This window comes from Leopardus geoffroyi, chromosome E1, assembly GCF_018350155.1.
Source record: "Leopardus geoffroyi isolate Oge1 chromosome E1, O.geoffroyi_Oge1_pat1.0, whole genome shotgun sequence".
In the NCBI taxonomy this organism is placed as follows: domain Eukaryota; kingdom Metazoa; phylum Chordata; class Mammalia; order Carnivora; family Felidae; genus Leopardus; species Leopardus geoffroyi.
This window is the reverse complement of record NC_059330.1, coordinates 42,004,683-42,066,962: the sequence shown is the minus strand read 5'-3', so window position 1 is coordinate 42,066,962 and position 62,280 is coordinate 42,004,683. Positions and strand designations below refer to the sequence as shown.

Sequence of the window (62,280 nt, the reverse complement as noted above, 5' to 3'; positions counted from 1 at the left end):
GTAAGTCACCTTTTAAAAATTTCTCCACATTTTCTATCAAATGAATGGCAGGATCGAAAGAGGAGAGCTGTTTTATGGGATTGAACTCACCGAGGAGAAGGGGTTTATCTGTAGCCTTCGAGGTACCAACACTCATTAATGGGTTTTATTGATTCGGGGGCTTTTTAACCCTGAGCAATATTACAGGTGTCACCTGCCTGCCGCACTCAGGAGGGGGCGGGGAAAGTGGGCGGGGCAGGGAGAAGCCAGCTCAGTTCTGAGCTCTGGGCCCAAGCTGGAAAAGTAGACTTCCAGCCCTTTGAAATGTGATCAACCCCGCTCTCAGACGTAAATCGCAGTGCAGATACCCTCTCTTTTCCTAGAGAGAAAGGGTTTTTTGTTGGTGGTGGTGATTTGGTTCGGCTTTTCTCAAATTACCCAGGGGAATGTGACACTGTTGCCCTCCCCCCACGAGATCCAAAGAAAGAGGCTTGTTTTGGGGGTCCAAGGCCCTCCACGTGGTTCCTTGGTCTGTCCCTTTGAGCCCTGTGACCTTGGGCAGGTCAACGAAGGAAGCTCTGAGGTTAATCTTCCTTAGCTGCAAGGCGGGGAGAAGAATGTCCTCCCTGCCCCCCTCACAGGGCTGCCCCGGTCTGCCCACCAGACCCCGTTTGTGAGCAACGCTTGGAAGAAACTGTAGAGGGAACTAACAGGAACTATGGCCACAAGCAGGGATCCCAGTCCACTGACTCCAGAATGACACCTTCCTTGCTATTCTAGAGTTACCCTAATCTGTTCCACTCCACAAGGTTGGCGGGAACTTTGGTCCCAGTCTTTCCCCGGCAGGTGTTCCAGACCCTCCGGCAGGCTTCCCTCCGGCTCCACAGCGCCCCTTCCTGCGGGCCACCGTCTGACCCAGAAGCCCGGGAGGCCTTTCTTGGGCCAGACAGCCAGGCCAGAAGCTTTACAGCTGCCAGCCAGAGAGGAGAGTCCAGTACCTGAGGACAGTCCAGAGTGAGCGCAGATAAGGCAAGAGCCTTACCCTCGCTATGCAGTGAAACAAGTCCAGGAGATGTTCTCGGTGGGTTCACGGCAGGTGGCAGAGTTACACGGTGTGCAGTCGAAAATTCTTTCAACGTTGCCACATGTTTGAACTGTTTAGTGAAAATACTGGCGTGGGGGGAAAAGGCCGGGGCAAATCTCGCACGTGGGGGCCTGCCGGTGATGGCAGCAAGGAACTGGCATGAGCAGAGGAGGAGGAAGGCAAGGGGCCTTCCGCATCTAGAGGAACCTGGTTGCAGGAACGGCTGCATTGTTTGCGGGCCCAAGCGCAAAAAGAAGATGCAGGGTTCCTTCTTCGTTATTGAGAATATCAAGATGGTGGGGCACCTGGGTGGCTCGGTCGGTTAAGCATCTGACTCTTGATTTCAGCTCAGGTGGTGGTCTCACAGTTCGTGAGTTCGAGCCCCGCATCCGGCTCCTCGATGACCGTGCAGAGCCTGCTTGGGATTCTCTCTCTCTCCCTCTCTCCGGCCCCTCCCCTGCTCTGTCCCTCTCAAAAATAGATAAATAAACTTAAAAACAAAACAAAACAATATCAAGATGGCAACAGCAGAGCACTAAAACTAAGTGTGAGGCCCTTCTAAGACCGGGCCTCGTATGCCTGCACACGTCCCCACCCATGAAGCCAGCCCTGTTTGCTTGGATGAGAGGTCTATTTTGACTAGCTCCTTCCCACCCATCTCTTTATGTCTGATCTTAACAATACCCTGAGCCTAGCATCTGATGCAAGTGAACAAGTGGGTAGATTGGGGCCTTTTCTGGTAACAATAAGAGTAATTAATGCTCCTGTAGCCCTCCCCACGTGCCAGGCAACGTTGTACTAAGTCATTTAATCCTCCCAATGACCCTATGACTTAGGACTATTACTACTCCCAGTGGGGTGCCAGTGAATATCGTCACAAGGTGTGGCAGTGCAGTAGAGGCAAGGACTGCAGGTCTAACCTCATTAATATGGGATTGGATCACCACTGATTTTTTTTTTTTTAAACAATGATTTCTGTTTCCTGGGCATCTTCCTCTCTCAGGGCAGCTGCCTTGGGGACACCACTGATACCTAGTGGCCATCGGTGAAATTGCAGACCTAGTGTCCAGGAGGTCCCAGGCAGGAGCTTCCCCCCACCTGGCCAGGACCAGGAAGAGGAGCTATATCCCCATCCCAATAATCCATTTCCCCCTGATCCCAAATCTCTCAGTCTGAAATTGCCCCTAACTTCTCTAACTCCATCTCCCTTTCTTAGCTCCTCAAACACAAAGCAAACTCAGCCATTTCCATTCTTCAGCGTCACCTTGCCTCTAAATCTTGAAGCCACCATATCAAAGGATCCTAAATGCCATCACGGAAAGAAGCGGGAGATTAGCTGTACTTGGGTGAATTAGGAAGACCTCTTCCCCCCTCTCCTCCCCCACCCCCCTCCGGGGAGGAGGTCCTTGCGGACAGGCAGGCATTGGCCAGGGAGACAATAGAGGGAGGACACACAGGAAGAGGGGACAGAATTTGAGCCAGGCTTTGCAAAAAAAAAAAAAAAAAAAAAAAAAAAAAAAAGGGGGGGGGGTGGGGGACACACGGCACGTTTTGTACCAGGATGCTCTCTAGGATTGTTATTTCATTCCATCCTCATAAACAACCTTGCCAGGGTGCTTTTTCTGCTCATGCTCCAATACGAAGAAATTAAGATTTGGGAAGATAGGCTTACCTACCCAAAGTGACCAGATAACTGAAGTGGCAAGGCCAGCTTGTCTCATGTGAGTTGTGGAGGATTTGAGCTGGTACAGATGAAGAAGACTTCTAGATCACCCAGGGAAAAAAATAATCAATGTGCAGGATGGCTCGCAAGTGCCCTTCGAATCCTCGGCACGGAAAGCCTGCCGGGTCCTCAGAGGCGCCGCCAGGATGGATAAGGGTCCCCCCGGGAAGGAGCTGGCACTGGCCGGGCTGCACCTCCACACGGGACAGAGAGGGCTGCAGCAACTGAGATTTACGATGGCCATGGCCTTCGTGACTTAATGGTCAGGAGTTGAGCTATTTTATCTCATCATACATTCTGCCTAGAAATAGCTGCAAACCTTCATTTCAGGATGGCTCTCAGTCATGAGAGGGTGACCTGTGTATCTCCTAAATCACGTTAATCATCAGGGCAGCGGGCTTGAGCTTCCTTCCCTCTGCAGTGTCTTTCCCCGTAAGCCAGCCATTTTCTTCTCTGAAGGAAAGGCTCTCCGGGCCAGTTCTCCCGGGAACGCACAGGAGGGGCAGGAAGGCCACTCGTGCGGCCCAGCTTGGGACCATCTGCCCACCCCAACAGAGCTGGGCAAATGGTGAAGGCGAGCAAATTGGCCTGGCCTCTCCCCACGCTCTCTGAGGATTAACATAAACACCCTCCCTCTCTGTCTCACCACCTCCCTCCTCTCTTCTCCCCTCTCCTCCCTCCTCACTCTCTCAGCCTCACCCAGCTGCCCCCTCCCCCCATCACCTTCTAGCCCTCCCCTGCGGTGGGACTGCTTTTGGAGCAGTTCAGATGCAGGCGCGACCCTTCCTCCCAGGGGGCTCAGTGCTTGAGTAAGACCCTCCAGAAGAGCCATGTATAAGAGGGTTCCCTGTGTTCCCCAGAGCCCTCGTCCCAAGTACAAGTGTGGGAACTCCTCTCCAGACCTGCAGCCTGCTTTAGGGCTCCAGGGGTCTGGGTACTGGGCGGAGCTAGAGCAAACTTCCCATCCTGGGTGCAGACCGGACAGTCCAATGCAGGGTCCTGGGCACAGACCGTGGGACGGTCTCAGCTGTGGGCGTTGGCTGGTGATGACTCTGGCAAAAGTGTCCTCATTGGCTCTCCTCACCATCAGCTCACTAGCCCTTCCTGACACAGGAAGGGGCCTCACGAACCACCTCCCCACAACTGTCTCTAAGCCCAGCATCTCACCAGCAACCCCTCGCTTACTCATCCTCCCTTTATTCTCCCCCAGGGTTCCCACCCCACACCCTCTTGGCCCTCTACAGAACAAGCTCCTTCACTTTTCTTTCTCGGTAGGTCGATGGCCCAGCAAAAGCCAAATCCAAATCATTAGCGAAAGACAGTTGCCCTTCCCTGAAAGCTGGGAGGGCTGGTCTTCAAACCCTCCCTGGGAGGTGAGCTGCATTTGTATCTGATCCTATTGGAGTCATACCCTCCCCACCCCCTCCACTCCCAGAAAAAGTAGTAAATAAAAGGAAGAAAACAAGAACAGGCCAGTGTCCATAATAAAACAGGGGATGGCTCCCTACCGCCCCCAGAGGGCCCACCGCCTCAAGAAGTATCAGTAACACACCAGCTGCCTTATATCAACATTTGCTTATTTTACCTTTATAAGGAGGCTTCTGGAACCTCCTCTCTTTCACAGCCAACACGTGAGATGGACATTATTAGTAATCGCTACCGTTAAAAATCACCTACTGTGCTTTCCATGTGTTCTATGTAATCCTCGTGTTGCCCTTGAAAGGTGAAACTGTTATTCCCACTTCACAGGTAGGACTCTGAGCGGTCAATTCGCTTGCCCAAGGTCATGCAGCTAAAATGGAGAAAGAATCCGGGTGGGTCCTCACTTCCGTGATACAGGGGCTTCTGGTGTTTGCCCACAGACCGAGGCACGGCAGGGCTGTAGTTCCGGGCTCGGCCGACAGAGGGCGATGAGGGGGGGGGTGCTGTGGGCAGTCCGCCCCTTTGCCTTGATTTTCAGCGCCCAGAGCCCCGATCGCTGGGGCCCGCGGCTCCTCTCTCGGAGTCGGCGGGCAGGTGGGGGCCAAACACTGCCAGGGCGTTTCTCTGGCATCCAGAAACTGAAAGTGCCCTGGACAGCGCCGCAGGCACCCCCTGGGCATACTCAGGCCAGCTGCAGCAAACCCGAGGTGCCTCCCAGGTTCTGGTCCCGGTTGGCGATGGAAAGGCCGAGGATTTCTCCGTGCCTCTGTCGAAATCGCAGGATTAGCGTGCCCCAGACCCCTGAGTCCCTGAAGGCAGTGTGTGTGGAGAAAAGAAGGGGTCATCCTTTGCCGTTTCAGAAAACCCAAGGGAAGGGGCGCCTCTACCCTCTAGAAGTCTGCTCGGAGGAACCGGGTGCCAAAAGGCTGACCAGCCTGCAGACCCCTCCCGGCGGTCTCTGATCCAAAACTGAGAAATGTCCCAGGTGACCAATATGGGTGAAGAAATTAAATGCAAGTATATGCAGCTTCTTTGGAAAATAAGAATATCAAGTCACGGGGTCCGTGGGAGTTGAGGTTGGTGGTCAGTAGAGGTGATGAGCCCTTCCAGCTCCCCCAGCCCTGCCAGTCTTTCGTCCCAGCTGTCTCCTCTCTTCCCTGAGGAGGAATTGTCATGAGTCTCCTCAGCCTGGGTGTTCTGTGTCCTCCCCACTGCTTAAGCCATCACAGCTTATTACTGGAAACAGGGCTTTGTTTTAAGAAGAACAAAATGGGGCCGGAGGGTGAGGTCGCTCAGATCTGGCCTCCACTGGAGGAAAATCAGGATGCTTGGGACACGCCAGCGAGGGGCCCCCAGGCACTGACTTCCACCAGCCTCCCCAGGGGCAGCTGAGGGACTGACAGTGCAAACTCTTCTCCAGTGCAGGGACAGATGACCCAGGCCTCTTCCAGACGCGTGGGCAGAAGTGGGGAATTAGAGGGACTTGATGCGGCCTGGGACCCCGAAGCAGTCGCCACAATGCCTTCCTTTGGCAGAAGAAAGATGCAGATCCCTGGTCACCCCAAGCGCCAGCCGCCACCCTTCCCCCCCCCCCCCCCAGACCCTGGGACAGCCTCTGCAGGGGCCGCCCAGGGGCCTCACAGCTTCATGGGAGCTGCCTGGGGAATCTTGCTCACCCCAGGGAAACAGCGGCAACTTGGCTGTTCCGACCTTTCACCTTGACCTTTCGTGTGGCCCGACCCCTCGGAGGTGAGAGTGAGCACAGAAGCACGAGGATGAAGGTCTCTGTCAGAGGAGAAAAGGCTTTTAAACAGCCCTCTGGGATTTGTGCAGCTCATTCGGCTTCCTCTTCCAGCCCCGGTCAGCAAGGCTCACGGGAGTTAGGGGCTCCCAGGGTGTTGCTGGGATCTCCCAGGTCACTGGGTCAAGCCCGAGTCCCTGCTTGGGATTCTCTCTCTCTCTTTCTCTATCTCAAAATAAAGAAATAAACTAGAAAGAAAGAAGAAAGAAAGAAAGAAAGAAAGAAAGAAAGAAAGAAAGAAGGGAGGGAGGGAGGGAGACAGTGAAAAAAGAAAACCAAGACGTGTCAGAGGCCAGAGCAGCCCGAGCTGCTCTGCTGAGAATCTTCCATTTCACGTGGGGGGTGAGGAGAGTTGACTCTGCCCTCCGGCCCCTCCTTCTGCCCGGGATTTGATTGCTCTGCAAGTTCAGGGTCCTGTTCAGTGATTCTGTTCAGGGCAGGCTGGGCTGGGCTGGTCCAAATACAGGTGCTCCCCCCACCCTTGACTGTGTACGAGACCCCCGGACCCAGAGAACCTGGCAGTAGTTAATTCAAGGAGCTTCCTGCCAACCCAGGGGCATTCCAGTGCCAAATCCTAGAGACCTGTTGAACCCCGTAGTTGCTTCCCCAGGGAGCAGGAAGAGAGGGCGAGTGCTCCCAGCCCCCTTCAGAGCCTTCTGTCTGAGCCCCTTGCAGCCCCACTGTCTTCCATGCCCCCACCTGCAACAGCTCACCTCAGGCCATTTCTCTCCCTGATTCCCCACCGGACCTCCTGCCCGGCTTCTCCTACCCCCTGCAAGCCCTGCCTCCCCTAGCCCACCGCCCAGCGCCCTTGTACAAACACTCCCCTCCCGTCCCCTGCCCCCTACAACCTCAGCCTCTTCCGTTGCCCTCTGGACTCCTTATCCACATTCTCCATTCTGCACTCTGGCTCTCGGAGACCCTGAACCTTCCCTTCCGGTTTTTTCCTGTTTTCCACTGCCGATTAGGCTCCCCCGTGCGCATTCTTGCTTTGTTCTTTCCCATCCCTCCTGACGCACACCCCTACTGATGGGTGTCTTGGGGTGATGGTGGGATTTGGAGCCGACAGCCAAGAAAGAATCCTTGAAGATGTCTTTGGTGCAAAAAGGTGATTTTATTAAAGCACGGGGAAAGGAATCGAGGGCAGAAAGGGCTGCACTGGGGTTGTGAGGCGTGGCTGTTTATATACCCTGAGGTTGGGTGGGGTTAGGAAGAGCATAAGTCTCTAAGGAATTTTAGAAGCAAAGTCTCCAGGACCTTGAGGGGCTAGCTGTGTTAGGGAAATGCCATTTGTTACCGTTTAGTAAAACCTCAGTCATGAGACCCTTCAGACGTATATCAGAGTGCCATAAGCTTGGAGTAGGATTGCCAGCATATATCTTGGGAGAGTTGAGATGAAGGAAATTTCCAAAGGATTTTTTTAATGTTTATTTATTTTTGAGAGAGAGAGAGAGAGAGAGAGAGAGACCAAGCATGAGTGAGGGAGGGGCAGACAGAGAGAGGGAAACACAGAATCCAAAACAGGCTCCAGGCTCGGAGCCGTCAGCACGGAGCCCAGCTCGGGGCTGTTACTCAGGAACGGCGAGATCATGACCTGACCCGAAGTCAGACGCCCAACCGACAGAGCCACCCGGGTGCCCCTCCAAAGGAGTTTTTATATGTTAAAGTAGATTACAGGATCCTAGGGGGTCAGGATGATGTTAAGCCAAGATTCCCTTTTGCCCGCAGCAAAGTGTCATCTTTGAGGCAGCTGAGCTCCTAGAGGGAGGTCACGCTGCCTGTTTCAAGGACTTGCCAGGGGGCTATAAGCAGTAAGAAAATTTAATTTTTCATTTGCCTTAGGCTCCTGCGTCACCATAGCACACACTTAAACCTCTTTCCTTTGTTCTTGGGTAGCCAGGATTGTCCGAGGGATATCACACACACCCCACCTGGGGAGGGGGGTTGTGTACCAGCTCGTACTTTGCTCTCAGCTTGCGTTATGCTTGTCACTACCACCTTTGTAGAGCTCACATATTTTCCTCCCTCCTCTGGGCCTCCGGAGTCCTACCCCTCCTTCCCCTCCCTGCTCCAGCCCCACCCTCTCTGGATCTTCCCAGGCCCTCCCTGTCCAGGGAAAGCAGCTGTTTGAGCCTTTCAGACTCTGAGTTGAGTTGGGCCCTGCTGGCCCTCAGCAGCATGATGGTCATTATCAACTTGCTAGCATGGAAACGGTCTTGGCAATACGACTAGATTTTTCCAGTGTGGAGATCTGATCACGCCACTCCCACCCTGACGGCCCTCCAGGAGCTCTTTATGGCCCAGGCCCTGTCCGCCCTTTTCCCCATCCCCACCCCCACACCCCATGAGGCCACAGCATGCCTCATTCATTGCATGCCTGCCATGAGGAAGGCTCCCAGTCAGCGGCTGTGGAATCAAGGATTGAGGCATCAAACTGTCTTCATTGCCTAGGGGCTCGTTGGCCAAGCCAACCCTGTGCCCAGCGAAGACCAGGACTTCTTCCAGTCCAAGGGTCTGCCCTTGCCACTATCACGCGAGATCTGATGGGAAGGAACACGTGGCCACTCTTCATGGTCTACCTAAGAAAGCAGACATTACCCCTCAAGCTCCTTTGGTCACATTGCAACATTTTACAACAGAAAAATGCATCGTTGTGTTTAATTCTCAAACCCGGTCCTTGAATTTAGTGGGGCAGGAATTCTTTTTTCCGTATTAGAGACGCCCACTTACGGTAGGTACTGTTGCAGGTGATTTCTTGGCCCCGTGGGCGCGAACAAGGCAAATGCAGGCACTGATAACATCTGCCTTCCAGCTGTGCCACTGAGTCTCACTGGCAGGGGACAGCACAGGACTGGCATGAGGACAGTCAGTCCAGTCCACTGGCTTTTACTTGTCTTCCATTTAAAATTCAGAAAATAGAAGTTGGGGCAGACGAAGTCTGGGGCTGTCTTGGAGGAGAGTGGTTCAGTAACCTGCAGCTCTCTCCCCGCCTTCCATGACTTCATGCAGCTGTGAGGCCACAGGAGTCACAGAAGCTTGACACCTCCCATCCCTCCCTCACCATTCTAGGGTCAAGCAGGTCCTGAAACTCTGGAAGAGTGGACCCCAGGTCTTTGTAGAATGCGCTGCCATTCTGCTTCTGACCACCAGATGGCACCCCGGGGCCCATTGTTCTGTTCTAGTGCAAAAATGTCCCAGCCTGAAACCCTGGGACGAGTTTTTCTTCTGTCATCCTCTCAGTGTAGGTGAAAGCACCCCCAGAGGCTGTAAGGCAAGACCCTTTGACCAGGGTGTGAGAAGCTTTGAAGGTCCAAGAACTGGGACATTGACGGCGGACACCAAGTGTGGGGAGCTGCGACGCGGGTTAAGCGGCGGGGGGAGGGGAATACTGTTTGTTGCTCCTGGAAAATGTAACCGCACGTTGGGCGCCCCAACTAAGCCGAGGCTGAGGACATGCGTGGGTGTGTGCATGCATGGGTGTGGCTGCGGGTGTGAGAAACCAGAGAGCCCATGCACAGCAGAGTTTCAGAGCTCATCTCTGTGCCCCACCATCTGAGCATTGGGACTGATAAAACGATACCTCGCTGCGCCTGGTGAAGGCAAATGTTCGCTTGCGTAGAGAGAGAAGGATGTGGGGACACTTCTGTCCTGGGGTGCCTCCTAGCACGTCTAGCTGTGCGTGCATGTGGTTGGGAGTCCCCTGATCGGGCACGTGTGGCTGTGCCTGCCCCAGCTTTGATATTCCCGCCCAGATGACGTGGGCACTGCCATTAAGGTAAGTACCTGTAGTAGCATCTCTGAGAGCATCTGTCATGGACGTACCTGTGGGTGCTGGTGCCCCGAGCCTCTCTGTGTTTGACTTTGTGTGACACGTGGCCCAAATATCTGGGCTCTGTGTAGGGCCTCACAGGGCTCAGGCAGGAGGGGTGCACGTATGTTCACACGCTTATGTGTGTGGTGTACCCCTTGTGACCCGCTTCTCCCGGGGCTCAGGCAGAGCTAGCTTGCTCTCTGTTTCCTCGGACATTTTACTTCTCCGTGGCACAGAGTCCTGCCAGGCTGCTGCTCTCCTTGGTGAACGTTGCACCTGCCGTTCTCCTCGGCCAAGCATGCCTTAGGGGAGATTGTTTATTTCTTCAATTAAAAGAAGAAAGGCCCTGGGAGGCTGTGCACTCGAAATTACCACATTTTAAAATGCTCTGACATTCATGAAACCATAAACCTCATGGTGGGTTCGCCTCCTCTCCGGACTCGAGCAGCTCCTCTCCCGACACTGGGGAGCTCTGACCTTTGCTTCTCTGTGGCCAGAGAGCTCCCTGGCGTCTGTGTGTGCGGCTGTCGCCAGGTTAATCTTTCAGTTCTCCTAAGTCTCTTCGGCCTCAGTGTGGTGTTCAGGAAAGTCTAAGAAGCAGAAAACCCAGATTCTAGCAGCCCTCCCTGGCTGCGTGAACTTGGATGAGGGCCCTGACCTCTCTGGGTCTCAGACTCCTCCGTGGTAAGATACAGCTACTACCTCCTTTGATCTGAAGCTCCTTCCTGACCTGCTGCTGTGAGATCTGAGGCCGTTTGTTAAGTAGAAGCTTGTCCAGTGAGTACAGAATGGGGCCTTAGCCCCATTTCACAGGAGAAGAAGGGGAATGTCGTTGCCGCCACACGGCCCTGGAACAAAGACGGGGCGAGCGGAGCCGCGTGGAACACAGACACGTGCTCTCGGCCCTTGTAACTGCAGTCTTCTCGAACAGCCCCAAACAGCCAGGGGGGATTGATGAGAGCTTGTCTCCCAGGCCTACGCAGTAATTATTGGTGTTCATAATGATGCCCGGAGGTATTACATTCCGTCAGAATCATCAAAGAAAGATTAAACCGTGCCTAGTATAATTGCTCTTTGAAATACCTCCTATTCTCTTGCTTGGAAAATTGATAACCTATGGATTTTCAATTAACTTTAAGTTACGAAGAAGATTCAGTTTACCCAAGTACCCCATCCATTTTCTGTCCCTTGTAGGAGGAGTTTGTTATCTGTCTCGGGCTGTATCCCCCAAGGACGACAAAGTTTGGGGGTGGAAAATCGTAGATCTGTACTTGGAGGCCCTGGATCCGACCCTTCCGAAGACTAACTCGGTTTCCATACCTGTGACAAATGGAATTAATGCCAGTCCTGCTCCCCCAGGGTCATTGCCAAGATCAGGTAGGTCATGGGTGTGTTTGTCAATGGCATGTCTGGACACATGAGAGATGTTCAGAAAGCACTTGAAAACTGCTCCGTAAGACTGAGGGCTTGGCAGCGAAACTTTGAGCTTGAGCAAAGATCACTGGATAGGTTTCCACGGTTTTCCCAACAGCAACCTGTGCAGCCTTTGGGGGACCCACTAGGCCTCCTGGACCTCAGCTTTATCATCTGTAGTGCAGACTTGCCGGCAGACTTGGGGAAGACCGGAGATTGGGAATCAGTAGTTCGAGAAACACATCATGCCCAGAGGCCTGTCTTAATTGACCAGTAGTGTTTTAAATTCATTCGCAACATTTAAAAATGGAGAGACTGCCTGTGCAAACCTAGCGTCATGGCTCTTTGTTTAAATGGTAAACACAGGGCAACGTTCTTGCAAGGCAAAATGGTCAGTGCCAAGTAGCTGTTGAGACCCTTCTATTTCTTACTGCACCCCTTTCTTCCCCCCTCCCCCCCCCGCTGGCTTCCCCGGCTTGTGTTTTCTTGCCTGGCCCCAAGTGGGTTCGTGACCCCGAGACTGCGTGAACTGCAAGGCTTTGGGCCTTGACCCGTCCCACCTGCCCCAGGGATGCTGGCCTTCATCCCAGGGAAGGGAAATCCATCAGGGACCTACCCAGAACCACCTTCCCACCTGGACCCTGGCCGGGGAGAGACACATTCCTTGAGCAACTTCCAGCCCATGCAGAGCAAAGCGCTGCGGAGAGGACCCCCCCACTCCCCACGCACACAGCCCTCGCAGCCAGAGCCAGTAACTCACAGCTGTGGTTACCCGCACGCTGATTTCTGTTTTAAAAAATACTGCTGGATAAACAGTGAGGGAAACCCGAGCTGTTCCCACACCACATAAATCCCCAGTTTGCTGTCCTATCTGGTTAGCTGGTTTCCCCCCCGAATAACAGCACTGCTGCCTTCGCAAGCAAGGGCTGGAAAAGTGCGTCCCGGGAAGCGCAGGCCGCTCTGGAGTCTCCCGGGCTGGCGCCCTGCCCTGCGCAGAGGCCTCCCTCCTTCTCTCTTTCAGCACTTCCTGCCCAGGGGCGCTCACCTTCGTCCTCACTCCCTCCACCTGGATGCCCTTCCTCCTCCCTTCTGCTTTGTCTCACTCAAAAGGCCTCCAAGGGAGACCCTTGGGGGGGGGGGGTGGCTCCTGGGCTCCTCCAGCAACTAGATGGCCACAGTCAAAGGCAGACCTACCCGACTGCCTCGCCTCCTCCTGCAATGCTCCCTGTAGAGCTCCTTCCAGGGCCCTCTGTCAAAGAGCAAATATCTTGGCTGAGAAGGTGCGGCCAGAGCCTTCTCCAGCCCAAAGATGGGTCTGGCCTTAGAGGAGGATTGCCAGATTTGGGTGGGGTGGAGAAGGGGCACGGGAAGGACGCCCAGTTAAATTTGAATTTCAGATAAGCAACAACTAATTTTTAGCCTAAGGATGTCCCCAGGGTTGCAGGGAACATACTTAACTGGGCGCCCTGTATTTTATGTAACTGTTCTACCTTAATGCCTTTTTCTTTTAAGACTTTTTTTTTAATGTTTATGTATTTTTGAGAGAAAGAGAGACAGAGACAGAGACAGAGTGAGTGGAGGAAGGGCTGAGAGAGAGGGAGACACAATCCAAAGCAGTCTCCAGGCTCTGAGATATTAGCACAGAGCCCGATGCGGGGCTTAAACTCACGGACCGTGAGATCATGACCTGAGCTGAAGTCGGACGCCTAACCGACTGAGCCACTCGGGCGCCCCAACACCCTTTTTCTGAGGAAGGACAGCTTCTGATAGGGAAGAAGAGGCAGGATTATGGGAGCTAGTGTCCCCCGCAGCTCCAGCTGGCCAGGTGACTAGTGCTGGCCAATGAGGCTGAAGAGCAGTGGTTAACCAGGACTTCCAGAAAGCCTCCTTGAATGGGGCAGAGAGATGAAGAAACTCTCCTCTGTCTTTCCTCCTTCCTGCCACTTGGAATGCCAACGTGACAGTTGAGCATGAACTGCCAGCTGGATGAGGGGACCGTCTGGGTCAGAAAAAGTGACCGTGAGCAGTGCCTGGGTGGCTTGGCTGGTTGAGTGCCCGACCTCGGCTCAGGTCATGATCTCAACTCATGACCAGGTCCATGAGTTCGACCGAGCCCCATGTCAGGCGCTGTGCTGACAGCTCAGAGCCTGGAGCCTGCTTCAGATTCTGTGTTTCCCTCTCTCTCTGTTCCTCCCCTCCAAAAAAAAAAAAAAAAAAGAGTGACCATGCTGGGGTGCCTGATGACTTTGAGGAATGGTCATACCAGGCTCGACTGCCACTTCAAACTCCTTTTATTGGGGAAAATAATAGACTCTGTGTTTTCCCTTTTGTTATTTTCATAAAGCTGCCTCCACTCCTCCGTGACACAAGGTCTTCTGTCCCATCCCTGCGGGGCGGGGTTGGGGAGGGGGGTGGGTGACACCATCCTGCACCTTTGCAAATCAACATGCCCCTAACTCCTGGGGACACAGAAACCCAGAAAGGGGTCTGTTTATAGAACCCCTCCTGAATGTCTGTACCTCATCTATTGAGTGAGCTTCCGCTTTTCAGGTGAGGGAACTGAAGTCACATGACCTCCAAGAGCCGGGGCTCGGACGCAGGCCACTGTGTGTATTATTGTGGTTTCTAGTCAGCCACCCACAATCTAGGTAGCAGGCACGTGACGGCCAGCACCGAAGGTTGAAAAGAGACGCACACGAGAGAACATTTTCCGCTGAGGTGACTCTCTCTGTTAAACTCGGTGTTTTCTGGAACGTAAGGACAGGCCCAGACGTAAACATCCTTATTCAGAACGATCTCCACCCTATTCAAAACATGTGTGTCTCCTGTCCCATCCCTCAAGGTCTCGCTCAGGAACAGGTGTCTTGTCTGATTCGCGTGCTGCTAAGGGCGTCATCTTTTCCCTCTGGGAGGCATACAGATATTTCACAGGGCCTTCTGGAGTTGTCCTTGAGACAACAGTTGGACGTATTTGCATCACCATCATCCAGAGTCTACCACTAAAAACTGTATCGCAGGCAACGGTGAGAGCTTTCCTAGGTCACCTCCAACATGTCTCTCAGCAACCTAATGAAGAAGGGAAAAAGTCTGTCCCCACTTGACAGATAAGGAAACTGAGGCTCAAGTAACAAAGTGAGTTCCTCAAAGCCATTCCCGTTCATTCATGACGGACCCGGAATTTGAACCCATGCTCTCCCGGTTCCCGAGGCCATGATTGTGACCCTCTGTTGTAGAAGAAGGGATTGAGGGGCTGGGCTGGGCCATCATCCTCCTCCATGGAGATGTGACCTGCCCAGTGTTCCAGAAGAATAAGGAAAGGGAAGGCATAAGGATCCTCACGTGTATCACCGGTTAATGTGGCCAACTCTTGTCACGGACATCAGGTCGTTTCTCCTCACAGCAGCCACAGGAGGCTGGAACTGTCATCTCCCCTTTGCCAGTGAGACCACTGAGGCTCGGGAGAGCCATGTGACTTGCCTGAGGCCGCACAGCTGATGAAAGGCCAGGCCATACCTTGAGCCCCAGGCTCTCCCGCCCCGCGGACACCCCCGAAGCTCCAGGCCCAGGTGGGTGGGGTGGCCAAGCTCGTGCTTGCGGAAGCAGGTCTGTGGCGCCAAGGACACGCCTGCCTGTCTTCTCGCACAATGGGGGAAATTCCAAAAGTTCCTTGGGATGGTTCAGGTGTGGCCCGGCCGACCATCGTCCTGACGCACGCTTTTCCTCTTCCTCCTCCTGCCACCCCAACAACAGCCAGAAGCGGGGTCCCCTCCCTTCCTGAAAAGCCTGCTCCCCTTGGCCGCTTGGCCGCGGAGCCACGGGGCTTTTTTCCACAAACGGTCGTTTCCATCCATCTCTGTCCCCGGGGCCTGCGGGGGCCTTGAGGGGGAAATGCTGACTTTGAGGAGGTTAAAGGTGCTGGTGCCGGGCCTTCATCTAACAAATGGGCTGCCGTCGGGGGAGGGACTGTTGTTTTTTCCTGGCCTCAGAAGAGGGGCCTGTCAGGAAGATGTAGAGGCCAGCAGGGGGGGCCCCCAGGCCGCACCCCGCAGGGTGGCTGACAGACGTGGGCAGCTGCGAGGGCGCCGCGGTGCAGGGGGGTGCCAGGCCCAGCGCAGTGCTCCTCACCCCTGCCTCCCCCCTCCCGCTGCCCCCCTGACCCCTCGGCCCACCTCTTCCAGGGGTGAGGGCCGAGGCTGGGCCTCCCTGGGCCGGTTCCCTGGGCCAGCTGCCGAGGGAGGCCAGAGGAGCCGGAGTCGGGTTACAGCCGCTGGGCCAGCCCCCCAGGGAAGGTTCTCCTAGGGAAGCTGACAGGCCAGGGCTTCCTCCCAGCCTCCTGTGAATTCCTTCTAGAACCCCCACAGCCTCGAGCCTCCAGCCTCCCTCGAGGGACCTCGCAAGGCTGTTTCAGTAGAATTTCCTCAGTGCTCCTCCCTGTCCACAGTCTCCTTTGGGAATCCTCGAGTTAAGGAGGAGGGGCTACGCTAGGAAGGGAGCTGTGTTGATCTATCACCTCCTTGGGGCTCTGCTTCGCAGAACCGATTCATTTAAATTCTCAGCTGTGGGTGGGGCGGGCATTCTGAGGAGAGGGCTCTTGTGGGGATCCCTTGGGGGGAATATGTGTGAGGCGCGGAGATCACTGGGGGAATGTCAGCTAGGACTGTCATCCCAGCTGAGGAAACAGAAGCTCAGAGAGGTGAGGTGATTTCTTTCAGGGCGCGCAGCTGGGAAGTGGCGGGCCCAGGGTTTGAACTCGCATTGGTCTGACCCCAAAGTCCGTGCTCCTTCCTGTGTGTCAGGCTGCTCCAGACTGGACAGCCGGACGCCCGAGGGCGCCTCCTGGTTCTGCACTTTCTTCGCTCTGTCATTCGGAACAGCCTGCTTCATCTATTGGAGCCTCGCTTTCATTCGTAAAATATAGAACGTGATTCCTAATTTACCCATGATCGGAGAGTCACAAGGTTCCGAGGAGAAATGTGTGTTTGACAGCTAAGTCCCGGGCAAAGCAGGGAGATGAGTCTGGTTTGTGGCAATGATCCCACCTCCTCTCCTGGCCTACGACACCCTGCCCATTCCAGAAACCACATGCCGATTTAATGAAGAATGTGTGTGCGGCCTCTGGGCTGCGGGGCTGAGACCCATGGGCCCTCCCGGCGTCTTTGGAACCGGCCAGCACACAGTTACGTCCTGATCCTGCTGCTCTGGGCCGTGGAAATATTCGGTGGGAGGGGAGCTCGGCCCGTGTGCTTGGAATGTCATCCTCCCAGAAATTATATTAACCCTCCTAAGAGACCAGCAGGGCATGGGGATTAAGTAGACCGATTGACCGGTTGAAATGGCAGTTGGCTGTCCTGTGACAGGCACCAGCCAGAAAGACCATATGATCGTTTGCCAAGGAGAACCCCTTTGGGAGGGAGAATCTCCCTGATTCCTATTTCCATGCCCTAGATTCCACAGAAGCCTTGGCCTCTGGGAGTGGGGTAGGGGAAGCAGGTGGGTGAAGGTTAGGGGGCCTAGAGAAACGTCAAGAACCTTACCCTAAAAACCTTCCCTTTGCTGTGGAGAAAAATGACTTGAAACCCCCCCCCCCGCCGCCCCCCACATGCAACCTAGAGGAGATCGTAGCTAATTGGCATGTAAGTTGGGGTTAAAGAACGGAAGGAAGAATCTGATTGTTTTTTTAAGTTACTGAGAAAGTGGGAATGTCACTTTGGGCAGAGAGAAAGAATGTTTTTTTTCTGGAGTGTGTCTTTCTCTATGCTACAGTCCCTAGTGGGCCGCTGAGACTTGCAAAAAAAAAAAAAAAAGATTTCTTTTAATCCACCTTCCTTTTTGCAAGCAGCAGCAGAAGGGCCTTTAAATCAAATGCAATCAGCAAACTTGTCTCTTGCATTTATTCCCTGCTTCACTCCCTGGAATTTGGCACTTGATGGATTCTGGATCTGACTTCAGGCTTTTTCCAAATCCAAGACTTGGGGAATTTTGTTAACAGCGCAATAAAATAACTTCATAGCGTACAGGAGGCACATTAAAGAAGTTGTGTGTGTGCGTGCACTGCTCTCTCCCCTTAAAATTAAAAAAACGCAATACAGACAATGTTTCTTTAAAAGTCTCCATCTGCAAATCCCATTAGATGTGCATATAAGGTTTCTGATGATTAATAGTTGCCTGCTCGGGGTTTTGGTTGGAGGGGATCGTGTGTGTGCTGGTTAACCCCTCCCTCTCCTCTCTCATGTTTCACTTCAGAAATGTGTCACTCTCTCCCCACCGCAGGATTTAAAAGTGTGCCTCACAGCCCTGGTCCAGCCCTCGGCAGGCATTTGCTGCGGGCTCCAGGACGAGCGCTCATCAGCTGGTGCGTCTGGGCTGACACAGTGAAAATGTTTTAGTGTCATCGGCGACACATACACGTACAGGGGACCCCACTAGGCAGGCTGGCGTGTCGGGGAGGGGCAGGAGGCCAGGAGTGAAGCCTGACATAGGTGTGCCCGCACCCAGACGCGTGGCCGGCCACATGCGTGCCTACTTGAAGGAGAGACTTCAGTTTTCGTTTTGGTTTTGGTTCCTGGGGTGAATTTTCCGCTGATCGTTCTCCCCTCTTATTTATTTATTTATCTTTTTTTTTTTTTTTTTTTGGCATTGTTCAAAACTTGAATATAAAAAGCGTAAGAATCAAAACTTTGAAAAGACTGAGGCGTGCAGCGACAGACCCCCAGATGGATCCCGTGGCCAGCAGCTGTATGAGGAGCCCCCACCCCCCGGCCCCGGTCTGGGGCTGCCTTCGAAATCCCCACTCTGAAGGCAGTGGGGCCTCGGGGCTGCCCCACTACCCGCCAACACCGTTCTCCTTCCACCAGAAACCAGACTTCCCGGCGACAGCGACGGCAGCGTACCCCGACTTCTCAGCCTCCTGCCTGGCAGCCGCCCCACACAGCCTTCCCCGGGAGGAGCGCGTCTTCACTGAACAGCACCCCGCTTTCCCGCAGCCCCCCGACTGGCACTTCCCTGTCTCAGAGGCCCGGCGCAGGCTCAACCCGGGCCCAGCTGGGGGCTCCAGGGACGTGGGGGCCAGCAGCCCGGGCCTGGTGGACACCACGGGAGGCCCAGGCGAGGACTACGAGGTCCTGGGGAGCACTGCCCACGAGACGGAGAAGAAGTCCACCAGGCGGAAAAAGGAGAGTTCAGGTATGTGGCTGAGGAGCAGCTGAACATTCCTTTGCGTCGTTGCTTTCCCTCTCTGAGCCGAGCTGTCCTGACCAGCAATTGCAAACGATAATCTCTCATCTACGCAAAAGCAGGAGTTACCTTTGGGGTTCCTTCTACTCAGAGGTCCAGGATTCTCTGGTGATGGGGTTTGTCTCTGTGCCCCCAGCACCCCTGGACCCCGGGAAGATTATTTCAGCAAGTGAGTGAAATAAGATCCACAAGGATTGGGAGGATACGTGGTACAGTGCAGGCTGGCAAGGGCTAGAGAGGGGCTTTCCTGAATCCGGGCTGCCTCTGGCTCATGCTTCTCCCCACCATGCCCCGGCAGGCTCCAAATGGTCCCAGAGCCAAAGGGTTTGCTCGGCCGAGGAGTCAGCTGAGATGGGGGCTCGGAAGGCTAGGACGAGGCTGGGACCCTGGGATGTCAAGCAGAGCCAGGACTCTATGTCTCCAGGAGGCTAGAGGCAGAGAAGCGGGCCTGGACCAGGATGGGAGAGGCAAGGGGTAAGGAGGCGATGGGGTACCGAGATTGGGGACATACTGCCCACAAGGTATCACTCTGCCCGTGCCTGGGCCAAGAGGGCAGGTCAGCGTGTTAAGAACAAGGCTGTGCCCGTGCCTCCTGTCCCCACTGCCCGCTGTGTCCTCCTCACAGCCGTCCTCGGAGCAGGGTCTGTCTGTCTGAACCTCTAGAGGACCTTCTCACGGGGCTAAACAGGGGCAGATAGAAGAGGAGAGTTCCACCCAGTCAACAAGAACACTTTGCGAAGCACTTTCAATGTAGCACAGACTTCCAGAGAATCTTCTCTTGGCCATGCACTGCCCAAGGCGCCGGGGACGCAGAGATGAATGTAAAGGTCTCACACCCCAAAGGGCTCAAACTGAGAGGGAGAAGAAGCTGCCTGTCTAGCATTGGATGTGCTCTGATGGCGGGGGGGGGGGGGGGGGGGGGAGGGGGGTCCGAGATGCCGCAGGAAACACGTTAGCTCTTTTGGGTCCCGCCAGTGTGTGAAGTTGGTACAGCAGGTCTGATCAGTATCCCCGTCCTATACGCGTGGAAAAGGAGAGAGAGTTTGAGGGGAACCCTGCTAGAATGGAGTCTAGATAGTGACCCACTTATCTGGATTTGCCCAGGACTTTTCCGGGGCTAGCATTGAAAATCCAGCATCCCAGGAAATCCCTCAGTCCCGGGCAAATCTGGTAACCCTAGAACCGAGCTCAAACCCTAGACCTCAGACCCCAAAGCCCGCACCCTTCAGCAGATTTCAAACAGAATCCTCATTCGGAAATATTCACTCTCCGTGCTTAAAGAAGCCCCTCAACACGTTCACGATGGATGATAGTGACCACAGGCCTCCTGGCTGCCTGATAGCAGGGCCCTTTAAATCTCCAGCTGGTTAAATCCTGAACTATTCCTAGCCCTGGCTGGAGATGTGCCGAGATGGGGCACTTTCTGCTTCTCCTCGCCAAGGGACTCTCAGCGACTTGGCTCTGTGCCCAGTTGAAGAGCTCTCCCCTCCGTGGCGCCTGCCCGGTACCTCCCCTGCCCACATCTTCCCCGATGCATCCAGCCACTTTTTTATTTATTTATTTATTTATTTTGAGAGAGAACGCACATGAGCGGGGGGGGGGAGGGACAGAGAGAGGGGGAGAGAGAGAATCCCAAACAGGCTCCGCACTAAGAGCACACAGAGCCTGGCGCGGAGCTGGGTCTCACGAACCTGCAAGATCATGACCTGAGCCAAAATCAAGAGCCGGTGGTTAACCGATTGAGCCACCCCGGGGGAGGGGGAGGGGGAGGGGCGGGCAGCCGCTTTCCGGGGAACGGGGAGCCGAGGCACCAGAAGGCACGGGCAAGGGGCTGGGCTGAGTGAGCAAAATCATTCTGTGTTTCAGCCAGACCCAAATGTGTCATCATTCCTTCGGGCGAGTGGCCTGTGGCACCGCATTAGGGAGTGAGCTCCCGTGCCAAGCAGGTGACCATCCCAAGAGCACAAGGACACCCTCCACTGAATGCCCTGCAGCTCTTCACAGGGTCAGCCTCTGGTGGGGGGGGGGGCGGTGCAGATTCTCATGGGCCCCTGGATCCCCGTCCGTCCGGGTCCCCTCAGGAGCAGCAGCGATGGCCACAGCAGTCGGGCAGGGCACGGCAAGCTGAGTTTCATTCATTCTTAGGCTTCCCGACCCACTCTCTCTGTTCAGCATGGGAATCTTTACAGCCCAGCTAGTCGCTTGAGTCTTTCCCTTTGGAATTGAACTGGAGGGGGCCGAGGCAGGAAAGATCAGCTTCTTAAGAGCCCGAAGAAAGGGGAAAGCAGGTGAGCAAGGTTCACAGCCAGCTCTAGGAATCTGGAATCCAGCTCACGGGAAACAAACCCAGAAAGAACCCCCATCCCACTCCACTGATCCTGAGTCACGGCTTGCATTCTCTGTTTAAAATTCTGATATTTTGTTCCGCAGGGATTTTTTTTTCCACATTAAGTTTTTAAATTATTTATTTATTCTTATTTATTTTTGAGAGAGAGAACACAAGCGGGGGCAGGAGGGAGGGGCGGGGAGAGAGGGAGACACAGAATCCAAAGCAGGCTGCAGGCTCCGGGCACCGAGTTGTCAGCACAGAGCCCGACGCGGGGCTCGAACCCACGAACCTCGAGATCATGAATTGAGCCAAAGTCGGACGCTTAACCAACTGAGCCACCCAGGGGCCCCTTAACTTTGATTTTTTAAAAACGTTGCATTAAGATATTATTTCTCTTGATTACTGAGGGTTTGACACCACCTGCATTTTGCGCTGTGTGTCTCACCTGCCCTTGCTAAACTATCTCTGAAGATTAATCAACCATGGATTAGAAATGTGTTTTCCATGGGGCGCCTGGGTGGCTCAATTGGTTGAGCGTCCGACTTCAGCTCAGGTGGTGACCTCACTGTTTGTGGGTTCACGCCCCGCATGGGGCTCTGTGCCGACAGCTCAGAGCCTGGAGTCTGCTTCAGATTCTGTGTCTCTGTCTCTCTCTGCTCCTTGCCTGCTCACACTCTGTCTCTCTCAAAAATAAATAAACATAAAAAAAAAAAGAAATGTGTTTTCTAGAATTCTTCGCGAGGCAGGCAGACAGGTTGCGTGACTTTGGAAAACTTCTTAATTGCTTGAGCCTCTGTTTCCCCAGCTGCAGAATGGTATCATGACAAAAGCACCTTCCATACAGAGTCACTGTGAAGGTTAAGTGCACTGATCCCTGAGATTAGCACTGTGCCTGGCACATGAGTTCAATAAATAGCCGCTCTGAATGTTATTAGGCCCATGTTTCCAGAACCAACCTTCAGAACCTAAGGGGGTCGATGGAATTGAATATTTCAAATACACTGACTCAGAAATTGCTGAACTTGGGTATAAGACATGGGAACATCTTGCAGTTACCCTGGTCCCAAAATCCAGTTGTCCTCAGTTAGGAGCTTGGACCCCAGAGTTCTGCCTGGAGAGGTTGGGGGGTGAGTCGTGCCTGGCGAAGGGGCCCCATACTGGCCGGCGGAGGCGGCTCCAGGAACAGAAAGTTACTGGAAGTTTGTTTCAAGAGGAACGTTCTCTGCTCTCCCCTCTCCTTCTGCCAGTCCCAGCTGCTCCCCTATCACCCCACTAGGAGTGGAGCTGATTAAATAAATGATCAGGAAAGCAGGGGTCTCTGGCTCCCACTCAGAGACCTTCTGTTGGTTCACAGCACAAAACTGATTTAGGAGACCAGTGTGATGTTGTCTTACCGCAAACACTCCCAGCCCCAGGGCCCATGGGTGTTAAAGATCCCTGCTGGCAGGGACAGCTGTGAGGCCACTGTTGTTTGCCCTCGATCTGTCGATCTGTCTTGCTACCGTGGTCGTCTTTAATTTATGGGAATGAGGGATTTCGCGGTGATTTCCTGGCGGGGTTCAAGGGAAGGTCGCGCGTGATCCGCCTGGCTGTAGGTGAATCCGATCTCCCGCCTGGGAGAGGTTCTACCCCCACCCCCACCCCCACCCCCACCCCCACCATGCTGGGGCTCAGCTCTGCTGGCTAGTGCTCTCACGTACTCCCCCTGCCTTCCTCAGACTCGCTTTGTCCTGTCTCCTTACTGCCTCCAGCCACATGAGTTCACTTGCCCTGCAAACACACCCCCCCCTTTTCTCCTCCCAACCTCATTTGCCGAAGAACTTTCCCTTGCTTCAAGCATCCTCCCCGTCTCCCACTCCTCTGCCTGTTGAAACCCTTCTAATGTTAACATCCAGTTCGAAAATCACCGCCTCGAAGAATCTTTCCTCTCTTTTTTAAAAGCTACGGCTCCCCTTGTACCTAGCATCATTTCAGTGGAAGCTGTTGCTGAGAAGTTGCAGCTTTTAGTTTCCACTAGAACCTGTGCTGATTTTCTAAATATATAGCTTATAATGGCACAGAGGAGCTCTCCTGAGATTTCTTACCATGGGATGTCTTGTATTTGAAATCTCCACTTTAAAAATTATGATCAGGGGCACCTGGCTGGCTCAGTTGGTAGAGCATGTGACTCTTGATCGCAGAGGTGTGAGTTTGAGCCCCACATTGAGTATGGAGATTACCTAAAAATAAAATCTTTGAAAAAAAAATACATACATACATACTATGATAAAAAAAAAACACATAAATAAAACTTACCATCGTGATCATTTTTCTTAAATATTTATTTTTGAGAGAGAGAGAGAGACAGAGTGAGAGCAGGGGAGGGGCAGACACACACACACACACACACACACACACACACACACACGATTAGAAGCAGGCTCCAGGCTCTGAGCAGTCAGCACAGAGCCCAGCACAGAGCCCAACACAGGGCTCAAACCTATGAACCGCGAGATCATGACCTGAGCTGAAGTCGGACGCTTAACCAACTGAGCCACCCAGGCGCCCCAAGACAAGTTTTTTTTTTTTAATGTTTATTTATTTTCAAGAGGTGGTGGGGAGAGGCAGAGAGAGAGGGAGACACAGAATCGGGAGCAGGCTCCAGGCTCTGAGCTGTCAGCACAGAGCCCAATGTACACCTTGAACTCGGGAATGGCAAGCTCATGACCTAGGCCCAAGTTGGACGCTTAACCAACTGAGCCACCCAGGCACCCCTACCATCGTGATCGTTTTTTAGAATATTTTTTTAAGTTTTATTTATTTAAGCAATCCCTACACCCCATGTGGGGCTCGAACTCACAACCCCGGGATCAAGAGTCGCATGCTCCTCTGACTGAGCCAGCCAGGCGCCCCAAATCGTGATCATTTTTAAGTGTACCGCCCAGTAGTGTTAAATCTATACACATTGTCCTGCAACAAATCTCTAGAACTTTTTCGTCTCACAACACCGACATCCTAAATCCATTGAAAAACAACTCTCTCCTTTTCCTTCTCCCCGGGCCTGACAAAGAGCATTCAACTTTCTGTTTCTGTGCCTCAAGGTGTGGGGGCGGGAGGAGGGGGTGGCCAGGGGGTGGGCTGAGGTGGGGCTGGACCCTTATATTGGATGAAGAGTAAATCCGAACAGAACACGGAGTTAGTTCAGGCCAAAGTTAAACCCATTTCACTTTGCCTTTTAATACCAAGCGTTATTAAAGGCTGATCTAAAAAAAGAGTTAGACTGCTTTTGATATTTCGTGTGAGTGAAGTCACGCAGTATTTGTCTTTCTGTGACGGACTTATTTTACTTAGCACGATGTCCTCCAGCTTCATCCGTGTTGCAGCAGACAACAGGCTTTCCTTCTTTGTTAAGGCTGAATAATATCCCATTGTACGTATATACCACCTTGGCCATATCCATTCACCTGTTGATGGACAGACACTTGGCTTGCTTCCAAGTTGGCCATTATGAAGAATTCCACGATGAACATCGGTGTGCAAATATCTCTTTAAGATTCTGCCTTTGAATTCTTTTGGATACGTACCTCAAAGTGGAATTGCTGGATCCCACGGTAATTCCATTTTTAATTTTTTGAGGAACCTCCATACCCTTTTCCATAGCCACTGCACCATTTTCCAATCCCACCAACAGTGCACAAGAGTTTTGTTTTGTTTTTTTCAATGTTTATTTATTTTGGAGACAGAGAGAGACAGAGCATGAACGGGGGAGGGGCAGAGAGAGAGGGAGACACAGAATCCGAAACAGGCTCCAGGCTCCGAGCTGTCAGCCCAGAGCCCGACGCGGGGCTCGAACTCACGGACCGCGAGATCGTGACCTGAGCCGAAGTCGGCGGCTCAACCGACTCAGCCACCCAGGCGCCCCACAAGAGTTTTGATTTCTCCACAACCTCACCAACACTTGTTCTCTTCTGTTTTGTTTGTTGGTTGGTTGGTTGGTTTTGGTTTGTTTGTTTGACAGTAGCCTTCCTAACAGACATGAGACGATAACTCATCATGGTTTTGATGTGCATTTCCCTAATGCTTGGTGATGTTGAACATCTTTGCATATGCTTGTCGGCCCGTTGTAGATCTTCTTTGGAGAAATGTCTACTCAAGTCCTTTGCCCATGTATTAGTTGGATTGCCTGCCTTTTGCTGTTGACTTGTAGGAGTTCTTTATATATTCTGGATATTAATCCCTTATCAGTCTATGGTTTGCAAATATTTTCTCCCGCTCTGTAGCTTGCCTTTACATTCTGTTGATTGCTCCCTCCGCTGCATAGACATTTTTAAGTTTGACGTAGTCTCATTTCTCTATATTTGCTTTTGTTGCCTGTGCCTCTGGTGCTATATTCAAGAAATCATTGCCAAACCTAATGTCATGAAGATTTTTCCCCATGTTTTCTTCTAGAGGCTTCACGGTTTTAAATCTCATGTTTAGGTCTTTAAACTATTTTTGAGTTAATTTTTTAATATGCTGTGAGTTAAGTAAGGGTCCAACTTCATTCTTTTGCATGTAGATATCCAGTTTCCCCCACATCATTTATGGAAGGTCATCCTTTCCCTACCGTGTAGCCTTAGCACCCTTGTTGAAGCTCATCTGACCATGTATGTGAGGGCTGACTTCATAAGTATTCTGTTCCATCGTTCTACACGTCTGACTTTATGCCAGTGCCATACTGTTGTGATTACTGCAGATTTGTAATATGTTTTAAAAATCAGAAAGATGGGGCGCCTGGGTGGCGCAGTCGGTTAAGCGTCCGACTTCAGCCAGGTCACGATCTCGCGGTCCGCGAGTTCGAGCCCCGCGTCGGGCTCTGGGCTGATGGCTCAGAGCCTGGAGCCTGTTTCCGATTCTGTGTCTCCCTCTCTCTCTGCCCCTCCCCCGTTCATGCTCTGTCTCTCTCTGTCCCAAAAATAAATAAACGTTGAAAAAAAAAAATTTAAAAATCAGAAAGTTGTGAAGCCTCCCTCTGTTTCACTTTCTCAAGATTGTTGTGGCTGCTCAGGGTCCTTTGGGATTCCATATGAATTTTAGGATGATTTTTTTTTCCATCTTTGCAAAAAATGCCATTGGGATTTTGCTAGGGACTGGGTAAGTGACGCCATTGTCAATGTAAATTGTTTCCTTAATATCCCTTTCAAGATTGTTCACTGGTAGTGGATAGAAACACAGCTGATCTTTGTGTGTTGATGTTGTATCCTGCAACTCTGCTGAATTCGTTCGTTAGTTCCGAGAGGTTTTCTTTATGGAATCTTTCGGGGTTTCCACATACAGGATCGTGTCATGCGCCAACAGAGATCATTTTTACTTCTTCCTTTCCAAAATACATGCATTTTATTTCTTTCATTGTACGTTGGTTTTCGTTGCTGTTGTTTTGCTTTTGCTTCACAATTGAGTATGATGTCGGCTGTGGGATTTTCATATACGGCCTTTATTATATTGAGACAATCCCCTGCTGTTTCTAGTTTGGTGGGTGTCCAAGGATCCTTTCCTGACCTCCCTCTCCCAAGACACAGAACATGCCTTCTTTGTACCTCCATTTCTGCATCAAACCCAGTTTGCCTTTCATCCAGAGCTACAGCATATGGCTCCCTTCTCCCTAAAACTGAGGTGTCTGGAGGGCCAGAACGATAACCGGTTTCCCTATGCAGTCTCCCTAGCACCGACTAGAACATTTACCGCGGGAGGAGCTCATTCGATGTCTGGTCAATAGCCTCTGTTACAGCCTGGCATCCATCCATCCGTCCATCCATTCGTTTTTCTCACCTTCTCTCTGAGAGTGGCTGTGCCACCTGGCTCCCGGGGGTTTCCACCATGCGTGATAAACTCCTGGAAAATTCATCAGGACATTTACAGTCTCGCTCAGGAAAGAGTGTGCAGACAGCCGGACTTCGATCATAAAACCAGCCCAGGGTCAGGGCTAGTGCTGGGGTCGGAAAGACACAACGCACAGCCACCGGGCTGGCCACTTCTCTGCAGGAGTGCCCCACAAGGTACTCGGGTCAGCTCCCAAGTACCAGGGCCACCAAGGCTGGGAAGCGAGTAGAGCTTCTGTGGCAGAAAAATATGGTGGACTCACCACCGGGACAGTTAGGGGGGCTGCGATGGCTGGGCAGCTGGAGGGCCCAGCTGTCATACGGATGTGTGGCTGTGTTTCAGGTCTAGAGGAAAGGGCACCTTTTCTAATTTGCAGAGAAGTCTCCTGTGGACCGGCATCAGCCTTGCCAAGCACCTCTCCTGGCCTTGGTCCCTCTCCTCAGAGGCGAACGCTGGCTCCGGGGATTTAGGGGCACCTCAGTCTGCCCGGGTTGCCGTAACAAAACACCATACGCCGGTCGGCTTACACAGCAGACGCTTATTTTCTCATAGCTCTGGAGACTAGAAGCCGAAGATCAAGATGGCAGCAGGTTTGTTTTCTCTGGAGGCTTCTTTGCTTGGCTTACAAATGGCCGTCTTTCTGCCATGGCTTCACGTGGTCTTTTCTCTGTGTGTGGGCATCCTTGGTGTCTCTCTCTGTGTCCTAATCTCCTCTACTTACAAAGACACCAGTCGGATTGGATCAGGGTCCACCCTAATGGCTTCATTGTAACTTAATCATCTCTTTGAAGACACTATCTCCAAATACAGTCCCATTTTGAGGTCCTGGGAGTTAGGACTTCAACATATGGGGGAGGAGGGGGCAATTCAGCCCATAAACAGGAGGTATAAGAACAAGGGCAAGGTTCTAGCTGTGGCACCAAGGCTCCAGTTAAGTGAGAGCAGCATCTCAGGGGTGCATGACCTCAGAACTTTCCTAGCCCCGGGTCCTGTTGGCCACTGGAGCTTTTCCACTCAGAGCATTGTTTCTGGCTACAAAAAGATCCTTACATTCTTATCTTACACCTACAAGGAAAGACACTTTTAGGAATGAATCTTTATATTTATTTTAAGGTTTATTTATTTATCTTAAAAGAGCGCGAGTTGAGGAGGGGCAGAGTGAGAGAGAGAGAGAGAGAGAGAGAGGGAGAGAGAGAATCCCAAGCAGGCTCTGTGCCGTGAGCCTGACACAGGGCTTGAACTCACAAAACCGTGAGATCATGACCTGAGCCGAAACCAAGAGTTGGACTCGACTGACTGAGCCACCCAGGTGCCCCACGAATGAATCTTTGAAGAAGTGGGCTGTTTGACACAGGAAGAAGGAAATGAGGTGATAATGAGATGAACGGACAACCTCAGTGTCACTTGGGTCGCAGAGTACCATGCCGGGTGATGTCACATCCGTGCCCACCCTCCGTGCTGGGCTGCAGCCTAGTAAAGAGGGTGGGGGGAGGGGGGAGGGGGCTAATGTTAAGTGCACTAACAGGGCAGAGCTGGACGCAGTCCCAGATCCACGGCTTCCCGTCTGTGTGAGCTCCGGCGAGTGCTACACCCCACTGAGTCCCAGCCTCCTCTGAAAAATGAGGATCACGGGTCTACCTCGCAAGGTTGCTGTGGGACAAGATGAGATCGGAGATGTAAAGACACAGCCAGCACTTGGTAACCCTTCAGTCCATCGTTTCCAAGCCCACAAATGAGCAACCCTTCTCTTTTCAAAGTCTTCCCCGACCCTGGCTGCATCCCAGGTCACCTGTGCTCAAAACCTGGCAAGGCAGGGACCCGAGGTCAGAGGGAGCCTTTGAAGCCCGCCACCAGCTGGCTCTGCCTGGTCTCTGAGGGCTCGTTGGTCCAGGGTCACTGCAGTGCTGGGCAGGGTGTGGCTTGAGGGGCACGCAACGGCTGCAGCCCCCCTCATTCCAACTCCAACTCCAGACACCCCCCCCACCCAGCGAGGAAGAAGCCTTAGGAGCCAGAGCGGCCAGTGTGGAAGGAGAGACAGGTACTCCACATCCCGCCTGGTGAGAGCTTCTGCCCCCCACAGTCAGGCAGAGATCAGGGCCCACATCAGGACTCGAGGCCTTGGCCATTGTCTGAACTCAGAGGCATCAGCACAAACCCTGTGCCTGAGTCCCCTCGGGCCCCAGCCAGATACGGTCGGGAAGTTCTGCAGAAAGTCAGTATCCACCAAAGCCGCACAATTCTGACCAGCATCTAACACAAAAGGGTCCGAAGAGCTCATGGGCTGTAAGAAGGTCAGCGAGGAGCAAACTCAGGCCTGCCCACCGTCCTGCCAGGGCGGGGACTCAGGAGTCCCGCCCTACTCACCTATTTCTCTGGCTTGAATAAGTCAGGACATCTGGGCCCAGGGGGGTGGGGACGATTCCAGAAGCAAAACAGTTCTTCCTTCCCCTGCCGATCCCCCCTGAAGCAGCGCCTGTCCCCCAGTGCCCTTTCTGCCCCCTGAGCCGGGCTTCCCTGGCCTCTGGCCAGGCTTCCTCCTCCGCCCCCCTCCCCAGCCTTTTCTATTTCATGGTGTCCCTGCGTTCCTTGAACACAGTGGTGGAGGAACAGTGTGAGCAGTGGGGTCTGGTCCTGAAGCCCACGCTTCCTTGGGTGACAGCTGAGGGCCACATCTGGAACTTATAAACACAAACAAAACCCAGAGCTGCCCGGGCCTCCCCCCCCGCCCATCTCGGAGGCTTGCTGCTGCTCTCGGCCCTCATTTCCACGGCCCCCCTTCCCCTTCACCTCTGCGCTCCCTTATTCCACGGCCATCTACACTCCATCTCATCGCCTGTCGATTCCCCTCTCCCTCACCACCGCATACCCCCACTGCCCTCACCCCACCTGGGTCCTTCAGCAAGGACTGTAGCACCAGGCATTTCCATTCTAGAACAATCTGCTTCTCTCCCAGGAAACATACTTTGAATTCCCCCCACCTACTCCTGGGCTCCTCAAAGAGGCTGCGAACCCTCCCCATGTCTTTTGGGGCACCCATAGAAGAGGGAAAGGGCCCGGACCTGGAGGTGGGTGGAGCTCATGGGGGCCCAGTGAGACAGGCAGGCCAATCCCAGGAAGCCAAGGACGTCCTGGGACACAAACGTGCAACTCGTCTTGGGCTGGCTCTATCTGGGTCCTGTCTACTTTGATGCACGTTGACTCCTCCCGAAGTTGAAAAGTATCAGAACTAACAAGGACGTCAAAGGCCCGCACTGTGACAGCCCAGGAAGCCGCATTTGTCATTTTCAGGGGGTTTGCCAAGGTTTCACCTGCTGACAGCATGCCCCAGGTGTCTCCTCCCTTTCTCTTCCCTGGGGAGTCCCAGGGAATCAGACATGGACGCACAACGGACACGTCCCTGGAGTGAGCACAGCCTCTGTGCTCACCGTCCCCCCTGCACAAGGCGACATATTGGCCGTAGCCCCAGACTGGTACCAGGGCAATTCCACCAAGCCTTTCAGTCTCTGGGTCTTCATTTCTTCATCTGTTCAATGGGCTGGTGTGTATCTTACCTGCCCTGCAGAATAATTAAGAGGACGCGACAGGAAGCAGCCCAAGATGTGGAAGAGCTTCCTGTCGAGGGAATCTGGGTTTGAGGTCTAGCCCTGCCGCTAACTAGCTGTGTCTTAGGCCTTCTCTCACCTACTCTAGGCTCCCCTGTAAATGGAAAGGTGACTGGAGATAGCTCTAAGCCTCGTCCAGTGCTACTGTTCTATGATTCTGCAGTAAATGTGAAAGCCCCAAAGATGTTTATCTCTGGGGAAAAGAGACCCATTGTCAACGGCAAAGTTGTTATTTGAATGCACAGCCTGTGGCTTTCTATCGTCTTGGACAGAAATTTATGGAAAATGGCCATGACAACTGGGGAGTAGGGATACAGGCCTCCAAAAAGGCATGTTCCCCAGCGTCTGTCTAAACTTCCTTGTAGCTCCGATAAAGCTGTCTGCTAACTTTAGGAAGGCCTGCCAAAACTGACAGCTATTTATGAAATAATTTACCTTGGATGGTGGAAAAGCTCACGGTGGAAACCGCAATCACACATACATCCTGTTTGCATTTCTCCGGGCACAACCGTTCCGTCGTGGCCCCACTGGCTGGCTGGGAAGGTGGTGCAGGGGCCGGGCAGGGCGGGCCGCTCCTCCTGAGCCACAGAGGCAGGCCGGTGGAGCACCAGCCCATCCCTCTGCAGTCCTGGAAAAGGCACCCCTGCCCTGGAAAGAGAAGCAGGACCAGGACGGCTGGGGTGTGATTCTGATCGATGCTTTAGTTACTGTGCCTGGAATCGTTCACTTCCCCTCCTGCCACCCCCCGCCCCCACCCCCACCGCAAGGCTGACATAATAGGGGCCAGAGACACAGATCCAAGCAGAGATGCAGAGACATAGTGGAGAAGGGAAAACAGCTAAAAGGCCAGATGTTAAAAAGGCATCGCTTCCACACAGCTCTGGAGACGGGGTACCTTGACAAGTCTCATCTCTAACCTCCACCGTGACTCACGTCTGCAATTTCGTCTCCGGGAGAACCTCTTCTCTTCTCGTGGTTCTTTCAGACGGAGCCTCACGGCACACCCAGCGCCGTGCTAGGGGTTAACACGCGTTACCCGTGGCATTTTACCCCTGCTGATCGCCCATGGATGTAGATGTGCTTGTTTCGCAAAGGAAGGCAGTTCAGAGAACTTCAGAGAGTTGCCCCAGGTCAGAGAGCTCTTCTTTAGAGCCTGCTAAGGCCCAGATTCTCCAAGGAGAGAATCTGAATCTCCCATTCAGCTCCGGGAGGGGAGCTTTGCACACCAGAGGGAGGTAGAGGTTCCCTGGCATGGCCCTGACCTTTGGGCTGAGGACCTTGGGAAGACCAAGGACGGCCTTGGAACAGAGCAGAGAGCATGACCTCGGATCTGACTGAAGGGAGGAACTAGGGGCCCAGACAAGAATATTTGAAACTGGAGGGGCCTCAAGTTCAAGGTCAGGGGTTCTCAACAGAAGAGAGAGTAGGGAGACAAGAAGGGGATGCCAGGCTGCATACTGGGGAAGGACCCTGACACCAGCTCCTCAGGGGCGCGAAGACCCAGCCCAGCCCCATGCTCCTACGCATGGGGAAACTGAGGCCCAGGGTGGGAAGGAGGCCCCCCAACAAAGGTGTACTCGCCTGGGGTCAAACTATCCTGAGGGCAGTGTGCATGTGAACTGTGCACGGGAGCCGGCAGACCGAACACCTCGAGCCAGAAAGAGCTCAGGGTTTGTCCTCATCCTCCTTTTTCGATCTTGATGAAAATGGTGAACAAAGCAGAACTTCCACTTCTGCCCCCCGTACTTCAGGCCCTTCTGTCATTTCCAACAGTGATGAAAGGTCTTCTTCCCCATTCACGGAATGGCTCGCTCACTCCCCAGCTCCGGCTTCTCTGCCCCATTACTGTTTCCCAGGCTGAGGCCCAGTGCCTAAATCAGGACAATAAGAGGAGAGGGGAGGTGGGCAGAGAAAGGTCCAAGAACCAGTCCAAAACCAACACAGAGGGGTCCTCTCCCTACCTCCCCTCCTCTCTCTTGGGTCTCCTGGGAGGATTATGTGCAGGACTGGGCAGGGGCGGGGGCAGGGGCTGTTTTCTGGGGATTCCATAGGAACCCGGGCGCACCTGTGCGGGCCCAGAAGAAGGGGAGTGTAGGTGTGGGCCTCCATCCGGGACACGGCCTCCAGGAGCCCTGGATGTGGAGACAGGCGGAGCTGCGAGTCCAGATCAAGCCGTGCCAGATGGATGATGGAAGACTGAGGCCAGCGTTGACCACCACACCTCTAGTCAAAGGGATCTGGGTCCCAGTCTCGGTTCTGCACTCCCCCCCTCCCCTCCCCCAAACACTGCTGGGCACACCGGGCAAGTGCCTGGGCCTCTCCGAGGCCGCTTCCTCCTCAGTCCCCTGAGTAGGATTTAGCAAATGTTTAGCAAATACTGCGCCAGGTACAGGAGCATGTGGGAGAAAGCAGTTCCTGGCGGGGAGAAAGAGAACCCTGTTAATCAAATTTTCACAAATTTCACACGACAGTGCCAAAGGGGACAATAATACTCCTGGGGGTGTTTTGTGGAACGGATTAAATGCATCTGAGGACACAGAAGCCTTCAAGAAACCACAGCCCCTCAGATGGCATCCCGGGGAGCCGAAGAATTGGAAGAATACTTTTTTCTTTGTCATGCACTTTAAAGTCTCCAAAGCAGTTTCCACACACAGGAGCTGGTCCAGGCTTTCCAATAACCCTGGGAGGTAGGTGCTTTATTTCTGGAGGAGGCAACTGAAGCCCAGAGAGGTTAAGTGACTTCCTCAAAGGTCCCAGCAAGGAGACCAAGGACTCAACCTTGGCGCGAGAGTCGGCGGCTGGTTTTACACTCACTCATTGTGACAGGGAAGAGCTGGGAACCACTGTGAGCTGTGGGTCAGGCGGGGATGGGAAAAGGCCGGCCAGGATGTGCTCCGGAAAGGCTGTCCCCACCCCCCCAACCCGCGGCCAGCCGGAGGCTGCCAAGGCCTTCCTTCGGACTGCCTGGGATCCCCGGCCCCCGGGGCTGCGCGTCCTCCCCCCGCCCCCGGCCCACATTCCCGCTTCCGGAGGGGTCTGGGCCAGCCTTCTCCAGAGCCCACGGGACAGTCAGTACAACGGCTTCCTGCCCCCTGGGCGCGTCCAGCGGGCGACCAAGCGCCAGGGAGATCCTGGTGGGGGCGGTGGGGGGGGTGGTGCGCTCCTCTGTCTTCTCTGTTCCCGCAGGGGCGCCCGGATCGCTTTCACGGTACGCCCCCACCGCGTCGGGAGCTGCCACCCCGGCCCCTCTCCCTGGCTCCTGGGCGGCGGGACCGGGACGCGGGGGTGGAGGGACTGTTACCCGAAACACGGACTGATGGAAAACAAGAGAGGGAACTTCGGGGAACGACATCCAAGGCCGAAGTTCCAGAATGGAACGGGGTTGACGAGGGGTCTCCACCTCCCCACCTGTTCGCAATGTAGCTGCTTGGTGGGGAGTGTGCACGGCTTCCCTGCCCTCCCCCACCCTGCCTAAAAGCCCTCCCCCCAACACCCGCCCGACACACACACACACACACACACACACACACACACACACACACGGATGCGGTCGTGGACCGGGCAGGAGGTTCCGGGGGGCGCAGTTTTCAGTAACGCACCTGACTCTGAGCCTAGGCCTCCTCCTGGTCTGTGAAAGGACAATGAAACGAAAAGACTTCTAAATTTTAGGGCCCTGCAGGCAAAGTGGGTCCTGTAGCCATTCGCGGGACAGTGGCACGCGTGGGTACCTGTGCGGGTGTCTGGGTCTCCTTCCGGCCCCCCCACCAAAGTGAAGGCAGACGCGCCTCTCACCTTGCTCAGGAGAGAACATATAGTCCCTGTCGTTGGTACGCACTCTACAGTTTGTAAATCCTCCCTACAAGGATTTTACTTCAACAGCATGTGAGTCAAACTGCCTGGGTTTGAGTTCGGCCTCTGCCACTGCCCGGCTGGATGAACTGGATGAACTTGCATAGCTTGCTCACCTTCTCTGTGCTTAGTTTTCTGGTCCATACGTTGGGGCTAATACAAGAACGCACCTGGCTGAATTACTGTGAGGATTAAGTGGCTGACACGTGTAAGGGGCTTGCTCCCGCCACCACTGTTGGCAGTTACGATTGAGGCCCTGCTGTGTCGAACTCAGAGCCCAGAACTCTCCAGACCCGGCCCCTCCCGGTATCAAAGGGGGAAAGAAGCTTAAGGCAGCACACTTCTCAATTTACACGTGCGCACAACTCCCCTGGGGATCTTGCTACAATGTGATTCTGATTCAGCAGGTCGTGGGTAGGGCCTGAGATCCTGCAAGTCTGACCAACTTCCTGGCCCTGCTGCAGCCGCCATGGCACCCTTCGAGAAGTGTGGTCTTAGAGCAGTGGTTTGTAAACTTGACCTTAAGTCAGATTCACCTTGAAGTCTTGGTAGGGACCGCTGGGCCCTACCCCCCCCCCCCCCGACTTTCCGATTCAGTAGGTCTGGGATGACACCTGAAGATAATGCATTTCCGATCGTTCTCAGGTGATGGGAAGGCCGCTGAGGGCAGAGAGCCTTTATTTTAGAACCTCTTGCCCCACAAGCTTCTGGCCACTACTAGAGTCAAGTGGTTGGGGGTGGGGAGGATGGGCTGGAGAGTAGAAATCATTAAACAGGGTGCCTGGGTGGCTCAGTTGGTTAAGCGTCTGACTTTGGCTCAGGTCATGATCTCATGCTTGGTGGGTTTGAGAGCCTGGAGCCTGCCTCGGATTCTGTGTCTCCCTGTCTCTCTGCCCCTCTCCTGCTCACGCTCTTTTTCCATCTCTCAAAGATAAATGTTAAAAATTTTTGTAAAAAATAAGTAAGAAAGACAAGGTAAGGATGTCCTGACTCTTAAAGGATAGAAGGGAGCAGAGGAGACCTCAGCGGCTCACATCTTCCTCTTTGGGATGCTTTCTCCCCAGACAACCCAGAGAGCCGAGGGAAGCCTGATGGCAGCAGCAAGGCTCGAAAGGAGAGGACAGCTTTCACCAAGGAGCAGCTTCGGGAGCTTGAGGCCGAGTTTGCTCACCATAACTACCTGACCCGGCTCCGGAGATACGAGATCGCTGTGAACCTGGACCTCTCGGAGCGGCAGGTGCAGCCCAGGGTCCCCTCCTCCTCCTAGGCCGTCCCTTCTTTCCTCTGCTCTCTCGCCCCCCCCCCACATCCCCCCACGTCCCCCTACACCTCTCCTTTTTCTCCTCTCTGTCCAGTGCAGTGGTTCTCAACTGTGGTTCTACTGAGAATTACCCGCAGAGATCTGAATAACATTGATGTCTTGGCTTCACCCCTAGAGATTGTTTTCATTGGTCTGGGACATAGGAGTTTTTCAAAGGTCTTCTAGATGGTTCTCACAGGCAGTCAGGGCTGGAACCTCTTATCTGGTTATTCCCAAAGTGTGCATTGAAATCGTCTAGGCCCTTGCTTAAAATGCAGACTCTGAGGGGTGCCTGGCTGGCTCAGCCCAAAGAGCATGTGACTCTTGATCTTGGGGTCGTGAGTTCAAGCCCCATGTTGGGTGCAGAGATTACTTTAAAAATCAAATTAACAACTCAAGGATCACCTGGGTGGCTCTGTCGGTTAAGCGTCTGACTCTTGGTTTCGGCTCGGGTCACGATCTCGTGGTTTGTGAGATTAAGCCCCACACCATGCCCTGCATTGAGCCATGCGTCGGGCTCTGCCCTAAAAGCGTGGAGTCTGCTTGGGATTCTCTCTCTCCCCCTCTCTCTCTGCCTCTCCCCCAACTGCTCTCTCTCTCTCAAAATAAATAAACATTAAACAAAATTTTAAAAGTCAAAAAAATAAAAAATAAAAGGCAGATTTTGTAACGCTGGAGAGCCATTTTGCAGTAATAATAAAGTGGGACCAGGAATCTGCATTTCTAATAAGTTCTTTAGCTGGTTCCTGGGCACACCCTAAAAAAAACTTCCTAGGCCTTTCATTCCGGGCTTTCCCTCAGAGCATTCCATCCACACCCGTACTCTAACATGGCGTAAAGTCTTATAATAATAATATTTGATAGCAAGTTTCAGTTGATGAAGGGCTCTGCTGGAGTGCTAGGTTTAGAAAACTAAGATCAGGTCCTGTCTCTACCACTTTCTAGCCCTGTGACCTCTGGGATGTGTCTCCTAACCTCTCCAGGTCTCCATCTGTAAAACAGGGTCGTGACCACACCCTGCAGGCAGTGCTGAAACTCAGATGAGGGAGTAAGCAGCCCGGAGCTATCTAAACTGACAAGTGCTTCGTAAATGTGCCTGGGGAGGAGGGTGGTAATCCTCTGCTCCCAGACCCTTGGGTAACAGAAGCCCGACGGAGGCGTGTTGCCACAGGAGGGGCGGGGCATGTGAAAGGGGGTGGGGCCAATGCCGAGTGCCTTTTAGACCCTGTCCCCAGACTGTCAAGCTTCCTTTGTCAAGAGACACAAGACAGGCCTCTGGACAGATTGGTGTGTCCTCCCTGTCGTGTCAGTTCCTGGTGCCTCTGGAGGAGTGGGGCAGGGCAAGCAGAGGTTCAAGTTGGGGGTCCCTGGAACTACGACCTGCTGGCTCGAGCATCCATACGGGGAGGTCGTGACACCTGCCTTGAAGTGACCAGGTTCCTTTGCTTCCTCCGCCAGGTCAAAGTGTGGTTCCAGAACCGAAGGATGAAGTGGAAACGTGTGAAAGGGGGTCAGCCTATCTCCCCCAGTGGGCAGGACGCAGAGGATGGGGACTCTGCCGCCTCGCCAAGCTCAGAGTGAGAGTCTCCGTGGAGGAACAAAAGACTGAGGACTGAGCCCCCTCCCCAACTACCCTCACCCCAACCCCACCTTCACCTTCTCCCACCCACCCCAGGGCCACCTCTCCACGTCTTGCAGTGACTCTTAAACATGAAGCTGTCCAGCATTCCTGGAAGCCTTGAAGTTTCCCAGAAAGTTCTATCCAGTTTTGCTCTGCCCCAAGCCCTTGGCTTCCCACATTTCTTGCGGAATCCTACAGCAGCCTGATTGGACTGAACCCAAGCGAATCTGGGGAACAGCTCTGGGCGCGCCGTCGCTCAGGGTGTCTCGGCTGCTGCCCACACCTCCTGCTCCCACCTTCCTCCTACACCAGCCAGACCTCCTCTCCAGGTCTGGACACCACCTGATCTGCTGGGAAAGGAGCCCTGGGACCAACTAGTGACCTGTGAAAGCAAATGTTCCAAAAGAAAGGAAACGACTAGGACACACACCCCCCCCTGGACCACCTTCCTTTCTGGGTTCCATATCTGGGGCTTTGGGGGCCTTCAGTTGCCCCCAAACCCCAGGGAGAGTCAGTGTGAGGAGGGTTGAGGACAGAAACTCAGTCCTTGTCTCCCAAATCTGTTGTCTGAGTGGCCAAGTTTATGACTGTCAGACAACTGTCAGAAAAACAGGCTGGTGTAAGCGGTCCCCGCACCAGCCCGTTCGCGCTGACTTCACTGGGTGGCTGAGAACGGACCCAGGACAACACTTCTTCAGAGTCCATTCAGGGATGCGGCTGGGACTGCTGAGCAGCTAGCTACTCCTTTTCAATCCACAGTTTTTGGATTGAAAACCTACCCAGACGCTCACATTATTGAGTCGAGGGCTGGAAAGTGTCCCCTGTGTTCTGAGGATGAAGAGATCACTCTAGGGCCAGTGAGTGAGGACCTAGAAATGTGGATCCTTGGAGCGGAAGTATCCTGTGCCTTCAAAGGATGCTGTCTGCAAACAGGGACAGAAAAACAATCCCTCTTTCTCCATGGGATACATCGGAGCCCTTCTGATGTGTTCCACAATTGCTGTCATTATGGGAGGAGCTGCTAAGTTTATGTACGTGGACCGCCCAGATCTTCTGGGGTGACCCTCCGGGGACTGATGGCCAAACAGCCTGGGGCGACTGGAGCCTTCGAGAGAGACCTCGGCCTGCCTCGTACGCTGCCTCCCAACACCAGCTGGTGTCGCAGAGGGAGGTCAGCAAGAGTTTGGAGCTCTTGTGTGTAGATTTAATCACTCACATGTAAAAAGAACCCCACCTCCCCATCCCGCAAGGACAGACGCTGGGGAAAATGATTGCCAAATGAGATGGCTGGTTAGAGCATGTGTAATTTTTTTCTAAAGCATATTTCATATATTTTCTTAAGATGACATCAAGTTAACTGTGCAAGGTTAATTCACTTAGTAAGAAAACTCTTGGAGAAATAAAATCAATAAAAAAGCAACGTTCCCGGGCCTTTTTCCTTGCAGAGCCACGCTCTCTCTGTGTGCAACCCTGTGATGCCCATGTGAGGATCACCCAGACAATGTCTAGAAACAAAGAAAAAGGGGAAGAAAGAAAGCACTGAGAATCAAGGTGCCCCCCTTTAGGGTCTTCAAAATGTGGGGGTGCAAATGTAATCGTTGTAGCAAAGAATGTTCTTCCATATGCAACCACATCGTCTCCATGTCCCCTTGTAAAATTTTAGCTGTCCGTGTCCCTAACCTATGGCTTATAAAATCATTGAAGTTCTGTAAACAAAAGATGGGTTCTTTTGTTAATAAAGGAATCTTGACCATACACTAAGCCCCCCTAACTTTTTTTTAACATTTTCTTATTTATTTTGAGAGAGAGGGGGAGAGTGTGAGTGGGCGAGAGACAGAGAGAGAGGAGGGAGAGAATCCCCAGCAGGCTCTGCACTGTCAGCGCATGCACCGAGAGATCACGACCTGAGCCGATATCAAGTGTAGGACACTTAACCAACTGAGCCGCCCGGGTGCCCCAAGCACCCCTGACTTTTAAATTCAGAGTCTGGAAGTTTTTGTTTTCCGGGGTAAAACGATGCACACCAATAGTAATACAAATGCCACAAGAAGCAATGGCCGTCATCCTCTGTCTTTTTTAATTAAAAAAAGATTAGTTTCACCGACATGTCAACAATGCACAAAGTAAGACTGGCGACAGAGAGGGGAGGGAGGGCGCCAAGAGAGGAGACCAGGCCAGGATTCAGTCTTGAGTCAGTCTGGGCCCAACGTGGGCATTGACCAGAAATGACATCATCAGGAGCTGGCAGAGGAAAGCAGACCAAAATCGAGATGCCAAAGAAAAGGTTCAGGCTCAAAGACAAGCAAAACAGACATCCTCGGGCACTCCAGCGCCTCCCCCCCCCCCCCAACTCTACTCCAGGGGCTTCAGAGGATATCAGCCTCTCCTGTTTTTCCAGGTCTCTCCAGAATGTGCCTTCTCTGTCTCCCATGCAGACCCCTTTCTCAGTTCTTGTGCCCCCACTGCTGGTTCCCGAGCTTTGCTCCTTCTGCCCACTGCCTTCCTCACTCGTCACGCCCTGCCCAGATGGTCCCATCGGCCTACATTTTTTTTTTTTTTTTTACCAAGGTAAAATATGGGCAACATAAAATTTTAACCATTTTTAAGCATACGGTTCTGTGTCATTAAGTACCGTCCCGTTGTACAATCACTGTCACTATCCCTCTCCAGAACTTTTTCATCTGCCCAAACTGAAACTCTGTGCCCACTAGAAAAGAGCTCCCCTTCCCTCCTCCTTTCCACCCACCTACATTTATACAGCGTTTACTCTGTGCTCTGTTGGGCACTGTTCTAAGTGCTTTATGTAACAATCCTAAGAGATAGTACCAGTGCTCCCGTTTTCCTGATGAGGTAACGAAAGCAGGGAGAAGTTGAGTAAACCGCCAAGGTTTTATAGCTGTTGGTGGTTGCGGGAGAGCGTATGATGGGCCCAATTATTTTCTCCCTTCTCCACTAGGGGAATACGGCTCTCTGATCGTGGCCACATGCTGTACCTCCCATGGGAAGAGTGTATTTCCCCACTTCATTGACCTCAGGCTTTCCGTGTGGCTGACTTTGGCCGATAGAATGTGAGCAGAGGGGCTGGGTGCCCGGGCTAAGCAGAAGTTTTAGAGTCGCTGTGCGTCTCTGCCATTGCTTTTTTCCCTCCGCACAAGGCTGGGTTGAGGGTTCCACCATGAGCCTGGGTTCCGGAATGAGAAAGGTGTGGAACAAAGCCGAAGTCGACCCACAACTTTCATACGCGTCAGCGAGGATTTACAAGTTTATTGTAAGCCATTAAGACGTGGGGATCATTTGTCACTGCTGCACCACCTTGTGAAAACTGACCACCAGTGATGAAGCTGGGATCCGAATCCAGGCATTCTGGCACCGGGCCAACACGCCTCTACTGGGATCTGGGAGCTTACGTTTTCATATTCTACTCCCTATTGCTTATACCACCTGGGTGACTACAGGTTTCTCCAACTCAAAATATTTAAGGGAAAATCTCCATTTCCCTGATTTCTGTACTCCGTATTCTGTATTCTAAATCCTCTATTTTAGTTAGTGACACCACAACCTACCCATTCACTCATGCTAGAGACCTGGGACACCTTGTTGTTTTTTTTTTTTTGTTTTTTTTTCAACGTTTATTTATTTTTGGGACAGAGAGAGACAGAGCATGAACGGGGGAGGGGCAGAGAGAGAGGGAGACACAGAATCGGAAACAGGCTCCAGGCTCTGAGCCATCAGCCCAGAGCCTGACGCGGGGCTCGAACTCACGGACCGCGAGATCGCGACCTGGCTGAAGTCGGACGCCCAACCGACTGCGCCACCCAGGCGCCCCTGGGACACCTTGTTAATACCGCCTTGCTTTGAGGAGCCCGTCAATGACCAGTTCTTGTTCATTTCACTTCCTGTGGAGGTAGGTACTCCTCATTCCCACGGTGCCTTCTTCCCACCACCCCTGCCTTTGTCCAGGCTGTCAACCATGTGAATGAAAGCCTCCAGTAGCTCTCCCTCCTTCTGATCTGAGACTCCTCAAAGTCCATCCCCTAAAACAATCACACACACACACACACACACACACACACACACAATCTAACTTTGTCTCCCGGATTTTAAACCCATCAATGACACACCATCACCTACAAAATAAAGTTCAAAACCCTTCACAGGCCTCCAAGGTTCCCATGCTCTGGCCCCTGCCTCCCTTTACCACCTCATCCTACCACCCCTGCCACAACACCAAACCTCTCACCCTTCTGTATGCACACACTAGCTCTGCGTGTGATTTCCCTCCTACCTTCCTTTGCCCATTCCCTTCCCAAGGACTTAGGCATCCAGGAGCCCTTAAAGAGGCAATTGGAAAGGAACACAGAGCAAGTGTTAATGTGGAAACGTGGCCCAACTCATTTTCAACGTCAGGCAGCAACATTAACCAATTTCTAAAATCAGTAGGAAAAAAGGTCTCTTTCAATGCGAGAATTTAAATTTCCGCCATCAACACGGTTAAGAAGGCTGTTGAGGAGAGTCTTACGGAGGAACTAAAGGTGGATGCACACGTCAATCAAGGGTTTGCTGATTTCTTTGGAAATGCTCTCCTCCCACGGTTCAGCATTGGCATTTGAATGACCAGCGAACAGTAGCTGGGACCGGCTGCTCCTCAAGTGAGTAAAAATCCTCTGCTTTGTCTTGGGTGCAAAGCTGTGCAAGAGAAGCAAGGCCACCCACCGGCGACTCCCTGGTGTGAACCAGTGACTGTGACAGGGATGGCGGCTTGGTAGGAATCCTAACGGCCAAGAATTCCCAGACAGTAACTTTTCAGTAATGGGTTTCTTCAACCTTGAGCGAGCATCGAGGACGGATGAGCTGGTGTGTGGCTGCCCTTCAGAGAGAGGCAGAGAGAAAGCGGGAGGGGGGGCAAGGAGGGGATCCATTTCCAAGTGAAAGGAGCCTCGGCTGGGCTCAGGGCCTCAGATATCTGCCCTGGGATGGACGCATGCATGGCTCTTCCGTTCAACAAAAAGAATGGGGGTCAGGCAGGGATCCACTCTTTCCTATCTGTACCCCTAAAGCACTATACTTCCAGCAACCAGAAGAGCTCACAGTGGGTGGCTTCCTTTCCTTCCATTGAGTGGACAGATTTTCCATCGAAAGCTGTATATTCTCAGCCAGGCAGTGGCACCTGGGCCAGCGAATCCCTTACAATTACCAACGCAGCAATTGCCAATTGTGACCTCTCTTGGCCACCGCAGCACGGGGCTGTCACTATGTTCCTTCTCTCACTGCGTGTACTCTCCCATTCCCTTTGCCGTAAACCCTGAATAGACCCCTTCAAAGATACCTTGACACCCCTCTCCATACCCTCTCCACAGCCTTCTCTACTGTCACATCATCCCTGGTCACCACCACCCTTTTATCTCTGTCTTCCCACCTGTGTTTGTTCCTTTATGGCCATTGCCATGATTTATAATTCTTGTGTTTGGTGTTTGCTTATTCATTTGTAGTCTGGTTTCCAAGCTGGAGGGAGGAAAAGGGGGTGTGTTTCTCTTCTAGCTGCTAGCATGATGCCCAGCACATAATAAATGCTCAATAGATAGTTATTGCACGGATGGACAGGTGAGTGCATGGATGGGTGAGTGGATGGATGGATGGATGGATGGACAGATGGGTGGATGGATGGATGGATGGGTGGATGGATAGATGAGGAATTGTTAAGTGAGGGGTATCACCTGGCTCCTTAGCTCACAAGTGCCCATTGCTGGCCACACAGCCCACGTAGAGGAAGCTGTGGCCCAGAAGTGGGTTAGACTGGCTGGACGGATGCAATCCAGGCTTTCTGAGAACCACCAAGTCCAGCACGTCATGCCAAAAGAGGGACACTGGACACCCACCCTGCTTCTGTGGCCCCACGGAACTATCTCTGATTCTAGCCAGAGGACCAAGATTCTCTGTCACTCACTCCCCCACTCCTAGCCCTGAGCCCTGTCTGAAAAGTCTAAATGAACTTCTCCTCTTTAACCTACAGTTGGCATCCCGGCCTGGCCTCTGACAACAGCAAGTTCAGAGCCATGCCCGATAAGAGCCCGGTGAGCAGTTCACGCTCATTTCTGAGGGTGATGCCTAATAGCTTGAAGGTGACATCAGGGTCGGGACTAATATCCGATTGAACAGAAAGAGACATGACCTAACTCGTCTCTCACCGTGGGCCTGGCTGCAAGAGCTTCTCTTTCTTTATTAATTTCCTAACCGGAGCTGCTGGCTCAGGACTCCAGCCTGTCCCCAGAGCTGGGGCCCATGACTGGGCTTAACTCCAGTGTTACTGGGAAGGGAGCAGGCTCAGCTGGGTCTGAGAGCCCCCATGAAGAGCCGTGCTCATCTTGGCTAGAGCCCTCTGGTCGGATTTCTCTACCATCCAGCAGATTTACCACGCTTTGAGAAAAGCCACTAGGGCAAATTCAAAGTCTATAAAGAATCCCTCATGGCCTAGAAGAAAATGTGCCGCGGCCTTCCATCAAGCCGCAGGCGTTCCCCAGTGCCTATAAAGGATGGTTTTATTTGTGTTTTGAAAAGTGATTTAAAACCAGTTTTCCAGGAACACAAATCCTGTCTCAGGCACCCGCGCACCTGGCTAGAAAGCAGCAGGCCTGCGTCTGAGCTGGCCGCCAGCCCGGTGGGACCACGTTCTCTTCACATTGCTTTCCTTTAATAGTCTCTGCATTGCTGGAGGAGGAGTCCCTCCCTCCTTATCACCTTCCCTCCTCCCCCTCCCCCTCCCCCCAATCCCCCCTCCACCGCACCCCACGGGCCTCTGAGACTGACAGACTGCCGTTCCCACACAGGCTCTGCTGTGTGGCTTTCATCAAGTCACTTAACTTCTCTGAGCCGAGTTTTCTCATCCTAGTGGCCTGCAGAAGTTGTGGGCCAGCAAACACTTGCTGAAAAATGCCTCTATAAAACAGAGATCGTATTTCACTCACAGGCTGGTGGGGGGATTAGCTTCATTCATCCATTGCATGAGAACATTTCTTGCGTGTTCGTCCTGGGCGTGGGGAGTGGAGACAAGCGGCCTGTCCCCAGGGCAATGGTGTCAGGACCACAACGTGTTTAGCACAGGGCCTGGTTCAGAGTGGGCCCTCAGTAAAGTTCTCTCTCTCTCTTTCTCTCTCCTCCTCTCTCTCTCACACACACACCACATTCTAGACAGAGTTTTCTTCTCCTTCTACAGGGAAGCTGCAACCTAGCGACAATGAAAGTACCAAGTAGGGAGGAGGAGGCCTTCTCTTACTTGTTTGCTGTGTGGCTTTAAGCAAGCCATTCACCCTCTCTGGGCCAATTTCCTGACTCATAAAAAAAAAAAAAAACCAGAGCATTCTAATGCCTTGCTCTGCCTTGAGCACAAAAGATGTACCGACACTTTGGCCAAGCACCATGCTGTCCAGATCAGAAGCACTGCTGATCTGGAAAAGCGATGGAGGTCAAGGGCTTGGAAGATACTGGGTCCATGTTTGCGTCTGATGTGCTGGCCCAGAGCAAAGCCCTGTCCACTTTCACACTGGGATCACAAACAGCACCCCCGAGGGCCCCCTGTAATAGCGATTCAGCTATTAAAGCCTCCCCTCGGCCAACATACACATCCTCCCCACAAGAGGCCCTGCTCAGAACTTGACCCGCTGGTCTGGCATCTGGAGAGGAGCAGCCTCTCCGAGGTGTCCCCAGGAGGGAATCAGAAAGCGTACACCCAGAGCTCCGTTTGGTGGCATTCTGGGGTCCTGCAGGGTCTCTCGACCCCATAGACCCCTCTTGCCAGCCACTCTCCCCTCATTCTGTCTTGCCTCAGGACTTGCACTGCCCTCCAGGACCCCGGTTCCCTTCCCTGAACGTGCAACCTGCGAAAGAGCTCGAGCAGGAAAAAGACCAAGCCCACCTGCCTCTTCCTAGCAGCCCGCCCTGCAGGCTGCCCGCAAGCCTACGAGTCCCCCCCCCAGGAAGGGCAGACCAAGGGCCGAAGGCTGCATTTCTTCTGGGCCAAGGTAGGGAGGCCTGGTCGCTTTAAAATGCTTTTTCATCCTCAGCCACTACCCCTGAAATGGTTTCCCTCACCCACCTCTTCCCCGAAAGATCGGAGGAGAAGCTATTCCAGAGCCTAGGGGGGTTGGCGGGGGGGGGGGGGGCGTGGAGGACTGCTGGGAGGCTGGGGGACCCCTCAGCCCGGACCAGGCTCTTTCTGCTCAAGAATTTGTGGCCCTTCTGGGGATGTGGCGCCTTCATCCCCCAAATCCCCTCCATGCATCCCTGGACAGATCTCTGTGGAGCAGATGCCAGGGGCAGGAAAGAGGACACAATGCCCCTCTTTGTTGGGGGGATCTGGGCCGGCAGTCAGGGGAGGAAATTAGACAGCGGCCTCTGACAGCAAGCTCTGTCTGGGGTGTCTGTGAAATATGGGCCAGAGGGGCTCCTTCCCAAGACCCACTCATGGCTGCCGACCATCCCCGCCCCCACTTTGGGCAGAGAGGACACTGCCTGTTTGGAGAGAAATGATATATGACCCCCAGCTTCCTCCCCTCCTCCCCTGAGGGGCTTAAGGGAGCTCTGAGGGCTCAAGGGAGCTCACAGTTGCTCCTGGGAGGTGTGGATGGACATGTGTGTGTGTACGCACGTGTGCATGTGTGTTTGCATGTGCACGCGTGTGCCTGGGTGCGTGAGCGGGTGCGTCATGTGCATATTTTCTCTGGGCGTGAGTGTGTGCCTGTATGTTCACTCCGTGGCCGGAAGAAAGGGTTCAAAATGCTGCCCTCCCCCCAAAAAACAACTAAAACAAAACGCTGGCCAAGATGGCTCCCTCTTTCAGCATGGCCGCCTTCGCCCACACCAGCACGAGGGCTGTTAGGACGTAGGCCCTAAACAGAATTATTTAGAGTCGTGCTGTGAGGAGAAGGCAGGCAGCTCCCTGAGCCCAGGCCCTCTGACTGCATCCGCCTCGAGGCCGTCTCACATGTAGGAACCGTTTTCAAGCCCAGCACAGCTCCTGCCTCACAGAGGCTCTGGGGAGCCTCCTAATCCAGCCACAGCCTCCAGAGCCTCCAGTGGCCCCTGAGCCATTTGTCTTCGAGGGAGGAAATGGCAGGATGTTCCCACCCACCCACCTCCTTTGTGGCGGGCCAGGCTTCCACATCTGGGCCGCAGCTGGCTGCTGAGCTGCCCTTTCAGGCCTGCTCTCTCCAAATGACAAGAAGACAGAGGGCTGTCAGCAAAAAGAGCCCCAATTCCTCAGCCCACTGGGAAGCATAAAAGATGGGCCTCAGTTTCCTTGACTGCAAACTAAGGCCAAGAGCAAGGGCAGCCCTGCCTTCCGAAAGGTCTGTCAGGAGAATTAAAGAATACAGAATATGGAAATTATTCAGTAAAGTTTAAAGGGCTGCCCAAAGGTTGATGACTCATATACAAATGTCTGCCGGGCCTGTGCTACCGGTGACCTTGGGATAGGCACTGTGACGGAAGTAGAAAAAAGAGCATTTCGGGGGCACCTGGGAGGCTCAGTTGATTAAGCGTCTGACCTTGGCACAGGTCATGATCTCATGCTTCGAATTCTTGGGAGTCTCTCTCCCTCCCTCTCTGCCCCTCCCCCATTGACACACTCATGTGCTCTCTCTCTCTCCAAATAAATAAATAAACATTTTTTAAAAAGGCATTTTTTAGGTCAGAGCCAATGAAGTCTCTTCATGGCTGCTGCCTGTTGAGGCGGGTGGAAGGTTAAGTTCATTATGCAGAGCAGGAAACCAAGTTCTAAGAGTTGGAGGGTCTTACCCAAGATCACACACCTACCCTGTGTTGGGAGTGATGGCACTTTGCGTCATGCCATTTGGGCTGCTGTGTGGGACTCATTACGGAGCCATCTCTAGCAAACCAGTTTGGTCAGTGGAGCTGGGCATGGCCTGAGATGGAAAATGGAATTGGTGTGAGGTCACGTGCAGTGGCCCCTTGGGTTCAAGTTAGTGATTTTCATGTCCCGACCAGTTTCAAAGATTTATTACTTCTCTTCCCTATTACTTCTTCCCCTGTCTGTGAGGAGGTAGGTCTTTGAAGCAAGATCCCATGCTTTGCCTGCTGTACTATTCTGTCTCCTCTGTCCTCAAGGAGCCTGGAGCCTCACCCAGGGAGGAATCTCACCCAGGAAGAATCCAGATGGCTAAGTGACACATGAAAGGTGTTATATGATGCAGTTAAAAGAATCTGGCCTTTAGAGGGGCGCCTGGGTGGCGCAGTCGGTTAAGCGCCCGACTTCAGCCAGGTCACGATCTCGCGGTCCGGAGTTCGAGCCCCGCGTCAGGCTCTGGGCTGATGGCTCAGAGCCTGGAGCCTGTTTCCGATTCTGTGTCTCCCTCTCTCTCTGCCCCTCCCCCGTTCGTGCTCTGTCTCTCTCTGTCCCAAAAATAAATAAACGTTGAAAAAAAAAAATTAAAAAAAAAAAAAAGAATCTGGCCTTTAGAATCAAACTGATCTGGTCTGAATCCTGGCTCACCTGTTCCTAGCATGGGAGCTTGGCCAAGCCATGGTTTCTGAGCCTCGGTTTCCCCATGCGAAACGAGACTCATCCGTGGCTCTGAGCCACCGTGAAGGTGAAATGAGCTAACGTGTATGAAAGAGCCCAGCCCAGAGCCTGGGCGCAGTCAGTGCTTAGGGAGAGTGGATTGCCTTTCTCCTCTTTCCCCAGAGAAGCAACTTATGCGATACAAGGCTGGTGAGTCCAGGGAAGGAGGCAGGTGAGACCCCATTAGCTCAGCAACGAAGGAGAAAAAGAGCGAAGCTTCAGGGAGACAGGTCTAGAAAAGATGGCAGAAAAGACTTCCCACTCACGTGCTGTGGGTCACTGGCAGAAGTAGAAAATACATGTTTCCTCCCTATTGAAGGAATGTTATGAACAAATACCACCACGTGGCAGAGATGACAGGATCTTGGAGACCATCTCATCTAGCTCCTTTGACCCACGAGGAAACTGAGGCCCACCGAGAAGGGGCTCATTCAGCACTTATGACAAGTTCCTGACTCCCTCCAGGACTCCGTTCACCTCCCAGGATGCCAGGGTGGGGCCTGGGAGGTAACTTACTCCCATCAGTTGGGGGTCAGGAGAGGGCCAAGAGGGAGAGCCGGACCAGAGACAGCAGCCAAAGCCTGGACCCTCGCCACAGGTCAGATCTGCCAACAGAAGCCAGCTGGCCAGCCCTAGAAGTCCCTATCTGTCTAGACTGCTTGTCGGCCCATCCCACCCAGAAACTCGACTCCAGGGGGCCCGGACGGGCAAGATGGCCTTGGAGGTCCCCGACAGCTCCGGAAGTCTGCACACAGAGTCTCTGGAAGACTGAGAGGTGTTGTCTCTGCAGAAAAGCCGTCGGACATTTCCATGTGACGGTGACACAAACCATTCCTTCCTCCATAATCACCCTCCCTGCAGTGCTGGCCCAGGGCAGACAGCCTGCCGTGCATGGGCTTTATTTTCAAATCCCTCTTGCTTTTTTTTTTTTTATATCCCTGTGACTGCCTGAACGCCCAGGCAGAGGAAAGCACTCAAATCTGTCCTTGAGTGTGCTGGTGGTGATGTGATGGCTCAGACGGGACCCTCCGAGCTCTGCAGCAGGAACAAACTCCCCGCTGATGTCATTTAAAAGAATAACCTCCCAATTTTCTCATCTCCCTTTGCTGGATACACCTTATCAAATGACAAAAGAAGCCAATGTTTGGTTAAATGGTTCAGAGGTTAATACTCAACAGATGGGAGATTTTTTTTTCCTTCCTCCCCCCCACCCCCCCACCCCCCAGCCCTTTCCAGGAGATCTTGTCTGCTGCCCTTGCTGGATATATGAGGCTGGGAGACCCATGGGCATTCTTCCCATCAGGCCTTTCGAGGGAGCCCATGTCCACTCCAGCCGCCACTGGCCCTCGCAGTGTCTCAGGCTGTGTCCACAGCCTCCACAAGATCTCAGCCAGGCAGAACCGTCTACACTGCAAGGTATCAAGGTGGGGCGCACACAGGGCAGGAAACAAACCCATTCCCCCCCCCCCCCGCCCAACCGTGGAACGCTGTTCTCCTGGTTTAAAAAATATTTCGTCCAGGGGCGCCTGGGTATCTCCGTTGGTTGAGCGTCCAACTCTTGATTGTGGCTCAGGTCATGATCTCACAGATCCGTGAGATCGAGCCCCATGTCAGGCTCTGCGCTGACAGCCTTGGAGCCTGCTTCGGATTCTCTCTTTCCCTCTCTCTGCCCACCCCACCCCCCAAATAAATAAACAAACTTAAAAATATAGAGAGGGTGTCCAGGGTGGGTAGAAGCAGGGACGGAGAACACTTACCTTCTGCACCTGGTCCTGCCACAGGTCTGCTGGTGGCAACCAGCAACCCTCGGGCCCTCTCTGGACCCCAGCATTCCTTCTACAGAATGGGAAGAAAAGCCCCTTTTTCTTCCCAGCTTCACTGAAATGGTAGGAGGATGAAAGGAGCCCCTCTTTGGGGCCACATTCTTCTAGAAGCAGACCCTGGAACAAGGCTTTGAGGGCAAATGGTTTATTTGGGAGGTGAGGTCAGGAAATGCCAGCAAGGAAGTGGGGACTGGGGCAGGGAAGGGAAAGAGGTCAATGAAGGGTGTGTCGTGGCAGGTGGCCTGCTCTGGGCAATCAGGGGACAGGGAACTGGGAGATGTGTGTGGACCTCGTTGTGCCGGGCAGTCCCGTTGGCCACTTGGTGAAAACTGGGCACTTGAGCTGTGGCTACGTCTGCATCAAGATGCACTGGGTGAGGGGCACCTGGGTGGTCACTTGGTTAAGTGTCCGACTCCTTATTTCGGCTCAGGTCATGATCTCGTGGTTCGTGGGTTCGAAGCCCGCGTCAGCTCTGTGCTGACAGCTCGGAGCCTGGAGCCTGCTTCGGATTCTGGGTCTCCCTCTCTCTCTCTGACCCTCCCCTGCTCATGCTCTGTCTCTCTCTCAAAAATAAATAGACATTAAAAAAGAAATTTTCTTTTTTTTTTTTTTAATTTTTTTTTTCAACGTTTATTTATTTTTGGGGGGACAGAGAGAGACAGAGCATGAACGGGGGAGGGGCAGAGAGAGAGGGAGACACAGAATCGGAAACAGGCTCCAGGCTCTGAGCCATCAGCCCAGAGCCTGACGCGGGGCTCGAACTCACGGACCGCGAGATCGTGACCTGGCGGAAGTCGGACGCTTAACCGACTGCGCCACCCAGGCGCCCCAAAAAAGAAATTTTCTTAAAGATGTGTGAAATACACACCAATTCAAAGACTGAGTATGAAAATAATTGCCTAACATCTCACTAATAATCTGTGTTATTGTTTACACATTGAAATGATAATATTTTAGATATATTGGGTTCAATAAAATATACTATTAAAGTTAATTTCATGAGTTTAGTTTTTCCTTTTTTTTTTTTTTTTTTAATGTTTTTATTTATTCTTGAGGGACAGAGAGACAGAGCGCGAGCAGGGGAGGGGCAGAGAGAGAGGGAGACACAGAATCAGAAGCAGGCTGCAGGCTCTGAGCTGTCAGCACAGAGCCCGACACAGGGCTGGAACCCACGAACCGCGAGATCATGACTCGTGCCAAAGTCAGATGCCCAACTGTCTAAGCCACCCAGGTGCCCCTTCCTTTTTTTTTTAAGTAGACTTCATGCCCAGCGTGGACCCCAACATGGAGTTTGAGCTCAAGACCCTGAGATTAAGACCCAAGCTGAGATCAAGAGTTGGATGCTTAACTGACTGAGCCACCCAGGGGCCCCTAGGTTTGCCTTTTTTCAATGTGACAACTAAACAATTTAGAATTACATGTGGCTCTACTTCTGCTGGTCAGACCTAGTGTAGACCACCCTCAGAGGCATCCCCCATGAACCCCGCTTCAGAGCTGTGTCTAAAAATAGTAATAAACCTGGGGCGCCTGGGTGGCTTGGGCAGTTAAATGTCCGACTTCGGCTCAGGTCATGATCTCACGGTTCGTGGGTTTGAGGCTCACATTGGACTCCCAAGCTGACCGTGTGGAGCCTGCTTGGGATTCTCTCTCTCTGCCCCTCCCCCACTCACCTTTCTCTCTCTCTCTCTCTCTCTCTCTCTCTCAAAATAAATAAATAAAAATTTTTAAGTAAAAAATAAAAATGGTAATAAAGCTAATAGGAAGAATGTTAAAACACACAACGTGGTTAACTGTAATTAACATTGCTGTATGGTATATTTGAAAGTTGCTAAGAGAGGGGCGCCTGGGTGGCTCAGTCAGTTAAGCGTCTGACTTCAGCTCTGGTCACGATCTCGCGGTCCGTGAGTTCGAGCCCCGCGTCGGGCTCTGGGCTGATGGCTCGGAGCCTGGAGCCTGCTTCCGATTCTGTGTCTCCCTCTCTCTCTGCCCCTCCCCCGTTCATGCTCTGTCTCTCTCTGTCTCAAAGATAAATAAAACGTTAAAAAAAAAAATTTAAAAAAGAGAAAGTTGCTAAGAGAGTAGATCCTAAAAGTTCTCATCACAAGGAAAACCATATTTTTTCTTTTTTCTTTTTTATCGATATGAGATGATGGCCATTAACTAAACTTCTCATGGTGATCGTCTTACAGTTTATGTTAAGTCAAGTCATTATGCTGTATACCTTCAAGTTACGCAGTGCTGGTGTCCATTATATCTCAATAAAACTGAAAGAAAAAAAGGAATGCCAACATTCAAATGCTCCCTCTGGGCCAGGTCATTTCATGTAATCCTCACAAGAGCACCACAAAAGAGACGTACCTATTGTACCCATTTTGCAGATCAGTGCACCAAGGCACAGCGTGACCAGGCGTGGGAACGCAGCCCATAGGGCAGAGCTGGCATCAAAGCCAGGACTGTTAGGCTGCGGCTTGGGACTAGGCCACCCCGCCACACAGTGACCCTCGCCCTAGAATGACTGGGCCCTAGAAGCTCTTCCCCTTCATGAGACAAAGTGCCGGGGTACGTTTAAGAGCCCAGGATTTTGAAAGCACCCCACTCGTGCTCTATCACCCCACTGATTTTCTGGGGCAGGACCCAAAGATGTGGGGTCTGAAAGAAAGGAGGCCGCTGTTAATAGAAAGCAGTCTGGAGGCACGAAAATGCTCAGAGAAATGCTAAGTCCTTCCCTCTACTCACCTTCTCTTAGCCGAGGCTGGTGGGTGGTTTCTTAGGGTAGATGTATGGTCATCAGTGGACAGTTCCATTGCCATTTGGGGGCTAATCTTTACTGCCACCATATTCCAGGAATAGAGTCAGAGCCCAGTGGAACTGTGAAGGGTTGCCAATTGGTCTCCAACCTGGGAGTCACGAGATCTTCTTTATTTTTATTTTTTTTTTAATTTTTTTTTTCAACGTTTATTTATTTTTGGGACAGAGAGAGACAGAGCATGAACAGGGGAGGGGCAGAGAGAGAGGGAGACACAGAATCGGAAACAGGCTCCAGGCTCTGAGCCATCAGCCCAGAGCCTGACGCGGGGCTCGAACTCACGGACCGCGAGATCGTGACCTGGCTGAAGTCGGACGCTTAACCGACTGCGCCACCCAGGCGCCCCACGAGATCTTCTTTAAAGTTGACTAGCCAACTTGAGCTCTGTCATCTTGGACCCAGTAACTTCACCTTTCTGGTTCTCTCTTCTCTATAAAACCAGGTCCCCTCCCTCTAGCTCCGTGAGTCTGTAAGGATGACCCACACACAGTCCTTACTCATTTCCCTCCCCCTCATCCACTTCCTCCTCTTCCTCCTTTTTTTAAAAAAATGTTTATTTCTTTTTGAGAGAGAGAGAGAGAGGCAGAGAGAAGGAGACAGAATCCCAAGCAGGCTCCGGGCTACCAGCACAGCGCCCGACGCGGGGCTCAAACTCACAAACCACGAGATCGTGACCTGAGCCGAAATCAAGAGTCGGACACCTAACTGACTGAGCCACCCAGGCGCCCCCTTCCTCTTCCTCTTGGGAAGAGGACTGCAATCCAGGATTGCAAAGTCAAGTGAGGGGTCTGTCCCCAAGCCCCTCACCCCACCGCCACATTCCCCCGAGTGCACCCTCGTGGCCCATCCGCAAATTCAGAATGTTGGAGGCAAAAGCCCTTAGACGTCACCTCTGAGAAATGGAGGCCCGAATATGACCAGGGCCACACGCAGCACAGTGGCCAGGCAGAGACCAACCCACCCTTCGCTCCCTGGCTCTCAATTCGGCTGTTGTAACCTCCCTGTTGAACATCAGCTGACCAGTAACCACCAGCCTGCCTGAAGACCACAAGTCATCAAGATACCCCCTACCCTGCTGCCCCCCGGTTCCTTTCGGACCAAATCAATACACTTCTATAAAACACCTGCTATGAACCAGACTTTAGCCTCTGAAGCTGGACATTCCCAACTACTGAGGAAGGAGACATGGGACAGATAGCTAGAACATAAGGGACAGCAGGTGCAGGAGAACAGCTGTGGTTTTAGAGTCCAAACACCTGGCTTCCAGTCCCAGTTCTGCTATTTTCCTTTGCAGGAGGGCATAACTCTCAGACCACAAACTTCAGACGGAGAAGGGAAGCTTGATTGTCTGCAACTCAACTCAATGTCTATTTTCTGACCTCATCCTGAGAACTCTAACCTCAGCGTTTCTGTTTTCTTCCCCCTTGTGCCCAGGGTTGTGCCACAGAGCCAGCTTCTTACCCAGAGGAAAGGGCGGCATGCGTGCGGACTTCAAGTGCTCCGTCCTCCCAGGTGGCTTCTGGCATGCCCGTTCTCTAGTCCCTGCTGGGCCCATGGCAGGTTGGGGCCCTGGAATCGCTCATCTGTGTGTCCATGGGTTTGCTGGTCTACCTACAACAGCCAGCCTTCGGCCTGCGGGCTCAGTCTCTTGCACCTGCCACACTATCAAGAAGTTGAGGGGCGCCTGGGTGGCGCAGTCGGTTAAGCGTCCGACTTCAGCCAGGTCACGATCTCGCGGTCCGTGAGTTCGAGCCCCGCGTCGGGCTCTGGGCTGATGGCTCGGAGCCTGGAGCCTGTTTCCGATTCTGTGTCTCCCTCTCTCTCTGCCCCTCCCCCGTTCATGCTCTGTCTCTCTCTGTCCCAAAAATAAATAAACGTTGAAAAAAAAAATTAAAAAAAAATAAAATAAAATAAAAAAAGAAGTTGATTAAAAAGCAAACAGGTATCGGAGGGGCGCCTGGGTGGCTCAGTCAGTTGGGTATCCAATTCTCAATCTCAGCTCAGGTCTCGATCTCACGGTCATGAATTCAAGCCCCACACTGGGCGTGAAGCCTATTTAAAAACAAAAAACCAAAACCGAAACCAGGTATTGGAGGGGTACCTGGCTGGCTCGTTCTGTAAAACACGTGATTCTTGATCTCAGGGTGGTGAGTTCAAGCTACCTGATGGGTGTAGGGATTACTTAAAAATGAATTCTTTAGGGTGCCTGGATGGCTCAGTTGTTAAGCATCTGACTTCGGCTCAGGTCATGATCTCCCAGTTCATGAGTTCGAGTCCTACATCAGGTGAGCTCGAGCCCTGCTTCAGGGAAAAAAAAAAACCAAAAAACCCACGAGCTCCACCAGGTAAGCTTCACTTCTCTCTCTCTCTCTCTCTGCCCCTTGTGGGATTTTCTTTCTCTCTTTCTGCCCCTCGCTCACTTGCGCTCTCTCTCTCTCTCTCTTAAAAAAATAAAATAATAAATAAAAATTATAAAAAATAAAATCTTTAGGGGCACCTGGGTGTCTCAGTCAGTTAAGCATCCAACTCTTGGTTTCAGCTCAGGTCATGACCTCATGGTTCATGGCTTCAAGCCCCATATCAGGCTCTGCCCTGACAGTGCAGATGCTGCTTGGAATTCTCTCTCTCTCTCTCTCTCTCTCAAAATAAATAAGAAACGTAAAAAAATTTTAACGATAAAATAAAATAAAGATAAGATAAAAAGATAAAAATAAAATAAAATACATAAAAAACAGGTATTAACACCACTTGTTTATACTAGCCTTGTGATTTGGGGGGTGAAATTCTTATTTTTGGAAATGTACGCTCGAGCATTTTGGACTGAATTGTCATGGCGTTTGTAATCCTTTGAAACGGTTGGAATGGCTTGACAGTTTCCTATAAAGTTAAACATACCCTTACCATACGATCTGGCCATCGCACTCTGGTTTCTACCCTAGAGAAATGAAATCTGTGTTCACGCGACAAGCTTTCGCAATGTTTATAGCAGCTCTACTCATGATTACCAAAAACTGGAAACAAGTCAAATATCCTTCAGGAGGTGAATGGACAAGCAAACTGTGGTACGACCCTACAGTGGAATACTATTCAGCCATTAAAAAAAGAAAAAGCTACTGATAGACTCCACCACTTGGATAAACTCAAGGTATTGTACTCAGTGAAAGGAGCCAATTTCAAAAGATTATATACTATACCGTTCCGTTTTTATGACATTCTCAAAAAGAAACTGTGGAATTGGACACCAGATCCGTGGTTGCTAGATAGAGTGTCCATATTGGGGCGACACCAGGAGGTTTGGAGGGGTGATAGAATTGTTGTGTCTCCGGGTTGTGTTGTGGTTACACAAATCAATACACGTGTTAAAATTCATCGAGCTAGAGCTGTACATCAAAAGAACCAACCTCATTGTGTTATTTTATGTCAATCTTTTTTTTTTTTTTTTAAGTAAGCTCTCTGCCCAATGTAGGGCTTGAACTCACCACCCCTAGATCAAGAGTCACATGCTCCACTGACTGAGCCAGCCAGGTGCCCCCACTAACTTTAGTGCATTTAAAAATCTCTCTAAGGGTACCTGGGTGACTCAGTCAATTAAGCCCCTGACTCCTGATTTCGGTTCAGGCCACGATCTCATAGCTTGTGAGTTCGAGCCCCACATCATGCTCTGCATTGACCGTGCTGAGCTTGCTTGGGATTCTGTCTCCCCCTCTCTCTCTGCCCCTCCCCTTCTCACTCTCTCTCTCTCTCTCAAAAATAAATACAAATAGGGGCGCCTGGGTGGCTCGGTGGGTTCAACGTCTGACTTGGGCTCAGGTCATGATCTCACGGCTCGTGACTTCGAGCCCCATGTCGTGCTCTGTGCTGACAGCTCAGAGCTTGGAGCCTGCTTTGGATTCTGTGTCTCCCTCTCTCTCTCTCTCTCTCTGCCCCTCCCCCACTCATGCTCAGTCTCTCTCTCTCTCTCTCTCAAAAATAAGCATAAACAGGGGCGCCTGGGTGGCGCAGTCGGTTAAGCGTCCGACTTCAGCCAGGTCACGATCTCTCGGTCCGTGAGTTCGAGCCCCGCGTCGGGCTCTGGGCTGATGGCTCAGAGCCTGGAGCCTGTTTCCGATTCTGTGTCTCCCTCTCTCTCTGCCCCTCCCCCGTTCATGCTCTGTCTCTCTCTGTCCCAAAAATAAATAAACGTTGAAAAAAAAAATTAAAAAAAAAATAAGCATAAACAAACACTTTAAAGTAAAATAAAAATAAAAATCTAACAAATCTGTCCAGAGAGAAGAGAGAAAATGAGGTGAATGTGGCAAAATGTGGACTGTTGTTGGGTCCAAGTGGTGAGATACGTATTGTACCAGTCTTTCTGGTTTTCTGTACTTTTGACGTTTTTCATAATACAGAGGAAGAAGAGAATTCCCCCTGAAGGGGCTGGCTGGCAAAAGCACTAGATCCCCCACCCCTGGGAGCCCAGGGGAGGCAGCCATCTTGCAGGTATGACCTCTCGCCCTCACATCCGGGGCCCTCAAGAACTGACAGAGGTCTTTCCAGGCCAGCCCCCAAAAGCTCAGCATTTGGTCAGAATCTTCTTCCATGGCTTATGCCCGCCTGGTGTAGGAGACACTGTCCGTATCTGGTCCCTCACATCTTCCACGCTCGTTCTGGAGAACAGATGGATCCCTTCAGGACCGCTGCTTGGCGGGGGGAGGAGGGACTCTTCCCCCCACTCGGTAGCCCCCCTCCGGGCTCCTACTCCACTGCACCGTCACCATGGCGTTTCTCACACCTCAAGGTCACTGCCTCTGGAACAGGAAGAAAACATCTTTGTTTTCCTGAGAGGGGCTGTCGTCTGACTGTCTGAGCCCGCTGGCAGGGGACAGGACTTTCCAGTATCTCTGGGGTCCACCTGCCTCAGAACCGTCAGGTGCTGATTGAAAGGCAGCTTCCTGGTCCCCACCCTGGAACTGTCTAAACCAGACCCTCCGGGAATGAGGCCCAGGAGTCAGCATTGGAACCAAGCTCCCCACAGGAAGGCTAGGAGCCCCTGGCCCAGGAGGGCAGTTCAATTCCTCTACAGTGAGAAATGCTCTTCTAATGGGCCCATTAGGCTGGGAAAGAAAAGCTCCCCCCTCCCACGTCCCTAACCGCCACCCAGGGCACAAGCCCGGATTAGAGATCAGACAACTTCTGCAAAGGGCCAGAGAGTCAATACTTCTGGCTCACAGACCAGAGTCTCTGGAGCAATCATTCAACAACATATAAATGAATAGGTGTGGCTGTGTGCCAATGAAACTTTATTTATGGACATTGAAATATGAATTTCATATAATTTTCCCACGTCACGAAATGTCCTCCTTCCTCCTTTTTTCTCATGTTTATTTTACTTTTGAGAGAGAGAGTGCAACCAGGAGAGGGGCAGAGAGAGAGAGAGAGAGAGACAGAGGATCCGAAGCAGGCTCTCTGCTGTCAGCACAGAGCCCAGACCCACGAACCATGAGATCGTGCCCTGAGCCAGTCAGTTCATGAACTGACTGAGTTACCCAGGCACCCCACAAAATATTCTTCTTCTTTTGATTTTTTTTTAAACACTTAAAAATGTAAAAAAACATTCTTTAAAAAATTTTTTTTTTCAACGTTTATTTATTTTTGGGACAGAGAGAGACAGAGCATGAACGGGGGAGGGGCAGAGAGAGAGGGAGACACAGAATCGGAAACAGGCTCCAGGCTCCGAGCCATCAGCCCCGAGCCCGACGCGGGGCTCGAACTCACGGACCGCGAGATCGCGACCTGGCTGAAGTCGGACGCTTAACCGACTGCGCCACCCAGGCGCCCCAAAACATTCTTAATAGAGACAGAAAGTAGGTTAGTATTGGCTTAAGACGGGGGAGTATGGGGGGAGTAGGGAGGTGTCTGGTAAAGGGTGCAGGTTTCTCTTCGGAGCGATGAAAATATTCTAAAATTGAGTGCGGTGATGGCTGCACATATCTGCGCATATCCCAACAACTACTGAAGTGTGCCCTTGAAGTCGTTAATTATACGGTACATGGATAGTATCTCAATAAAGCTGTTTTAAAACATCTATACACTTAACTCACAGACTGTGCACTAACAGCAAACATAGCTTGCTGACCCCTGGCCTAGATAGGAAACATTTGGCGGAACAAGATTTAAATGCTCTGCGTAATAAAGAAATAATGTGGGATGGGGGAAGGGTAGATGGAGAAAAGATGGGAAGAAAGGCCAGAAGAAGACTACTTGGGCTAGAGGGCTTGAAAATTGGTTAGGGAGGCAGGGAATGGCTGATGAGTGTCGAGGCCAGAGCTCGCCACCTACGGGCCACCGGCCAAACCCACCTACCACCTGTTTTTGGAAGGCCTGTGAGCTAAAAATCGTTTTTACAAATGATCCTTTGCAATCAATCTGATGATAGGGAACATTGACTTTGACCACTGATCGAGCCAAATGTGTTACCACCACCACCCCCCCCCCCAAATAATTCCATTCTTCTCATTAGTAGACCTGTATTACAAAGAAATTTACTCAATTATTATTGTGCTTTGCAATTCATTAATAAACATTTGTGTCACAGGGCGCCCAGGTGGCCCAGTCGGTTAAGCGTCCAACTTTGGCTTAGGTCATGATCTCACGATTTGTGAGTTTGAGCCCTGCATCAGGCTCTCTGCTGTCAGCACAGAGCCCGCTTTGGATCCTCTGTCCCCCTCTCTCTCTGCCCCTACCCCATGCGCACACACACACACACACACACACACACACACGAGCACACGCACACACTCTTTCTCTGTGAATAATAGATAAACATTAAAAAATACACAAAAGGGGCACCTAGGTGGCTCAGTCGGTTAAGCAAGCGACTCTTGGTCATGATCTCATGATTCATGAGTTCGAGCCCCAAGTTAGGCTCTGTGCTGACCGCGCAGAGCCTGCTTGAGATTCTCTCTCTCTTCCTTTCTCTCTGACCCTCCCTTGAGTGCTCTCTCTCTCTCTCTCTCTCAAAAATAAATGAATAGGGGTGCCTGGGTGGCTCAGTTGGTTAAGCTTGTGACTTTAGCTCAGGTCATGATCTCACAGTTCGTGGGTTCGAGCCCTTCATCAGGCTCTGTGCTGACAGCTTGGAGCCTGGAGCCTGCTTTGGATTCTGTCTCCCTCTCTCTCTGCCCCTCCCCCACTCTGGCTCTGTCTCTCAAAAATAAATAAATGTTTAAAAAAATGCGGAAATTTGTTTTCTCTATTATTGTATAAGTATGCATATAATGTGCTTGATTTTGCCTCTTGGTCCACAAAAGCCTAACATGTTTACTATTTGGCCCTTTGCAGAAAAAGTGTGTTGACCCCTGGTCTAGCAATGGATGGTTTTCAACTTCAAGTGCCTTTCTGTCTGGAAACCCCTTATTAGCTCAAGCCCAGAGTGAAAGTCTGTAAAGACGCACCAGCTCTGTTAGTGGCGCTCACGACGACCAGCAGCAGAGTGGAGAAAGCCCCAGACAGAACTGGGCAGGTTCAGGGAGGGAGGACCAGGCAGAGCTGGGAGGGAAGGCACGTGGAGGGCTACATGACCCAGGAGCCCACGGGGACAGCATGCTTGCCCTGAATATTCTAGAAGAAGGTGGTTCTACGGGGAAGAAGGGAAAAGGCTGTATCCCTCTGTTACCTGAATGGGGCCATGTGGGAGCAGACAGTGAATTACTTCCCCACCAGGAGGTCAGCCCCCCCCCCCCGAGGGCGGGAACAATATCTTATTTATCTTTGTTTCCACAGCCTGGCATTTAATAACATTGATAAGTGAATGAATGAACAAATGAACGAATGAATTATTGGACTTAGTCGACCTGAGTGAAGAGGTTACTCAAATGGTGACTCAGACTAACCTCTGATATATGTTCCTGCCCACCCTCCCAGCCACAGGCAAGTTTTTTTTTTTTTTTTTTCAACGTTTATTTTCATTTTTGGGACAGAGAGAGACAGAGCATGAACGGGGGAGGGGCAGAGAGAGAGGGAGACACAGAATCGGAAACAGGCTCCAGGCTCTGAGCCATCAGCCCAGAGCCCGACGCGGGGCTCGAACTCACGGACCGCGAGATCGTGACCTGGCTGAAGTCGGACGCTTAACCGACTGCGCCACCCAGGCGCCCCAACACAGGCAAGTTTTAACAGCATTGCCCAAGCTGTGCCCCTCAAGGCTTTAAAAGGTGGGGGGGAAAAGTGTTTCAAGGATAAAAATGTTTATAACACGTTGCCTTGTCCCTTTCTGGACAGTCTCGATATACACCGCACATCAACTTATTAAAGGCCCTGAGAAGCCCTGTACCACTAGCTCTTCAACGGGAGGCAGGGATCTAACACTGTTTTGCAGATTGCCAACCAGCCTGCCTTTGTCGAACACTCACTCATATTCCCAGAGGTTCCAGGGGTCTCCAGTGTCACCCTTCCTGAAATCTGGGCCGTAAAAATCAGATAGGTTTTCAGCTTTTGCCGCAGCTGACGTGAGATTGAGCTTTCTTCTGTTGTGTGTTATTTCTTCTCCGGGTCTCTTTGTTCTTGTGGGTGTAGGCCTTTAAAAATAAAAAGAAAATTGTTGTTTTAGTGTGATTTTGGTTTGGGAGGGAGCAAAAGTGATGTGTGGGCATCCATCTGCCCTCTTTCAAAGGGAGAAAAAAAAAAAAAAAAGAAGGGCTCTGCAGGGGGTCCTGTCAGGCAGCAGGAGGGACTGGGTGACCGTAAATGAGAGGCTGAGGGTTAGGGAATGGATGGCTCGCCTGGCACGATGGTGGGGCATCGGGTGCTGCTGGGGCCTGGGAAAGCCCAAGTGTAGAACCGTGGAGAAGATCCTCCCCTCCAGGTGCTTAGCGGGTGAGAGAAAAGTACATGATTTAAGAAAAAAATTTTTTTTGTTAATATTTATTTATTTTTTGAGAGACAGAGTGTGAGTGGGGGAGGGGCCGAGGGAGAGGGAGACACAGAATCCGAAGCAGGCCCCAGGCTCTGAGCCGTCAGCCCAGAGCCCGACGTGGGGCTCGAACTCATGAACTGCGCGAGAGACCAACTGAGCCACCCAGGCGCCCCGAAAGTGCATGATTTTTTTAAAAAGTGGTAAGGGTACGTGGAGATAAGCACAGGGCTAATAGGAACCCCTGTGAGTGTGCCAGTACAGCCAGCACGCGTGTGTGTGTGTGTGTGTGTGTGTGAAGACATCCCGCAGGAGAAAAAGCAGCAGGAGCCACATTTCAGAGGCAAAGGACGGCAAGCACCATGAGGGGTGCAGGGTTACTGAATAGCACAGTGCTAAGAGGACCGTGGGACAACTGCGGTTGGAGAGGACGGGAGGAGAGGACAGGAGGACCTGGAGGGCCCCGCGGCAGCTTGGGTTTTACCCCATGGCTGATGCGGAGCCGCTGAGCGGCGACCTGGTGGCTCGCTTGGGCAGCCGGGTGGAGGATGGGCCCGAGGCAGCCGGCACCGGAGTCTGGGAGACCACTTAGGCAGTTGTTGCAAAATCCGGTGAGAAATGATGACGCTTGCACTCAGGCAGCGAGTATTCGTGATGGATCATTGGGGACAGAGTCAAGGAGGTGAAATCAGTGGCATGTGAGCTGGGGTCGGGGGGGGGGGGTGGGGGGGTGCGGAGGGCTGGGGAGGGGAGGGGGGCCTCATGGACGTCTCCCAGGTTTCCAGCTCCGGTGGGCTGTTGGGGGAGGGGTAGATTATCCCCTCCTGCTCCCCTCCCTCCCGCCCCAAACTCCCCCACCTCTCCCTCCCTGGCAAGTCGGGAGGCAAGACCAGACGACACCCCAGACCATGAAAAGAGTGTTGGCTACCCTCCCTGCCCCACCTTCCCTGCTCGAACTGTTTGCCGGGAGTCCCCTGGGAAGAGAGAGAAGGAGATGAAATCATGGAACAAAGAAGATTAGAGCCGCATTTCTTCCCTTCTCTACAATGGAAAACTCTAAGATGGGAGAGGGGAACCTGGGGCGGCGGGGAGCTTGATGAGGTTATGGTTTGGAAACAGGAGCTGTCAGGAACTGCCGACCTGAAGGGTGACGAGGTTCTCGTTTTCTCTTTCTTCTGAGTGG

At 52.5% G+C, this 62,280-nt stretch overlaps 1 protein-coding gene across 4 annotated transcripts; it reads left to right on the top strand.

Annotated features, from left to right (window-relative positions):
• The first annotated feature begins 9,518 nt into the window (after window positions 1-9,518).
• On the top strand, window positions 9,519-38,760 carry MEOX1 (mesenchyme homeobox 1). 4 transcript variants are annotated; one of them, XM_045489074.1, is made up of 5 exons: window positions 9,519-9,784; window positions 11,015-11,197; window positions 17,895-18,415; window positions 35,149-35,321; window positions 36,843-38,760. In XM_045489074.1, the coding sequence occupies exons 3-5, from the start codon at window positions 17,947-17,949 to the stop codon at window positions 36,963-36,965; spliced, it is 765 nt and encodes a 254-aa protein (XP_045345030.1). In that variant the 5' UTR covers window positions 9,519-9,784; window positions 11,015-11,197; window positions 17,895-17,946; the 3' UTR covers window positions 36,966-38,760. The 4 variants fall into 4 exon arrangements, with proteins under 4 accessions (XP_045345030.1, XP_045345032.1, XP_045345033.1 ...); XM_045489075.1 differs by lacking the exons at window positions 9,519-9,784; window positions 11,015-11,197 and adding an exon at window positions 17,506-17,585; XM_045489076.1 differs by lacking the exons at window positions 9,519-9,784; window positions 11,015-11,197 and having other exon boundaries at window positions 17,486-18,415.
• Window positions 38,761-62,280: the final 23,520 nt, after the last annotated feature.

What these genes read in the sequence shown, in the direction of transcription:
- MEOX1 (XM_045489074.1), top strand. Translation starts at nt 17,947, where the DNA reads ATGGATCCCGTGGCCAGCAGCTGTATGAGGAGCCCCCACCCCCCGGCC. An exon ending in GCGGAAAAAGGAGAGTTCAG is followed by an intron (nt 18,416 to 35,148) that starts GTATGTGGCTGA and finishes CTTTCTCCCCAG; the next exon opens with ACAACCCAGAGAGCCGAGGG. An exon ending in TGGACCTCTCGGAGCGGCAG is followed by an intron (nt 35,322 to 36,842) that starts GTGCAGCCCAGG and finishes TTCCTCCGCCAG; the next exon opens with GTCAAAGTGTGGTTCCAGAA.